Source organism: Ictidomys tridecemlineatus, chromosome 4, assembly GCF_052094955.1.
Source record: "Ictidomys tridecemlineatus isolate mIctTri1 chromosome 4, mIctTri1.hap1, whole genome shotgun sequence".
In the NCBI taxonomy this organism is placed as follows: domain Eukaryota; kingdom Metazoa; phylum Chordata; class Mammalia; order Rodentia; family Sciuridae; genus Ictidomys; species Ictidomys tridecemlineatus.
The window spans coordinates 97,267,288-97,335,239 of NC_135480.1; the positions used below are offsets into that span (position 1 = coordinate 97,267,288).

At 40.8% G+C, this 67,952-nt stretch overlaps 1 protein-coding gene across 1 annotated transcript; it reads left to right on the top strand.

Moving 5' to 3' along the window:
• The first annotated feature begins 8,821 nt into the window (after positions 1-8,821).
• Positions 8,822-43,866, top strand: Htr3b (5-hydroxytryptamine receptor 3B). The gene is made up of 9 exons (XM_078047041.1): positions 8,822-8,867; positions 12,934-13,094; positions 31,239-31,283; positions 31,598-31,707; positions 32,345-32,514; positions 33,006-33,163; positions 42,177-42,387; positions 42,522-42,704; positions 43,295-43,866. Exons 1-9 carry the CDS (start codon positions 8,828-8,830, stop codon positions 43,528-43,530), a joined length of 1,314 nt encoding a protein of 437 aa, XP_077903167.1. The 5' UTR covers positions 8,822-8,827; the 3' UTR covers positions 43,531-43,866.
• The last annotated feature ends 24,086 nt before the right edge of the window (positions 43,867-67,952 follow it).

A 67,952-nucleotide genomic window follows, 5' to 3' on the forward strand; every position in this document is an offset into this window, starting at 1 on the left:
TAATATTTCTGTATGGTTGGGCTCTGAACAAGTATATCATCAGGTCGCTTGGAACTTAACTGTCTTCTGGAATAAGAAATGAAGTGCCAAAAAAATAATAATAATAATAAAGAAACTTAGTGCCCTCCATACATCCATGCGGTCTCTGCAGTAGAAACCGTTCATGGTCTCTGCCATCTTTTCAGCTCCTAGTACTATTCCTGTGCTTTCCTCTGGGCTTCTGTGTGCTATTGCTTCCAAAGCCCATAGCTGGGATTTTTGCTGGATACTTCCCTTAAGCCACTAAAACTTTGAACAGGAGAAGAGCCGGAAATATATAGGAGTTCACTCCCTGAGGCCCCACCCCGCTCCACCTTACCCCTTAGACTAGCAGGAGATTATGGGAGCCAGGCTCCCCAAGTGGCTCCCACTGTCAGGTTTCCCTGCAGGTTCAGGCTGAAACCATCCTTTGTCCTTCTGGATTTCTACCCTACTTATAAAATAAATCACTTGTATGCATGTACAAATGTATGACAATGAACCCAAGTATTATGTATAATTAAAATATATCAATAAAAAAATCAGAAACAAAGAAAGATAGTTCTATATAAATCCTGATCACAGGTATGCTTCAGGGAGATAGTCATCTTTTTATAATTTTATTCCTTCTCTCTATATTAAAATTCGACATGCACCTGTTATCCCAGCTACTCCGGAGGCTGAGGTAGGAAGATCACAAGTTCAAGGTCCGCTTGGGCTATTAAGCCAGACTCTGTTTCAAAATAAAATAAAATAAAAAACAAACGAACAAAAAAATGCCTGGGGATGTAGCTCAGTAGTAGAGCACTTGCCTAACATGCTCAAGATCCTGGGTTCATAAACAAAATGAAAATAAAACTCAATTTGGGGCTGGGGTTGTAGTTCAGTAGAAGAGTGCTTTCCTCGCATGTGTGAGGCACTGGGTTCGATTCTTCGCACCACATATAAATAAATAATAAAAGTCCATTAACAACTGATTAAAAAAATTTAAAAAAAACCCCTCAAAATAGCTTTTTAATAACACTGTTTAATAACTTTTCCGGAGTGGAATGTCACTCTTAGGAAGAGAGCAAAGAATCACCCCTTAATAAATCACTGAGTCTGTTTCTCTGGAAACTTGGGAACCCCAAGGGAGCTACAGTTTGGAGGAGAAAGTGTAAAGTGGTAAGTGGGGCAGGGGTGGAGAGGAGGAGCATTTCGATGGAAGAGCTCCCTGGTTTCAATTCCCAGTACCACACACATACAAAAGTGCACTATATAATACAATTTGAGACAGGCTGTATGTTACATAGTTTTCTGGCTGCATAGAATTTGTGAAGGCAGGCGTGACTAAACCACAAGGTGGCGCTCTAACTGCATTTACAGCCACAAACTGACATTCTGGGAGCTTTGCAGTTCCCCACTCCGGCACTCAGTCTTTAAAGGGCTCTAACTAGAGGTCTGTCACACTCCAGCCATAGTCAGCCAGCCTATCATTAGTGCCAAGCCTTCCTCCTGGAGCAATGACAGTGTAAATTTCAGCAATGGCAGAAAGGGGACAAATACAGCTGTTGTGCGTTTTAGAATAATTGCCACAGACCATTTGGAGACAACGTTATAATCACAGCTCTTATACAGACTTATACAATATTTCACTTTCCTATTTTAATCTCCCTCAACACTCTGTATCATGAACTTGTGAATCTATTCAACACATGGGAGTCAGGAATTATCTGCTAAAAACTAATTATCTTAGTTTTACAAAGTGAGCTTTACTCCCCCAGGAGGCACCGTGCTCTCATCTCACTGTCCTGCCATTCCTTCTTCTGGCAACCCTTCTCACCCCACTGACCGTGCTCTGCACAAATGCCATTCGCGAAAAGGCTCTCCCTACTCCTGCTTCAAGTCTGGGCTTCTTTATTTACCTTCAGCTTCTCCAGTTCATCCGTATGTTGGCATTTTTCTCATACATTCTAAGTGTTTTTTTTTTTTTTATCTGTCCCCTCCACTCCAAGTCCCTTGAGCTTTCTTATCTATATATCTCCAGTGTATACCACAATCCCCACCACAGAGTGAGTGGGTGGATGAATGAATAAATAAAACAAATTCTGAAAGATCAAAGACCTTGTCCCATCTTGAATCCACGGCAGAGATGGAAACATTCAGACACTGAGACTCGAAAACCAAAATGTCTTCCTAGCTGTTGTGATTGACTGTATCTAGATCTCACCTTAGAAAACTCCGAAATGCGCCTAAATGGAAAAGTCCAGGCCTTACAGTGAGCCACAGATCAGGAGAGATTCCCCAGTGCTGGTCCATCAATACTCCATAGCTCCCAATCTGAATGGAAGGTCTGAACAACATGGCTTACTAAGTGAGATTATCTTCCATACACCGTAGTCAAACAGTTTCTTAGAATGGAAATAATTGGGAATACAAACAGAAACAACAAACTTCGGAGTTCCTCCTAATTTCTTCTATGTTCTGTCTTCCTCTGGCTTTGTGGGGAACATCTGACATCTCTCCTCCTCCTCCTCCCCCTCCTCCTCCTCCTTTTCATGTAATAATGTGGTTTTTGTTTCTTTGTTTTTGTAATACTGGGAATTGAACCTAGGGGCACACTATCACTGAGCTATATCCTCAGCCCTTTTGAATTTTTATTTTGAGACAGGATCTCACTAAATTGCCAAGGCTGGCCTTGAACTTGCAATCTTCCTGCCTCACCCTCCCAAGTAGCTGGGTTTTCAGGTATGTACCACTGTTCCTGGCGGCGATGTGTTTTATTTTAAATTTACTTTAATTGAAAAAATAAAATTGTATATTTTTGGTGCACAACATAATGTTTGAAGTATGTAACATTGTGGAATGGCTAAATCAAGCTAATTAACATGTGCATTACTTCATGTAATTTTTTTTGTGTGTAGTAAAAACAATTAAGATCTACTCTCTTGGCAATTTGCAAGAATATAATACACTGTTATTAACTATATTTATATAATAGATCTCTTGAATTTATTCCTGCTGTCTAAGTAAAATATATACCCTTTGACCAACATCTCCCCAACTTCCCCTGCAGCCACTCAGTCCCTGCTAATCACAATTCCACTCTTCAGCTTCTGTGAGTTTACCTTTTCAAAAATTTCCATATGAGTGAGTTCATACTGTATTTGTCTATCTGTGCCTGCTTTATTTCACTTAACATAATGGGAGACATCTTACTTCCAGGGACTTCAAGACACCTAAACTTAGGGCAGCCTCTGAGAAAATCAGTGGGAAGCAGGATCCACCTGCGTGTGTCTTGGGCTTGTCCTTTGCCATGCTTTCTCAGTGGTCCTGGGGTCAACCAAGTAGAAGCCATCCTACTCTGAGCCCAGGATGTCATTCTCGCCCATCTTTGGTGAGGTAGGTGGTGAAGGGATGGTACCTGAGATGTGGTTGTAAGAAAGTTGGACCCCCTTTGGTGTCCTCTTTCTTGCAGAAGCCAAAATTATTTTGTTTGTTAACTGTTCCTTCTCTCTCTTCCTTCCATTTATTTGATTTTCCTCTAGATCAGAATTTCATAAATGTTTCCTTCTGAAACATTTACTAACATTCAATGGGTGCCAAGCTCTGTGCCAGAAATATAAAGATGAACACAACAACAGTGTTTTATTCATGGTATTCACAGAATTCTAGAGGAGACAGAAAAGTGAAAAAATGTCCACAATACCATTGAGTAAATGAGATGATGGAGGCATAGATCAGCCTTGGAAGATCAAGGGAGTGGCTGTGGTATGTTATTTGATGTTTAGTAACCACCTAGTGGGAATCACCCTGATTTACAGTGTTTGCTGATTCCTATGTAGCAAATTCTCCCATCATGGCCAATTTTAACCCATTGAGTTGAGAAGGAATGTACATGGCTGGCTCTTTTGTTGCCATAACAGCACATCATGATATTGGCCTTCTGCATCCCTAAGCAGAGAATCCACCCACGTTGTGCCTGGACTTCTCAACTACACAGCTGTGAGCCAAGAAGTAGGTTCTGTTTTAAGCCACTTAAGTTTGTTGTAGTTTGCCCTACACCAATAGAAAATGAACCCAGTGCTGATTAAACTCCTTTTACAGATGTGAAAACTAAGGCTTAGAGGAAGTAAGGAATTTGGTCAAGGCCATGAACATCTGGCAAGTGGTAGAGCTGAGAAACAAAATGAGGTGTGTCTGATTTCAAGGTTTGGGACTGAGCTCCATTGACCCATGACTCCCCATAGAAAGCCATGAAGAGTCAGAACCATGGGAGACTCTTCATTCATGCATGCATTTATTTATTATTTATTTGGGACCAGAAAATAATGAGCATTATTATTAAGCATGAAATTCTGATCTAGAGGAAAATCAAATGTTGAGTGTGGATTTGAACTTTGAAGTGCCACTTCAGTGGTTAGCTTGATATTTATTTCAGAGGACAATGCTATAGAGTAACAGAAATTACATATGGGACTCTACTCATTAAATGTTTGAGTTTGGCTAGAGTGTCCATTTCTGCTTTTCTCCTCCAGCCTGACCAGATGTGCTTAGAAAATTCAGTTCTCCCTGAATATGTACATCTGTCAAAACTCCTGTCAATTTCAGCACGAGTGCCAAGGGAGTGAACAAAGAGAGTTAGCGATTAACTTCAAAGAACTTTGTTGGAGAGGAATAAAGATATTTAAGGCTTATTTTGTGAACTAATTGCATTTGCATATTTATGGGATTTACTGATATAGCAGTAATTAAAAACTATTTAGTAGTCTTAAAGGACACATAACTCAGTTGCTGTTTGCATAATAAACACTTCCTTATTATGTTTGCATAATAAACCCTCTCCCCCTGCTTCTTCCAAAAGACATTGGTGCATCTAAGTGATGCCATATCTTACTTGAAAATAATGAAGAAACATAGTACACAAGCTCACAGAACTGTGGAAAGAAGCTTCTGAGAGAACTACACTTCTAGGTACTCTTAGCTATAGGCTTGGCTTGGGCTGCTGTTAGAGAATGCAGATTCAACCCTCAGATGAAGTCTCTGTTTATTTTGCCCAAGTGATATTCCTTAAAGGGCCTGAAAGCATAGTCCCTCATGACTCCAAGTTTTTGTCTAAATATAATCATCTGCTTGTAAGGCCTGAATGAGATTCACCCCAATATTCATCCTTCCTAAAAAGATGTGCAAGGGAATGATCAGACACAATGTGAATAAAAAACTTTCTCTGGATGAGAAGTGCTGCATTTAAGGAGAGGGAGAAGAGACAGCTTTCATGAAAAATTAAAGGTTGTGACGAGGGACAATACCAAATCTAAACGTGTTGAATAAACAGGACAATAAGGTTAGGAAAAGAGAGCTGAGCCAGGAGATGGTACAGAGCAGGGCCATTAAGAGAAGACCAGGAAGCATCTGAAGACAAGTCACACAAAACCTTTTCCATCCAGGCAGGATTAATCATCCATGAGGTGTAATGGGCAGGATCACCAGACTGTTGTTAAATTAGCTAATGAAGGTTGTAATGTACCTATATTACACATCATTAGCAATGGCCTTCCAGTAGCAGATGGGCATATGAGAAAGTTGTGAAGAAAAGGGAGGGGAAGCATGTCCCGGAAGGTTTGACTTAGAGTCATAGCTTACAGAAATTCGTGTCAAGAATACGATGTTGATCATCGTTTCAATTAAACTTTTGTATAAAGAGAAGCTTCTGCATTCCTTTTCCATAAAAGCACTGCCTACATGGCTATGATGTCTGGGTTTTCCTTTCTCTTGTCTTGATCCATCTCATAGATAGATGCTGACAATTTGGAGAACTGATACCAGTGCTGGGACGTTGGGGACCAGATCAATCCTTTGTGAGCTTATCTCTTGATGAAGCCCCATTTATCTGCCCACTATCTCTAAAGGAAATTTCTCAAATAAATTTCCCATAACTTTGTGTTGAAGTTCCTCTCCAAGGTTACATTTAAATTTCTTTTTTTTTTTTTCAATCTGAAATATTTTCAAATGTACAGCAAAATGGAAAGGACAGTAGAAAGAACTCCGGCCTCCTGTTCCTCCTCATGCAACCATTTGAGAGTATGGCCCACGTGACTACATCATCACACTTGAATACATAGAGTATTGTTCTTCCAAAGAAGGACATTCTTTCACATAATCTCAACACAATCAAAATCAGGAAGTCAACATTGCCACATTATACTGTCTAATTCATACGCCCCATTCAGGCTTCATCAATTTCTCCCATAGTGTTCTTTGTAACAACAAGATCCAATCCAGAATCACATGTTGCCCATAGTCGTTTTTTAGTCAGATTCTTCATTGCTGAGACTAAAGGGCCCAACCAGCACAACTGTAGAGGAGGGAAATTTATTTAAGGGCTCATGGTTTCAGAGGTCTTAATCCACAGAGAGCAGGCTCCATTCCTCAGGGCTCAAGGTGAGGATGAACATCATGGCGGAAGAGTGGCAGAGGGAAGCAGCTCCCATCATGGTGATTAGGAAACAGAAAAGACACACTCTCCAGATATGAAATTTGTATGCCCCCATTGTACCACTTCTTCCAGCCACATCCCACCTGCCTCCAGTTACCACTCAGTTCATTCCATCAGGGATCAATGAACAGATTAGGTTAAAACTATAACCCAATCATTTCCCCTCCAAACCTTCTTGTGTTGTCTCACATGTGAGCTTTTGGGGGACATCTCATATCCAAACCATAATAATTGTCATGACTCTTTGGTCTCCCTTTGTTTGATACAATTCTTCAGTCTTTTCTTAAATTTCATAACCTTAATTTTTTGAATATTTCATGCCTGATTTTTTTTTTTTTAGAATGCCCCATAGTATGGGGTTGACTCATGTTTTCTCCTGAGTAGATTCAAGTTAAGAATTTTGGGCACGATTGCAACAGAAGAGCTCCTGTGTCGACTCAATTCATTCTGTCTCATGCCACACATGATCAACTGTTAATTTTCATCATTTGATTAAGGTGTTGTCTGCTAGCTTTCTCCACTGAAGGGTGTTGTTTTTTAATCTTTGTAATTAATAAGTGTACAAATGTGCCATTCCTCATCAAACTTTCCACCAACTAGTTTTAGCATCCATGGAAGTTTGTTGGGTGAACTAATTGTTATTATGAAGATTCCATTATGCCTTCTACATTTATTGATCGGCATTTTCATCTAATGGAGTTCTTTCTCTTCTTCCTATTCACTTGCTTATTTAAATCAGTATGGATTTGTGGATTTAGTTTTATCTAGTGGGTTACAATTTGTTATTATCATTATTAATTTTTATGCTCAAATTGTACCAGATTTGGCCACTGGGAGTCCCTGTCATTTTATTATGTCCTCATCATTTTTTTTTGCCCTGTCATTCTTTTAGTACCTTTTTGCTTTCTAGTACATAGATGTTCTGGGTTCCCTTATACTCTCCCTGCATCAGTTTGGGCAGCAGTAATTTCTCCATTTTTTTTCCTGTGAGTATGGTATTTAGAAACTAAGATCTGGGTACCAAGTGTGCTCATTACTCTTGGGGTCTCACTGCTCCCAGGGCCTCTAGTGTACAAAGCTAGGGAATATCTATGTATGTATGAAAATGTGTACACATACATTTATATTTGTATTTATTTCTGTGTTTAGCTAAATATAATACACTGAAAATCATCAGTTCACACTGACACTTCCAAAACCAACTCAACCCCATAATCCTCTCCTTTATTCCCTTTCATATTTGTAACTTCCTCTATCAACAATAGGAAGCCAATCAGGCTATATTTTATTGGTAGATAAAATTAGGAGGAGGACTTCATGGATTCTAAACAAAGAGACTGAGTAATTAGGAGAACAGGAGCCCAATATATTCTGCCTCACCCCTCACTTTGCTCTATAATAATTTAACTCAAATCTGTGCTTCTATAATGCCACTTAAAATAAAAAACTGGCAGATGTTGGAAATGGTATGAAATTTGTTTTTTTTTTTTGTTCCTATAGCATTAAGTAAGTCTAATGGAAGACAGAGCTATTATATAGAATTATGCATTCTTTTCCTTAAAATGAAGAGTCAATGAGTATTCTATTAAAAAAAACCCTTTTTATTGAATGATGCTAAATCTTAATAGTTCTCATTTTCAATAGGCCTAGAAGCATTCTCTTCTAGGTTGTTTCTCTCTGAATTGTGGTCAGTGAAAATATAAAAAGCACTCCTATTTATCAAAAATCAATGTTTCTTTTAATTAAAGGGGCTTGGGAAAACAAAAAGCACTTTTACCATTGTATTGTTTGCAGTTGTTCTTCATTAGACAATACCAGGTTTCCATTAGCTTTGTGTAATTCAGGAGTCTAATAACCACTGTCAAATGCTGAAGATGTTACTGCATAAGTCTGATTTAGGACAGCTATTTGGATCTCAATTATTAATGAAATTAGTGTCCTGAATGTCAGCAAGAGCATTGCCTTAGGTTGGGGCTGCAAAGGAAATCATATTAGTGTGGAATTTCCTCTCCTTAGGGGCTCCTCCTATATTACATTATTCACTTAGCTATCTCTTGTCACGGAGATGGAATTGTTGGCCATCATTTGATCTTGGGGCAGAACCAAATGGAGAAGTTGCAAGATTTCTGGTGTCATCAATTCCAAAATCTTAGCGTGGTGCTGATATCGCCTTCGTCCAATTGAATGTTTATAAAATAGCATCAGGAAGGATAGTACACACTGGCAAACAGAGAAGAACAGAGACTTCTGTCACGAAAAATCGAGGAGTATTTTATCCAGTAGTCAAGTTTCTTTAACCTTTTGGGGACTTGCCCAAGAACATTGGCAAGTGTGATGGCTCTTCTGTGGCCCTGCATCCTGGTGGCTGCCACAGGTGAGTCCTATTAATGATTTTTCTGGGCACTGAGTATTAATGATTAGAAGCTAAAGATAAGGGATACAGTGTGCTGTAAACGTCTTACAATTTTTTGTTTTAATTCATTCACCATAAAATGTCAGTCCTGTGAAGCTACAGGGAGACCAGTGATTTGTTTCTAACTTTGTTCCTACAATCATACACATATGTATAGTGTCACATGATAGGACTTTTTACACAGAGATGAAAGTATGCTCCAAAATGTTATGAGTGTTTGAAAAATCTCTCCTTTTCTAGAAATTAAGCTCTCTGCAGCAATTTATACTGAGTTTGTGGCATTCTTTTTCAGCTTTATGTATAATAATATATTTTTATTATCCAAAATGTTCTGTGTTCATTATAAGCTTTTAGTTCCACGGATGTGTCATGGCTACAGATGCTTGTATATCATGTCAGTATTATAGTATGTATGTAAACATCTGGTCTTATAAAATGTACATAGAGATGAGTTTATCTCTAAAGATTGTACTAAAACTTGCAAGTTCTGAGTATACAATTCCTTTGAAAAAGCACTTTACAAACTAATATATCTTTTCTAAATTTCTCAAATTATACTTCCCTGGTGACATTAACTCTACTGTATTGAACTATTTAAGTTATAATACAATAGAGTCTTTGTATATGCACACAAACCCAAGAATTTATGTTTATGCTGGTGTTTCCCAGCATCCCACTTTCTTGAGGGTTTTTCTAGCGCCTGTATCCAAATTTTCAAGTTTTAACACATAACTGAAAGTGAAATGAGTCAATTACAGAGGTGAGTAAGGAATTTGGTAGTCATGAAGCTGGAAATTTAAAAAAAAAAGCTGGAAATAATTTTTCTGTTAGATAGAGAAGAAAAATAATCTCTCATGAAAGTATGAAAAGCCTGGATGTTTAACTTAAAGGATAAAAGCATATCTTCATTTAAAAAATTTTTCTGGATGCCAAATGGGTTTCTTAGCAAAAATAACTGTCACAATTAAGAAAGAAAAAATAGAAAATAAAGAAAACAGAAGAAATTCTTCTTGATACCTCTTTCTAATCTATCTCTTTGTTTTTATGCTTAATTTTTGTTCTAACTATGGCAGAAAGGTGTTTTAACAATGTCTAAAAACCAGTGTTTTACCATAAATTACATTGAAGATATTTGTGACAAAGGGATCTGCATTTAGGATTTTAACTGTTAATTATCAAGACAGTAAATATCAGAATGCTGACCTGATCACCACTGCCTGGCTGCTCTCCACATGCTGAGGGTGTGCAGGGCAGGAGGAGGACTGGATGAGGAGAGAGATTTAGCTCCATCTTTCCTACTCACTCACCATATAATCTGGGCAAATCTCTTACACATTCTGTTTCCATGATTAACTTTAATTTTGGATATTCATGAAGATAAATAAGATGTGAAACTGTAAAGTGCAAAAAAAATATAAGATATTATTTATCTGAAAATACTATGCAGAAAATAATACTGGCTGTATACTGTCATGCTGAAAGAGCTTGGGCTTTGGATCCAGACCAGCCGTGTTTAAATTCCAGCCCCCTCGTTTGTGAGCTATCTGACCTTGGGCAGTACGAACCTCAAGCCTGTAGTCTCTCACTTAGAGTAATTGTGCACTCCTACAGACTGTGGAATTCCTAGGTCAAGATTATTGGGGATGTTAAATGAGAACATTCATGAGATTTAGCCTACTGCGTGGCATACAGTAAGTATTCAGTGAGTACTTGGAAGATGCTGGAACCATACATACACCTGAAACTCTATTTCCTTGTAAACTTTCAGTTGTGTGTATTACTCTCAGTATTCTAAAGAATATACTAAGTCAAGAATAGCTCTTTCCCTTAAAGTATCCCAGACATTTTAACATGAGTGTATGTGAGGGAGTAACTCATTAAAACAAAGAAAACAAAGGAATAATTCTATTGTATTCTTATCTTCTTTTAAAATCTCTACTACAAGTGCTTCACAGCTCAATCCCCAACACATTCTACTTTCTAGAAATCATACAAATGAAATATTTGAAGTGATTATTAGCATTCAGTGTTAGCGAGGAATCTTTCCTGGGTCTGTTGATAGCTTCCATCAGTGTCTGTTGAAACATCACTGAACTGTGAGTCATTTAGTGCTTGTGTGAATGTCACATTAGCTTTCAAGGGGCATCATTTACTGTTAATTAATGGTCACTTAAATCCTTAATCTTTCTCCTGTAATTGATCTTTCTCCTCAGGCACATTTGCATTCATAGTAGAAATGTAATTTATTATTTCTTTCCATCTTAAACAAAGAACTCTTTCCCTTTTGGTTTACTTAAGCACACTTCCATGCTTATTATTTTTCTCATTTCATTACTTGTTTCTCTTTTGTTCTGAGTCCTAGCTTCCAGAGCTTTCTCTTTTTACCCAAAGATTTTGATACATTTTTGAAAATATGTTTATCCACAGGGGACCCATGGATTATTTCCCAGAAAAGACAGCAGAAGGAAATTTTGAGTCTTTATGAGCAGAGAGTAGAGGGAACACATACACATTCATTTCTCAGAATTATGTTTTAACTCTGTTTCTGATAGTTTTCTGTATTGAATCATGAACATTTCAGCATTTCCCCAACTGAGACTTGAATTGGGAGCTTCCAAGCGAGGTAAAAATAAAGCTGCCCAAAGCAAAGTTTGTAGGAAGAGCATAGGGCCAGCTTTGCTTTATGTTCCTGACTTCCCTCCCCTGGGGTACGCCAGTGAGAAATGTTCTCAGGTAGAGAGATTCACAGCACACTTTTTGACAATAACCATTCACAAAAACCCTAAAACTGAGGCCTGATGCAAGCCACCCACCTTAGTCCTGCATGCCTCAATGGCTGATGCCATTTTAGGCATCTTCTTGGGTGGATAGTTAAGAAGTTAAAATGCTCATTAGATTCTCAGTTCTGATGGTAATGAAAGTGAATAAATATTCCACTGCCCACAGTGAGTCTGGGATTGTACCTCCAGCATCGTTGTTAGCATTTTGGTCACATTGACACTGATAAATCATAGAAATTGCTGCCTGTGGAGGCAAGTGACACGACATCATTCATAAAGAAATGGGCATAAACAGGATTGTCGCACAGGGAGAAGCGATCTCATTTACAGTTTCCTGCTGGATCCCTTATACTTTCAGCAGCTCATCAAAATAACCATCAAAACCACTGAGAGCCCAGGCAAATTCACACGCAGGACACTGCAGATAGATTTCATCACGCACTGTGTCAGGAGGTGTGCAATTTGCTTCAGTCCAATGACTTAGCGAAGGTTTGAATTCCCTAAGGGCTGGTGAAGCTTGTGAACAAAATATCTTTTTGCAATTCAGAGAGAGCCCTCACAAATTTGTCACTTCCAATTGTTGGTGTTCATTTCTCTTGCTTTCTGTCCCCTGGCCTCTCTTGCCTCACCACCAATCACTGCTTCTCTACAAATCAGGATTCCTGGGCCAGAGGAAATGGTTGTTTCCTGAAACCAGAAAGAATTTTCCCAAAACAAAGATCTCATTTTCTGACAAGTGCATTTTATTTAAAGACAGATAGTGTGAGGAGAAGAGATTTTTTTGAGGATAAAAGTATGAATTGAAATCTCACTCATTCCATTATCTAAAAACTCATACAGATTTTTTTAGGGCTCAATGATTTGTCTATTATAAATGGAAAATCAAAAGAAAGAAACCAAGGTGGTAGTTAAATTTTGGCTATATATATATATATCTGCTATGATAGGACCAGTGATACAGGAATAAAGAAAGAATTCTGTCTCCAAGATGCATGATTCCTGTAAAATGGAATTGTGGGTACAGTTTGCATTCTTGGAGATGGGTTTGATTTATTTATCTTTATTCTATTTCTCTATTGGGCACTTAGGCAATCCACTTACTTATTAAATAAGTTTCTGCCAAAGAGCTCACCAGCTAGCAGTGGGCTATTCCACTAATAGCCAAGTTCGGAACAATCTGAAATCTCCTAAAGATGCTTCTTAATTTCATTTTCATGGTGATTGTTTTTTTTTTTTTAACCCCCCAGGAATTCTAGCTACAGATACACCTCATCCCAGGAATTCTACTCTGCATCATCTCACCCAATACCTACTAGAGCAATATCACAAGGAAGTGAGACCTGTTCACAACTGGCATGATGCCACCACTGTCTACCTGGACCTATTTGTCCAAGCTGTATTGGATGTGGTAAGGACCATCTTGCCATTTCTATTTTTTGTTTCCCTCTTGGAAAACTATCTGTGATTTATGCAGGAGCTTAGATGAGGCCCTATTCTTGAGAGTATGACTCAACTGTTAGGGAAATTTGCTAGATTCATATTAGGTGTTAGCATGAGGTAAAATATTTATTTGGTTAATCGTGCTTTCTAGACCCCTATTTAGGCAAAAAGGCTAGAAATACAAGTTTCATAGAATTAAGATAGTTTAGGAATTGTGGTCATAGGTCACAGTACAGATTTATTGCTGACACTAAAAATGGTGATAGGTTTCTTCCTGCAGTTCACATTTGTACTTTTTTTTTTTGGTGGTATTGGGAATCAAACTCAGGGACTTGTACATGAGAGGCAAACACTCTACCAACTGACCTATATCCCCAGCCCTGTGGTTCATGTTTGTTAGTGATAATAGTAGATTTAAGAAAAGATAAAAAAAAAAAAAAGAAAGAAAAAGAAATACAAAGAAAGAAAGAAAAGAAAAAAGAAAAAAAAAAAGATTCACTACTTATTACCTAAAATTTGAAGGTGGATGGGAGGAATGCCTTTGCATCATGAATTTATAAGAGGGCTTTTTTATGTAAAGCGTTTGCTAAGGATGGTAGGGAGGACTTGCTTATTAATGCATTCTTTTCTTCCTGTTTCTGAGAGATGGGTCATGGGAATGAAATGAGAACATGCATGTAAAGCTGTTAGCAGAGTTCTCAGTAAGAACTGGCCCTGACGATCCTCTCATTTCCTTTGTCTCCCCTAATTATAAAGTTTTCAATACCAAGAGAGCCCAGGTTTATTCACATTTCTGTATTTTATTTATTTATTTAGGTCCTGGGGATAGAACCTAGGAGTGCTCTACCACTCCGCTAAATCCCAGTCCTTTTTAGTTTTTATTATGGCAAAGGGTCTCATTAAGTTGCTGAAACTGTCCTTGAACTTTCAATCCTTCTGCTTCAACCTCCTAAGTGGTTGGGATCACAGGCATGCACTATTGCACCTGGCTAGATTTCCTCTTAAAAAATAGACTTTACAAGCCCGGTGCCTTGTGCAAGCCTATAATCCTACCAGCTCCAGAGGCTGAGGCAGGAGGATTGCGAGTTAAAGCTAGCCTTAGCAAAAGTGAGGTGCTAGGCAACTCAGTGAGACTCTTTCTCTAAATAAAAAATACATACAAAACAGGACTGGAGATGTGGCTCAGAAGCTGTACCCCCGAGTTTAACCCCTGGTATGCGTACCCCCCACACCCTGCCCCATCTCCCTGCAAAAAAACCCAGACATTACAAAGCTTGGTTAAAGTGGTTTAATATTGTTTTTCAATTTACTTCAAAAACTGTATCTGTCCTTTCTTCCTTCATTTGTGTGGTGCTGGGAATCAAACCAAGGGCCTTGTGCATGCTCAGTAGGCACTGTGCCACTGAGTACATCTCTAATCCACTTTTTAAAAGTTGAGAGGTATAACATGCTTGTATTGAAATGTACAGATCTTAGGTATAGAGTCTGATTGATCGTTTTGATAATTACATACTCATATAATCCATACTTCCATTAAGATAGCAAAGATTGCTATCATCTCAGAAAGACCTCTCATTTCTTTCCTAGTCCATCTCACACAAATATTGTTCTAATTTCTTTCATCAGTGATTAACTTTGTCAGTTCTAGAACGTCCGTTATGGGACCCACGTTCAGTTTTAAATTTTTTTCTTGGTAGTCTCTTATTTAGGGGAAGGGAGGCTGAGGATTGAACCCAGAGCTCCCCTCATGCCAGGCAAACACTACCTGGTGACATATGTTTCCAGTCCAGCAATTTGTGTTTTTGTTGTTGTTAAAGGAATTAAATTGTCTCATTCAGTTCATCATATTTATTGACTTAAAGTTACTCATATTTTTCTCTTTTCATTACTTTAATGTCCATAGGATTTCTGGTGATATGGCTTTTCATGCTTCATATTAGTAACTTGTGTTTTCTCTTATTTTCCCTTGACCAATCTTGCCTAAAGTTTATCAGGTTAAAAAAAAATTTTTTTTTTTAAATAACCAATTTGGGTTTTGCAATTCTCTCATTATTTGTTTTCCAATTCACTGATATCTGCTTATTTATTTATTTATGGTGCTGGGGATTAGAACCCAGGGCCTTGTGCATGAGAGGCAAACACTTTACCAACTGAGCTATATCCCTAGCTATCTTTATTTGTTTTCTTCTACTCACTTTGGGTTTAATCTGTCCCTCTTTACGTAGTTTCTTAAAGTGAAATCTTTTTTTTTTAATGGTTTCAATCTTTTTTTTTAATATTTATTATTATTTTTTTAATTTTCGGTGAACACAACATCTTTGTTTGTATGTGTTGCTGAGGATCGAACCCTGGGCTGCACGCATGCCAGGCGAGCACACTACCACTTGAGCCACATCCCCAGCCCTTAAAGTGAAATCTTGAATAAATAATTTTAGACTTTTAAATTTTCTAATGTAAGCATTTAAAGCTATAAATTTCCCTCTAAACATTATTTTAGTTGCACCCTATAAACTTTGATGCATTTTAAAAGTTAAGTATAAATCATTTAGGATGAAATTCATCTTTCTAAAGCTGATTCCTTTTCTCCAATCCCTGTCCCTGGCAACCACTGGTCTTATTTTTTTCCCCTATAGTTTTGAGTTCCCAGAATGTCATACAAATTGAATCATATGGTATTTTATCTTTTGAATGTGGTTCTTTTCACTTAGCATACATAATGCCTTTGAGTTTCAAACACATTTTTTCATATTTCAGTAGTAGTTTATTGTATAGTTGTGCTATAATTGTTTATATATTTCCTAATTTCTGGACATGTTAGATATTTCCATTTGGGGGCATTTAATTAATAATTTCTTAATTTTATAAGAAATTGTCAAACCAGAGATGGTGTTGCATGATGGTAATCCTAGTACTCAGGAGGCTGAGGCAGGAGGATGGCAAATTCAAGGCCAGCCTCAGCAACACAGTGAGACCCTATATCAAAACAAAAAGGGCTGGGGATGTAGCTCAGTAGTAGAGTACCTCTTGGTTCAATGTCTAGTAACCTGCACTCCCCTGAAACCAAAGAAAAGAAAAAGAAATTATCAAATTGTTTTCCAAAGGCTGTATAATTTGGCCTTTGGATTATAACATATTAGAGTTCCAATTTCTCCACATCATAACCAGTGCTTAATATTGTCAATCTTTTTTATTTTAAACCATTCTGGTAGGTTTGTAATATCTTAATTTTTTCATTTTTTCTTTCTAACTTCCTACCTTCCGTTTTTTTTTTTTTTTTTCTCTTCTGGAGATTGAACCCAGGGCCTTGTGCATGCTGAGCAAGTGCTCTACCACTCAGCTACACTCCCAGACCTTTCTATTTTTTGAGAGAAGGTCTTGCTGAGTTGCCCAGGATGGCCTCGAACTTGTAATCCTCCTGCCTCAGCTTCCTCAGTAGCTGGGATTATAAGTGGGCACCACTGTGCTCAGCTGAAATAGTTTCCTATAAACAGATATAGTTGAAGTTTTTTTTTTTTCAGTTTTTATTTTGAAATAAATATAAATGTACCAAAAGTTGCAAAGAAATCTATAGGGGGTTGGGGATATAGCTCAGTTGGTAGAGTACTTGCCTCGCATGCACAAGGCCCTGGGTTCAATCCCCAGCACCACAGAAAAGAAAAAAGAAAAAAAAAGAAAAAAAGAAAGAAAGAAATCTACAGAAAGGTCCTATGCACCCTTTACCTAAGCTCTCCCAATGTTAATATCTTCCATAAACATAATACAGTGTCAATACTAGAAAACGGACTTTGGTACAATTCACAAGGATTGTTCAGATTTCTCCAGTTGATGTATACCTATGTACATTTCTATATTTAGTTCTAGGTACATTTATTACATGAGTATATGTGTTGATCATCTTTCTAGTACTATTCACAATACCTGAGATAATTAACTTATAAAGAGAAAAGGTTTATTTTGGCTTACAGACCATGATTGTTTGGCCCCATTTCTTTGGACCTGTGGCAAGGCAGCACATCATGCAGGAGTATATAATGGAGCAAAACCACTTGCTTCATGAGTGGGAAGCAGAGACTGAGGGGGGAGTGGGGGGTGCATAATCCCCCTTAAGGGCATGCTTCCAGTGACCTAAGGACCTTCCATTAGGCCCCACCTTTTAAAGGTTCCATCATTTCCCAATAGGGCTGCCCTGGGGACAGAGCCTTTAACACACGTACCTGTGAGGGCTCTTCAACCTCAAAGTACAGCAGTCTAACTTGGTGTAACCACCACCATAATCAAGTTATACAACTCTACTCTTTGGTAGCTACCTACATCACCTTCTCCCCACTAATCTCTAACCTATAGCAACAATTCATCTTAATCTTTTTGCTTTTTCCAAGAATGTTGTGTAAATAGAAGCATATAATATATTACCTTTGAGATTGACATCTTTCATTTAGCCTAGTTTCTTTAGTTCTTTCATGTTGGTGTGCATAGCAGTAGTTCATTCCCTTTTATTGCTGAGTAGGATTCCTGGTTTTTGCTTCATTTAACTGGTCTGAAAAATCTATGCATTTTAATTGAAGTGTTTAGTCCATTTGCCAACACCATCTTGCTGTTTGTTTTGTAATTATTCTATGTGGTTTTTGTTCTTCTGTTCCTTATATCCCACCTTATTTTGGGTAAATTTAAAATTATTAACAAGTATTAAAAATAACAAAATATTTTAAAAATGTTTTTAACATTTTATTTTAGTTTACCTATTGGCTTTTTAAGCTTTCCTTTTCATATTATTATTTTTTCCATCTTTTTTGTTTTAAGAGTTTGCCTTTGGGAGTTTCATATTTATCATTATTTTATTCCAGTGTACTTAGATTTAACATTATGATACTTTTCATAAAATATATGAAACTTATAATAATAATCTATCAACCTGTTGCATTCTCATTGCTACTTTCATCTTCAATTTTATATTCACATGCATAATATACCTCACAATATCATGTTAGTATTTTAATGTACTTTGTTAAAATAATTTAATGATTCCTCTTTATTTTAATGTTTTTTTTTGTGTTAATATTTTAGTGCTATATGGTGAGTAATAGCATCTGGATTCTTCAGCTGACAATTAGGCATTGCAATTGATGAAAAATAAATTTGAAACAGAGTATAGGGTTTACATTTTCTTTTAACTGATGCAGATTGCTTTAGTATAATTTTCCTCCAGCTTAGATAAATACCTAATCAATTGTTTCTTAGTAAACCAGAATATTTAAGAGATACACACCAAATTCTTCCTTTTAACAACAAATTGTGTCTTTCTTATTTATATTTTACCACCCTTGCTAGTAAAAGCCAAAAGATCTTAGAAAATATTATTTAATTTAATGCCAGGAAATACCACCACACTAAAAGGCCTAGTCTCACAAATTTTAATAGAAAATTCCTTTATTCTCTTTTTAATTGAATACTGAACTAGAATTTTGGAGATTCAGTTTCCTGGGGCTGATTCTTCACCTGGCTAAAAGAGATATTATTCCTTGTCATCTAGTTGCCAGTGGGTTATCATGACTGTTCTGCTCACCAGAGGTTGTCCAGTGGTGAAGACATTTTGAGTAGATACACAGTATGAAATGTGTCACAGGAAACCCCAGGGCAGAGGGGCAGTCAGCCTTGAGCTAGTGATGCAGACGACCTAAAGGGCTCTCCTTATCCTTCTACTTTCTGCTTCATGTTGATTAAGATAAAATAGAATTGCTTAAGCTTTCCTTTAGAGCTTATTTGGAGATAAATGTAGGAAAGAAGTAGAGTCTTTATATTAATATTTTTCCTTGGAAGAAGTGTATCAAATTGAAAAATTGTTATCTCTTTCTTCCTATCTTGATAAAAGAAAGCAAAATCCGATTCTGTATGGTAGGTAAGGAGAACACTATTATTTTTTTTCAAGAATGAGATTTTTATTCCATTATAGAATATGCTTGTTACTATAATATGTTAGATATTATTGTAGTATATTTTTACATATTTCTTCCTTTTTTTTGTGCAGTGCTGGGGACTGGGGATTGAATTCAGGTACTAGGCAAGTGCTCTACCACTGAGCTACATCCCCAGCACCTCCTGGAATATTCATGTGTCCTATCCCTCTAGTTTTATTCCTCTCTTATCTACATATACTCAATATTACAAGGAACCTGGACCCCTTGTTGTGTCTTGCCTGTATGCTTTCATTCCATTTCCTCCACTGAACATTCTCCTCTTCATTCTTCATCTGTGCAATATCATAGTCCTCCAAATCTCAGCTCCTAAAAGAAATTTCCTAGATAGTTGGCTGAAATCTTTTTTTTGTTGTTGTTGGTTTGTTGTACTGGGAATTGAACTGAGGCATACTGTACCATTGAACTACATCCCCAGCCCTTTTATTTATTTATTTATTATTTTTTTTTGAGAGAGGGAGAGAGAGAGAATTTTTTTAATATTTATTTTTAGTTCTCGGTGGACACAACATCTTTGTTGGTATGTGGTGCTGAGGATCGAACCCGGGCCGCACGCCTGCCAGGTGAGCGCGCTACTGCTTGAGCCACATCCCCAGCCCCCTTTTTATTTTTTTGAGACAGAATCTCATTAAGTTCCTGAGGCTGGCCTTGAACTTGCAAATTCAAATTTATGATCCTCCTGCCTCAGCCTCCTGAGTCACTGGGATTATAGACATGTATTACAGTGCTCAGCTTTTAAAATATGTTTTTTTTTTCTTTCTTTATTTTTGATGCTGAGTAGTGAATGCACATAGTTATTGTTAAAAATGTCATATTTCCTAATTTATTATAAACTACTTGAAGACTTTTTTTGGGGGGGTTACTGGGGCTTGAACCTAGGGGTGCTTAACCACTGAGACACATCTTCAGCCTTTTTTATTTTTTATTTTGAGACAGAGTCTCACTAATTTGCTGAGGATGGCCTCAAACTTGCAATCCTCCTGCCTCACTCTCCTAGATTGCTGGGATTTCAGGCATGTTCCACTATCCTGGCTACTGATATTCATATTTCCCAAAACATGCAGTCCAGTATATTTAACTCCCAAGACACTGGATCAATACTGGTTACATGAACAAATGAATTTAAAAATAAAATATCAATCCTAGTGCTGAGGGCCATTGCCTATTATTTTTTGTCACAGGCTAGTTTACTTTGAATCCCAGTATTATTTTTGTCACAGGCATTGCGGAATTCTCAATTTCATTTAGGTGAGCTAAGCCTAAAGTGAACTCCAGAGGCAGGGACAGTTTTGAAGGACTTGATAAAATCGCTCACAGATTCTGCACAGACAAGGACACTCCCGACGTAAATAGAGAACTTGTTGGATGCATCTGCCAACCGCTGAGCTGCTGGCAACTTGTATTTGGAATGAAGAGCTTCCAGGCCTGCTCTCATCTCTGCACCTCTCTTCCATTATAATCTTTTGCCTCCTGTTTTGTTTATATAAAAGACTACAGTCTAGTCTTAGAATTTCTGGGTATTATGAGTACCTTAGGGAAATCTGATTATAGAGATAATCTACTCAACAGCGAAGAGTTTCAATTTGTTTCTATTGAGTTTTGTCAATTCCGAATCCCAGATACCTTTGTATTCCAGTCCATTGACTAGAGCCTCCCAGCCAGACGTTGAGGCATCTGTTTCTATAGTCTCCGGAACCGGGAGAGATAAATAAGAATGTGGGGGAATTATCTGTATATTTGCTAACCACCAATTTAGATCTAAATAGACTCCCTCTGTTAGGAAGACTAATGAATTCCAATTCTCTGAAATATCCTTTGCTTTTAACAAGCAAGATGGAAGGTATCTAAAGAAAAAGAGAGAGAGAGAGAGAGAGATACACAGAGGGAAAAGCTGTGAATAATGCCACCAGAGAACCAATTATGTTCACCAGCTGGCATTGAGAAACTTGTTTCCTTTGACAAAAAAAGATTTTAGTTTTTGCCTCAAACTACTTTTGACACTGTGTTCTTCAGGGCTGAATGACGAATCCCCTCAGCCGCCCCTATAAGATTTTAGGGGGAAAAAATTTTTTTTAATGTTATTGTTATATATGATATGACAAAGAAATGGTGAGCAGAGAAAGGCATCAATACGGCAGTTTATAAGAACTAACTGGATAAAATGGTAAGTGAAAATGAATCATTAAAACCCAGAGACCCTACCCTCTTCCTAACCATCTGACGGAATCAATGAGAGACAGGCACAGCTTGGTATGCCAGTGATAATAGAACTGGTAAGGACAATGAATAGATGTAAAGGTATATTTCTTTCTTTGTTTCTTTTTTTTTCCTTTTTGGTGCTAGGGATTGAACCCAGGAGCACTTTACCACTGAACTATATCCCCAGCCCTTTTTGTAATTTTGAGGCAGGGTCTCACTAAATTGCTGAGGCTTTTCTAGAATTTGAGATCCTTCTGTCTCAGCCTCCTGAGTTACTGGGATTACAGGCACATACCACCATGCCCAGGTTAAAGGTTTAATTCTTAAGCATAGATAACTTCTAGATTTCCAAGTAATGTAAACTCCATTTTGGACCCATTTTTCCCCCTATTTGCAGGGAATTCTCACAGATGACAACTAAGCCGAAAATGAGCCTTTGTGCTTGAGTAACATGATATGTTTCATGACCTGTTGGCTAGTAAAATTTGCAAAGAAAATTAGGGTGTTCCCTAATCTTAAACTTCCAATAGAGAACTTTTTTTTTCACCACCAGGACCCCTGCTGAGCCACTCTTGGCTGGGAGTCTCTTCTGGTCCCCCTCCAAGCTGTTCCTTAGGGAAATACTTGTGAACTCAATCTTTTCACTTTGCATATCACTTTAAAACCTGCCTTTCCCAACTATCTGCTAAATGTCCATAAAAATCTGTTGAACAAGTTCATTGGAACCTCCTTTTGCTGAGGTGCCAAAACAGGGTCACTTCATGTCTGCTCACCATTTCTTTTTCTTTCTCAAGGAATCTAGAAATGTCATATACAGTAGCGGGCAGCAATTTGCTTCTTTTTTATTTTTATTTTTGTTGTGCTGGGGGTGAAATACTGGATGCTTTCCTGCTGAGATACATCTCCAATCCTTTATATTTTTTGTTTTGAGGTAGGTTTTCACTTAGTTGCCCAGGCTGGCCTCAATCTTGTGATCCTCCTGCCTCAGCCTCCTGAGTAGCTGGGATTATAGGTGCATGTTACTACACTTGGCTGCAATTTCCTTTCTAGATTGTAAAACAGGGAAATTTTAATCTGAAAAGTTTATGGGTTTTCTTCCAAATGCTGCCACCCTGTGAAGAGCCCCTAAACATGTCCATCTAGTCCATGAACTCTACAATTTCAGATACACCATTGTCATGGACTAAAATTTTCTATATTCCATACCCAATCTGAATTCTTCAGAGTGTCAATCTTGACCCTGTGTACAAAGACTATATATTTTAAATATTGGTGGGGAATTGATAATCAATTAATTTAGTAAACCTAGTTCCAGGAAAGGAAACAAGAGTTGTTATTTGCTTTCATATACATAACTGTTCACTTATCATAATGTCTTCAGGCTCATACATGTTATATCAATATTTCATTACTTTTTCTTATTTGGGGTGCAGGCAGTGAGCTACATTCCCAGTCATTTTTATTTTTTATTTTAAGACACAGTTTCTCTAAGTTGCTGAGGCTGGCCTCAAACTTGTGAACCTCCTGTCTCAGCCTCCCCAGTTATTGGGATTACAGGCTTGTGCCACCATGCTCAGCTTGGAATTTTCTTCCTAGGGTTGAATGATATCCCAATTTATGTATATAAATCGTGTTTATTTATTCATTGATGGACACTCTAGCTTTTTCCGCTCCTTGGCTATTGTGATTAATGTTGCAGTGAACAGGAATTGTTGTCAGCCTTTTCGCTGCTGCGACTGAAAGTCCTGACCAGAACAATTGTAGAGGAGGAAAGTTTACTTAAAGGATCACAGTTTTAGAGGTCTCAGTCCATAGGCAACCGGCTCCATTCCTCAGGGCTCCAGGTGAGGCTGAACATCATGGTGGAAGAGTGTGGCAGAGGGAAGCAGCTCATGTGATGATCAGGAAGCAGAGAGAGAGACTTTACTCACCAGGTACAAATATATACCCAAAAGATGCACCGCCATTACCCCACCTCCTCCAGCCACACCCCAGCTGCCTTCAGTTACCACTCAGTCCTGTCAGGTGATTACTTCACCAATTGGGTTAAGGCTCTCAAAGCCCAGCCATTTCTTCTCTGAACCTTCTTGCGTTGTCTTGCACATGAGCTTTTGGGGGACACCACACATCCAAAGTATAACAGGGATGTGCAAACACATTTGTCTGAATTTGCTTTATTTCTGTGGGTATATGATCAGAAGTGGAATTGCTGGGTCATATAGTAGTTCTATTCTAATTTTTTTAAAGAATACCATACTGTTTTCCCACAGCAGATGTACCATTTTATATTTCCATCAATAATGTACAGGGGTTCAAATTTTTCCACATTCTTGCCAACACTTGTTATTTTATGTCTTTTTAAAATAGTAGTCATTGTTAGGTGGTATCTCATTGTGGTTTTGACTTGCATTTCCTTACTAGGGGTTATTTTAGTCAATCCAGGCTTCCATAATAAATGCTACAGGCTGAATGACTTAAACAGCAGAAATTTATTTGTTACAGTTCTGGAGGCTGGAAGTCCAAGATCAGGGTACTAACTGATTTGGTCCTGGTGAGGGCCCTCTTCCTGGCTTATAGATGGGCACTTTTTCACTGTATTCTCATATGGCCAAGAGATATCTTTCTCTATTCTTCTTCTTTAAAACATATATTTTTGAGTCAGAGTAATTACATGTATTTATGGGATGTAGTGTGATATTTCAATACGTGTATGCCAGGTGTAATGATCAGATCAGGGTAATTGGTATTTCTTTACCTCAGACATTTATTTTGTGTGTGCGTGTGGAGAGGGGAATATTCAGATCCTCTTTGCTAGCTATTTTGAAATATTCAATTAATTGTTGTCAACCATAGTCCTTCTACTATGCTGTAGAACATTAGGTGATTCTTCCTATCCAGATGTTCCTCAGTACACACTAACCACCCTCGTCACCCTTTAACCATCCTCTCCATCTCTCCCTCCCCCACCCCCTTCCCAGTTCTAACCTCTACTTCAATATCAATTTTTTTAACTTCCACATATAAATGAGAACAAATAACACTTCTCTTTCTTTTCTTTGGCTGATTTATTTAATTTACCTTAATGTCCTCCAGGCTCACCTGTGTAATAGCAAATGATGACATTTCATTCTTGTTTTAGGTGGATAGCATTCCGTATGGATATGTACCATAATTTCTTTATCCATTGATCTGTCAATAGGCTTCTAAGTCCATTCCATATCTTGGCTACTGTTAATAGTGCTACAATAAAGGTAGCAGTTTTAGAGGTCTCAGTCCATAGGCAGATATCTCTTCAACTATACTGACTTCAATAACTTTTGATACATACCCAGTGTGAGATTGCCAGATCATAAAGTAATTATTTTTTTGAGACACCTCCATCAGTTTTCCATAATGACTGTACTAATTTTCATTCCTACCAACAGTGTACGAGAGTATTCCTCACCAGCATTTTTTTTAAATTTCTAGAGGAACAAGCAATTTATTTTTTATTGGTTCTTTTTAGATATATATGACAATAGAATTAATTTTGACATAATTATAAAAGCATGGAATATAATTTGTTCTAATTTAGGTCCCACTACTTCTCCTTCCCCTTCCTTCCTCCTTCTCCCTGTTCTCTTCCCTTTACTCTACTGGTCTTTCTGCTATTTACTTAGAGGTTGTTTTTAAAAAAAATTAGTGTCTAATGGATGTACACGATAGTGACATTCATTGTGATATATTCATATATGTACACAGGAAAGTTAGGTTAGAAGTTAGGTCAGATTCATTGCACCATCTTTCCCTATTCCAACCCTCCTCTCTTTCCTTCATTCCCCTTTGTCTACTCCCTTGATCTTCTTTCTATTCTTTTCTTATCCTCCCATATATATATATTTAGTTGTAGGTGGACACAATATCTTTATTTTTTATTTTCATGTGGTGCTGAGGCTTGAACTCAGTGCCTCATGTGGGCTAGGTGAAACTCTACCAATGAGCCACAATGGCAACCCCTCTCTCCTCTTATTTTGTTTTTGTTTTTTGGGGTTACTCAGGTTTGAATTCAGGGGCACTCAACCACTGAGCCACACCCCCAGCCCTGTTTTGTATTTTATTTAGAGACAGGGTCTCACTGAGTTGCTTAGGGCCTTGCTAAGTTGCTGAGGCTGGCTTTGAGCTCGACATCCTCCTGCCTCAGCTTCCCTAACTGCTGGGATTACAGCCTGTATACCACACCCGGCTACACCCTCTTATTTTAAATTAAGGTCTGCATATCAGAGAAAACATTCTATCTTTGACTATTTGGGGACTGACTTAGATCACTTAGCATGATAGTCTCCAGATCCACCCATTAACTGGCAAATGCCAGAAAATCATTCTTCTTTATGGCTGAGAAAACTCCATTGTGTATTTATACCACATTTTCTCTTTGTAATTTTTTTTAGATGTTAATGGATCTTTATTTTATTCATTTATTTAAATGCAGTGCTAAGAATTGAACCCAGTGCCTCACACATGCTAGGCAAGTGCTCTACCACTGAGCCACAACTCCAGCCCTTATACCATGTTTTCTTTACCCATTCATCTGTTTGGCACCTAGTTTGGCTCCATAGCTTGGCTATTGTGAATTGTGCTGCTCTAAACATTGATGTGGCTGCTGATTATAAATTTTCTGGACATATGTTGAGAAAGTGGAATAGCTGAGTTAAATGGTGGTTCCATTCCTAGTTTTTTGAGGAATCTTCATACTACTTTCCAGAGTGGTTGCACTAATTTGCAATCCTACCAGCAATGTATGAATATACCCCCCCTATCCTTACCAATATTTATTGTTACTTGTATTCTTGATAATTGCCATTCTAACTGAAGTGAGATGAAATCTCAGTGTGGTTTTAATTTGCATTTCTTTAATTGCTAGAGATGTTGAACATTTTTTCATATATTTGTTGACCATTTGTATTTATTCATTTATTTTCGTACCAGGGATTGAACTCAGGGGCACTTGACCACTGAGCCACATCCCCAGCCCTATTTTGTAACCTGTTAGGAGTAGTCAAAAAGGGAACTTATCAAAGTGGACAAGATCCACCCCACTAAAGAAATGACGAGAAATTTGAATTAATGATCCAATTTATCAGCCCCTTGGTACTCTCTGTTAGGGAAAAGGACTTAAGAAATCATGGCCATTCATCTTGCAGGGATTCTAATAATTTATGTCTGCTGCAGATCTAAGGAAGTATAAATGCAAAGATAATATCTATTCCTTAGAATAATTACATTTTGAAGCAGATGCAGATCTCACTGAGTTGCTTAGTGTCTTGCTGTTGCTGAGGCTGGCTTTGAACTCACAATCCTCCTGTCTCAACCTCCAGAGCTACTGGGAATACAGGTGTGCCACACTGTGCCTGGCTTATATTTCTTTCTTTTTCTTCTTCTTCTTTTTTTAAAGTGTTTGCTTAGTTTCTTTGCCCATTTATTAATTGAATTATTTGTTTTGTTTTTGTTTTATTTTTTTTAGTTAAGTTTTTTGAGTTCTTAATATTCTTAATTAATAACCTGGATATTCATGTCCTATCTGAGGAGCAAGTGGTAAAAATCTTCTCCCATTTTATAGGCTTTCTCTTCCTGCTTCTGATTGTTTCCTTTCCTGTGAAGAAGCTTTTTAGTTTGATGCCAACCCATTTATTGATTTTTAATTTTACTTCTTGCACTTTAGGAGCCTTCTTAAGGAAGTCAGTTCCTGAGCCAAAATGTTGGAGTGTTGGGCCTACATTTTCTTCTAGCATATACAGGATTTCTGGTCTAATTGATCCACTGTGAGTTGAGTTTTGTGCAGGGTGAGAGGTAGAGGTTAAATTTCAATCCACTACATATGGATTTACAGTTTTCCCAGAACCATTTGTTAAAAGGTCTATCTTTTTTCCAATGTATGTTTTTGGCATCTTAATCTAGTATACCAGGTAACTGTGTTTATGTGGTTTTGTCTCTGTCTTCTATTCATGCCTGTTTTGGTGCCAGTACCATGCTGTTTTTGTTACTATAGATCTGTAGTATAATTTGATATCTAGTATTATGATGCTTCCTGCTTTGCTTTTTTTGCTAAGGATTGCTTTGGCCATTCTAGGTCTCTTATTTTTCCAAATAAGTTTCATAACTGCTTTTTCCTAGTTCTGTGAAGAATGTTGTTGGAATTTTGATGGGAATATTGTATTGAATCTATATAGTGCTTTTTGTAATATGGCTATTTTGACAATTAAATCTTCCTCTATAAGAACATGGGAGGTCTTTCTTTTCACTTGTTTGCTGTTTTGTTTTGTACCAGGAGTTCTTAACCACTGAGCCACATCCCTAGCCCTTTTTATTTTTTAAAAATTTTAGACAGAGTCTCACTGAGTTGCTTAGGGCTTCGGTAAGTTGCCGAAAAATAAACCCCACACCTGTAAGTTAAACAGTATAGTCTTTATTATTATAAAAATTTTGATCAACATAAAACATTCAAGGAACAGATTTTCAGAGTCACTAACTACAGAATGGAGAACATATTCAACTCATTTTAGGAAGTTCGAATAGCAGTACATAACAGTACCATAAAAATCTGTCAATGACAGTAAGAAAAAAATATTACAAACTCAAACATGATCACAGATACAAAAAAAAACAAGACAAGATATTAGGAACAACTTAATAATTCTATTATTATTATTATTATTATTATTATTACTTTTACCCTCTTGGTATCAGGAATTGAATTCAGGGATGCTTTACCCCTGAGTCACATCCCCAGCCCTTTTTTAAAAAAAATTTATTTGTTTTAATTAGTTATACATGACAGTAGGATGCACTTATATACTTTGACATATCATACATAGATGGGATATAATTTCTCATTTTTCTGATTATGCATATTGTAGAATCACATTGGTCATTCAGTCACATACATATATACAGTATTAATGTCTGTTTAATTCTACTATCTTTCTTATCCCCACATCCCCTGCCTTCCTCTCCTTTCACTTTCCTCTACCCAATCTAAGGTAACTATCCCCATCCCTTTTTATTTTTTATTTTGAGACAGTTCTCATTAAATTTCTGAGGGTCTCACTAAGTAACTGAGGCTGGCCATGAACTTGCAATCCTCCTGTCTCAGCCTCCTGAGTTACTGAGATTATAGGCATGCACCACCCCAGCTTGTTTCAAGATATTTTTCAATTTCTCTTTTGATTTCTTTATTGATACATTGGTCATACAAGAGAATGTTGTTTAATTTCCATGTATTTGTACCATTTAAAAATATTTTTAGTTGTAGATGGACACAATACCTTTATTTTATTTATTTTTATGTGGTGCTGATGATTGATTCCAGTGCCTCCCATTTGCTAGGCAAGCACTCTACCACCAAGCCACAACCCCAGCACCATATTTGTACCATTTTTCTAGTTTCTCTTGAAGTTGATTTCTTTTTTTTTTTTAAAGAGAGAGTGAGAGAGGAGAGAGTGAGAGAGAGAGAGAGAATTTTTTTTTAATATTTATTTTTTAGTTCTCGGCGGACACAATGTCTTTGTTGGTATGTGGTGCTGAGGATGGAACCAGGGCCCCACGCAGGCCAGGCGAGCGCGCTACCGCCTGAGCCACATCCCCAGCCCCTTGAAGTTGATTTCTAATTTTATTCCACTGTAGTCAGATAAGATACATGCTATTAATTAATTTCATTAATTTTTTGAAACTTGTCTTATAGCTAAATATATATATGTCCCAGAACACATTACATGTGCTCTTTAGAAGCATATGAATAGTGCCGCTACTGGATGAAATAGCTTTTTTTTGTTCTAATTAGTTACACATGACAATAGAATGCATTTTGACACATCATACATAAATGGGCTATAACTTCTCATTCATCTGGTTATACATGATGTAGAGTTACACGGGTCTTGTAATCATATATGTATGTATGAAATGTCTTGTAAGTTTCGTTAGGTCCATTTGGTTTATAGAATAATTTAATTCTGATATTTCTGTGTTGATTTTTTTGTATTGATGATCTGTCCTTTGATAAAGATAGGGTGTTGAAGTCCCCAGCTATTACTGGCTTTGTCTATCTCTACTTTTAGGTCTAATAGTATTTGCTTTATATAATTGGATGCTCTAGTACTGGATGTATGTATATCATATATATGTGGTCTTTATTTTCCTTTTGTTGAATTGATCCTTCTATAATTATATAATGGCCTTCTTTATCTCTTTTTATAAATTTTGACTTCAACTTCTATTTTATCCTATATAACTACTCCTGCTTACCTGCTCACTTTTGGTTCCCATCTGCATGGTATAGCTTTTTCCTTCTCTTCACTTTTAGTCCATGTGTGTCTTCACTGGTAAAGTGAGTTTCTTGTAGGCAGCATGATGTTGGGTGCAGTTTTTAAAAATTTTTTCCTTAATCTATTTAGTTGATCTAGATATTTTAACCTGGAATCTAATCCATTTACATTCAAGGTTGGGTTAACTGATAAGCAAAGACATAATCCTGTCATTCTTTTGATTTTCTCATGGTTGTTTTATGTATTCTTTATTGTTAGTCAGCTATCCATTGCAGTGACAAATACCTGAGAAAAACAACTTTTTTTTTTTGGTACCAGGGATTGAACTCAGGGGTACTCAAAACCACTGAGCCACATCCTCAACCCTATTTTGTATTTTATTTAGAGATAGGGTCACTCTGAGTTGTTTAGCGCCTCACTTTTGCTGAGGCTGGCTTTGAACTTGAAATCCTCCTGTCTCAGCCTTTCAAGCTGCTGGAGTAAAAGTATTTTTAAATGGGGCTGCGGGCACATAATTTGGCTGATAGCAGTGATTTTAGGCATCTATTCATGTGTTTATTGGCAACCCACGTATCCACTTTGGAAATATGTCTATTTAAGTCCCTTGCCAATTGTTAAATAGGGTTCTTCATTTTTTTGTTGTTGAGTTGTAGAAATTCTTTATATAATCTGTATACAAGCCCATTACAGATATATGACTTGTAAATATTTTCTCCCATTCTGTGAGTTAGCATTTCATTTTCTGATGATCCAAAGCAAAAAGTTTTTAATTTTGATGAAACCCCATTTTTTTTCTTTTATTTCTGTGCTTTGGTTGTTATATCTAAGAAAACATTGCCCACTTCAAACTCATTAAGATTCAACTCTGGTTTCGCCTTAGAGTTGCATTGTCTTACCTCTTAATAGCCAGGCACGATCCCTTTTGAGCTAATATTTGTATATGATGTGAGATATTTCTTTTCTTTTAATCCCCAGGAACATCCTAGTTTGGGAATGTTCTTTACTAGATTAACTACAAAACAAATTGGTAAGGGAGTTGTTGCTGTTGTTTTGTTTTGTTGTTTGCTGTTTTAGGAGATCTTTAACAAAAACCACCAAATCACAGCAGATATAGGAAATCACACCTATTATATATCATGTAAAACATACCTCACTTATATTAAACCCATTCAGTTTTTTTATAAGCAGAGAAATTTAAACACAAGGTAAGTTAACAGAAATGGTTTTCAGCAGCAGTTGAGATAACACTCACTGAAAGATTATGAATAATATCTTGATTACAAATAAAAGCTTGGTCTCATCTTTTTAGCTAGGAATTGACTTAGACTTTATATCATTTTTTAGTTTGATTAATGAAAGAGTAACTAATTAGAGTGGAAAAGAGATTAGCAAATCATTCAAGATGTCAAGTGCAGTCAAAGTGTAATTTTGTCATCGATAATTTAGTAAGCTCAAAGCGACAGGTGTACATAATAAATAGGAACAGAGACTACCAAGTATTGAAGACTCTAGGTAATGTTCTTAAAATCAGCATTATTTGGTTAGATTGGATTTTATTTACCTGAATTGTCATATTGTTGAATGTGCCTTTGGCTTATTGACATCCTAAGGTTTGGTGTGCATTTCTTTTTTGCTTTGCAGGATATACAGAATCAAAAATTAAAGACAAGTGTATGGTACCGTGAGGTAAATGATTGTTTCCTTCTATGCATGCTGGATTCCTGATCTGCATCTGCTTCAAAATGTAATTATTCTAAGGAATAGATATTATCTTTGCATTTATACTTCCTTAGATCTGCAGCAGACATAAATTATTAGAATCCCTGCAAGATGAATGGCCATGGTTTCTTGAATGGCCATGATTTCTTAAGTCCTTTTCCCTAACAGAGAGTACCAAGGGGCTGATAAATTGGATCATTAATTCAAATTTCTCGTCATTTCTTTAGTGGGGTGGATCTTGTCCCACTTTGATAAGTTCCCTTTTTGACTACTCCTAACAGGTTTGGGATGATGAGTTTTTATCCTGGAACTCCAGCATGTTTGATGAGATTAGAGAGATCTCTCTACCTCTCAGTGCCATCTGGGCCCCTGATATCATCATTAATGAGTTGTAAGTGTGCAGGGTTATACTTATGGGGGTTTTAGACTGCTTACACTATTCATGCCAGTGGCTGCTTACTTTCAGTCGTTGTTGCTATTTTTTATTTTTTAAGCAGAAGGGAGGCATATTGTTGGGAATTTGAAATGCCATGATTTGACATTTAAGATAATAATTGATTGCTGGTACTTCAGGTTACTTTTTGTTATTGTTGTTTTGGGAACCAGGGGTTGAACCCAGGGGTAATTTGCCACTGAGCCACATCCCTAGCCCCTTTTATATTTTATACAGAGACAGGGTCTCATTGAGTTGCTTAGGGCCTCACTAAGGTGCCAAGGCTTCTTTGAATTCGCAGTCCTCCTGTCTCAGCCTCCTGAGCCAGGATTATAGGTGTGCACCACTACACCTGGCTTTCAGATTACTTTTCATGTCCAGGTCCATGACACTAGGAAATGAGTTAACTTATGAGACTACAACTGCTAAGCCCATTTTTGCCTCAGTAAATCATCTCATAGGAAATGGGATTCTATCTCTGTAGTGCTAGGCTAGTCCTACGTCTCATGGTCATTACCATCCTTTAATCAGTTCTATGTATGTTTTGAAATGACTAATGCCCTCTCTGTAACAAGTTCTCTTGTGTTTTATATAGTGTGGACATTGAAAGATCCCCTGACATTCCCTATGTTTACGTGACCTCATCTGGGAGCATTAAGAACTTTAAGCCCATCCAGGTGGTCTCTGCTTGCAGTTTACAGACATATGCTTTTCCTTTTGACATCCAGAATTGCAGCTTAACCTTCAATAGCATTCTGCACACAGGTAAACCATGAGAGAAATAGTCCATTAGTTGGAAAATCCAACTATGCTGGGTTGGAATACATAGGTGAAACTATAATTTCATGTCTTATGTCGTTCTTGCATATAATATAATTGTCTATTTAAAAAATCTAAATCTCTTCCTATAGTTATGTGGTTCCTGCTATACTTCAGATCAGGTACAGTTTTAGAGTCCACTGCTGCCGTTAAATTGTGATTACATTAGGACTCTACCACCACTGAGAATGTTATAGAAATTGCAGGACAAGCTCCACCATTTTGTAGAGAGTTGACTCCAAATCCTAAATTCATAGTTTTTTTTAATGACTAGAAAGATTTTATTCCCCACTTCTACCTCCTAATTCAAATAAGACCAATTAGACTTTGCATGTTGTGGCAGGAGAAAAGAAAAGATTTGAATTGGGAGTGGAAAAGTGGGTTGATGTTGGCACCTCTTTCTCTCCTGGGAAGTCAATTGTTTCTGTTCTTTTCAGTGGAAGATGTAGACCTGGGCTTCCTGAGGAACAGAGAAGACATTAAGCATGACAAAAAACCATTTTTGAATGACAGTGAGTGGGAACTTCTTTCTGTGTCCTCAACATACAGCATCCTGCAGAGCAACACTGGAGATTTTGCACAGATTCAATTTAACGTAGGTTCTTCTCCTTCCTGCCCCTGTTGCCCACTTCTCTGCAGTCCTTGGCCTTTTCTACTGGGCTGAGGAATCTTTACTCCCACTGCACATTCTCAATTCATTATCACCCAGGAGCAGTTGGTTCAGATGGCTCCGAACATCTACCTGCATTTTGCTATGACAGGGGGCAGAGGTCCAGGGAGAGATCCTGGGCTCCTGCTGTAGAGATTCTGTAAGGGAATGTAGAAAGAATGATATTCAGGCATCAGAGGCCTGAATCAACAACTACAGCAGGAGTCCTCAAACCTTTCAGCACATATTAACATTATCACTTCTAATTGCTACTGAAAACAACAACAAAACCCCCTACCCTGTCACTACAACAAATTGGGAAGACTGTCTCATCAATCTTATTGTCCTGTTTTTAACTGAGTAAATTATTCATTAATTCCAGATGCAGATGCATAAAATGATCATATTATTAACTTGAGTATCTGAAGGAATTATCCAGTGATCACCTGCAGGACCCACAGAAACCACTGGTGGCTTCTGGATCAGAGGGAACAACTGCCCCAAAGGATCCACATTCCTCTGATGTATCCCTGAGACTGCTCTTGGCTCCTTTATTCTGTCTGTGGGGGATTAGGGAGTGATGGGTACAAGACAATGAAACCTACTGCTTTGTGCCCCAGAGGTAGCCCTTCTCTCTTCTCTGGTTTTCCTGGTAAACCATCCTGACATATGGTCAACAGCTGGTTCACATAACCAGCAGATTCAGTGTTAATATGCTACAGTGTGCTCTGTTTTTCTGCACAAAGTTGGTTAGTAGGAGTGGTTTGGGGCTAGGGGCCTTCATGCCAAGAAATGGATCCAATAGAAAAATAGAGACTAACTGGCAAGTCAGGACTGCCATGAGATGAATTCTCCTAGAAATGCAGCTTTGGAATAGAAAGGTACATTTAGACTACACTAGGAACTATGGTTATGATGGATTTGCTAGGGGTGGTGGTGGTAAAATAGGCTATAATTGAGGACACAGGTATTCCTTGTTTGGTTAAAAGGTGTTTCCTGCAGCTTTCTGGCAAAACTAGTTAAACCAGGGCCTCTAAGATACCATTGGAGTTTGAACCTAACTAATGTATAACACTGGCTAGCAGCTGATTGCAATCATGCCTTCCTATACTTCTTAGCAGTGGGGTGGGGCTTGGGTTCTTGCCTAGAATTTTGCTTGTTTTTTAGCAAAGCTTGTGCTGTGGTCTGCTTGTCCACTTTGTGTGTGTGTGTGTGTGTATGTGTGTGAAAGAGAGAGAAAGGGAGGGGAAAAAAAAGGGGGAAAAAGCCTTCTTCCTCTTTTTTTTTTTTTAATTTCAATGAGCTTCTTGGCTAAGAGTAAACACCTCATTAATTTTAAAGATATCAGCCTGCAAACATTATTAATGCAGCCCAAATAATGGAGAACATTAAAGGAAATGTGAGGGAGTAGCACGTACAAGGTGGAACATAGTCACCTACCAAGTGCTCCGGAGAAAGCTGCACACACCATTACCTACGCTGCACGGAGGAGACAAATAGGCAAGAGATGGGGCAGGTAACCTGAGCACGAGTACACATATGCACAGGCGCAGGCGTTCCTCCCCCGCTTCTCTTCACAAAGTGACTGCTTATACTTATGTGTCACCCTTCACCTTAAATATTAATTTGTTTTCTCAGCAGCAGCTGAAGTTTTCCTATAAACTACCACCATTTCGAATGTGCTGAACAGAGATGGTAAAAGTTTGCTTCACCGTGTGTGGCTGAGGTCTTCTCTGGATCTCGAAACTGTGGTTCAGTTCCTTTGCTCCATTCATGGCCACAGAGGCCGGCTGGAGGCAGGCAGGCATTTGATTTCCTGCCCTTGAACCTTTTCCCTGATTCTTTGCCATGGGGGCTAAGGTGGGTATATAGCAGAACTGGCTTCCACCTGCTCCTCAGAAACAGAGTGGGGAAAGAATCCTGAGTAGTCACAGATCATATCAGCCAGACTCAGGAGTGATTCTGCAGCTCTGGTTACGACTTAACTTAGGCTCCACATCTATCAGTTTTCTGTCTCTCTCAACCTCTCTTGCTTCCATGCCTTCCATTCTTGCCATGTGTACCATGCCTGGATTCATAGTTATCTTTCTCTGTACCATATATCCCATTATGAATCCAGCATCCAAGGCATCTGGATGTCCTTCAGCAACCATTGGCCAGTAGTTCCATGCCAATGTTAGGCCTGCCAAGGTCCTGACACAAAAGGCCATCTCTCTCTTAATCTAATCACCTGGTATCTCAGCCCAGGCTGCTCAGCAGGAGGTCAGGGACAGGTGGGGTGGGCAGAAAAAACAATGATCTATTCTAAATACGTTATCATCCTAGGCTGATATACACTGCTGCCATTTATACTAAATCACATTCTCCAGATGCCCCTTTAGTTCCAACTAATGTACAATCATAGCTGCTGGCTCTGGGACACGTACTGTTTATCAGAGGGCACCGCTGATATTTTGGAGTCGGGCTTCATTCCACAGGGGGCCTAGAGCAAGGCACTTCTCCCTACAAGGAATCTGTGTGCAGCCTGGGACCTGATCCAGCAGCCTTGGGAGGGGAGATTTCTTCCAATACACGAACGGAGGGGCTGGTTCCCAGAAACAGCAGGGTAAGCATTTGATTTCTGTAAGGCAGCGATTTTTTTTTTTTTAAAGAAATGAGAGTAGAAGTGGGAGTAGGTAGGGATAAAATTTAGAAATTCATGTTGGATGGAAAAGGTGGACAGCTGTGGGAACTAAACCAGCCCAACCACAAATATTCTCACACTGAGCAAAGTGTTCATTCAGGCAGGAATTGGGGTACCCTTAGAGCAGTCCTACAAAAATGAATTAGGGGTATTCGAGAAAAAAGTTAATTTTTTTTTTAGTTGTAGATGAACACAATGCCTTTATTTTATTTATTAGTTTTATATGGTGGTGTTGAGGATTGAACTCAGTGCCTCTCATGTACTAGGCAAGTGCTTTACTGCTGAGCCACAACCCTAGCACCCCCTAACCTCTTTTTCCATCATAATTTTCCTTTCTAGATTAGGGTAATTTTGTTGAGATGTCCATTGAATTCATACTGTAAACTTGATAGAAGATTCTTCTCAGCACCGTGTGCACGCACGAGAGAGAAAGAGAGAGAGAGAGAGAGAGAGAGAGAGAGAGAGAGAGAGAGAGAGAGAGAATTTAAAATCCTAGAAATTCTCAAGTAATGTGAGAATCATAGACTTCCTATTAATATAACCCAATCCACAGTCCAGATCCAAGAAGCTCTCAGTCTGGCACGAGGAACTTGCTTAAATGGCAGCAACTTTCCCATTTTTTTCTGAACTGGGAATGTTAGGAGGGGTCTCAGAAAGGAGGAAAATGGGCTTCTGTATGAAGCGTGAGTCTGGGCGTCAAACTTCCAACTATGTCATAAAGACGGTCATGCAAAATTGAGTACTGGTGGGGTCTACCATCAAGGAGGCAATTAGAGGCTAACCTTGGGGCCTATTCCATCTCCAAGGAGCTCTCCACACACACATTCTGAATTAGATTGATCTCTTTCATTAACATCAATAGGCTCCAAATACCTTTGTGTACTTATTATTACCTGGCTTTAATGGATAATGAAATTGTGGCATAATATTGCTAACACCTGAAGGGTGTCTAATGGAGAACACGGACTGAAACTAAAGTGCTTTTTCTTCCCTTTCTGTGGAATTTAAAGGCACCAGCTTCTTTAGTCCATTAGAAATGATTGGGTTTTAGGTAGGGGCAGTTTTGTAGAGAGCCTGGGACACACTGGCAGAGGCAGGGGTTACTATGAAGGTAGCCCTCAGAAAAACTGACCTTAATAGATTGGCCCCCATTTGGGCTAACTTCACACTCCTTTTGTAACTAAATGTAGCATTATTAAAAGACTCTAAAACAATTCAACAAACATCTTTTTTAGCTGTTAGCATGTTCCAGCCTCAATGGTAAACACTTAAGACACCATGGTGAATAAAAAGGTTCTTTATATCCATCATAAACCTAAAAATCTGCACGGGAAGACAGGCACTTCATGTCAGGCACCATTTTAAGAGTTGGTGCCAGGCATGGTAGCACATACCTGTAATCCCACTGGCTCAGGAGGCTGAGACAGGAGAGCCTGAGTCCAGCCTCAGCCACTTAGCAAAGCCCTAAACTAGTTGGATCCTGTCTCAAAATAAAAAATAAAAAAGGCTGGGAATGTGGCTCAGTGGTAAAGTACCCCCTGGGTTGAATTCCCAGTTCCAAAAAATAGAATAAAAAAGAGTTTATATTCATCAGATGGGTGCTCCTAGTATCTGCACTTTTACAAATGGATAGATTGAGATGCAGAGAACTTTTGTAACTTACGGGAAGCTTCAGGATGACTAGTGGAGCCTGGATTGAACCAGGCAGTCTGACTCCAGAAACCATGTCCTAATCCTACATCACGCTGACATACAACTAAGTGTAATGCAGTACATCTCAGACTGTTCTTTGCTATCTACACAGTATATATTACTGGGAAAGTCACCTTTATTTGTCTCACAATGCTGCTCCAACAAAGTACCCCAAACTGAGTGGTTTTAAACAACAGAAATTTATTCTATTGTTCTGGAGAGTAGAAGTCTGAAATCAAGAATGACCCAAATTTCTGGGCCCTCCAAGGCAGAATCTGTTCTATGCCTCACCTAATATCTGCTGTTGGGGCTGAGACTATAGCTTAGTTGCTAGAATGTTTGCCTAGCACACCCAAGGCCCTGAGTTCAAACCCCAGTGCCACCTAAAAAAAAAAAAAAAAAAAAATCAACTTAATATCTGCTGGTTGCCAGCAATCACTGGTGTTACTTGGCTTGTAGATGTATCTTTTGAACCTCTACATCTATCTTTACGTGGTCTTCTTTTTGCATATTTCTTCTCTTCTGAGGACACCAATCCTACCCTAGTATGATCTTGTCTTATGGGTGTTGGGCATGGAACCCTGGGCCTCGCACAGTATAACTGGTGAATGCTGTACTAAGACAATCATCTTAACTAATTGCAACTAATTGATCCTGTTTCCAAATAAGGAAACATTCTGGGACTCCAGGAAGGAATGATATCTTTTTAAATTTTTTTTTAAAAATTTTTTAGGTGTAGATGGACACAACACAATGCCTTTATTTTTATGTGGTGCTGAGGATTGAACCCGGGTCCCGTCTGTGCTAGGCGAGAGCTCTACCCCTGAGCCACAAGCTCAGCCCCAGGAATGATATCTTGGGGACCGTATTCAACCCAATAGAATAGTGACATCTGCCTTGTATGCAAAATACAATTGCCCTTCCCAATATGCCCTAAAGTTAGCCCTTTCTAGCATCGACTCTAAATCCAAAATGTCATCTAAATATAAACTAGAAAGTCCCAAGGCTCCTCATCTTGATCAGGTATAGAATCTGGTTATGAACTATTCTGGGGCAAAATTCCTCTTTGATCACAGACTTAATAAAACACCCAACCACCCAAGTCTGGTTCCTGAAACCATGTGGAGAGGACAAGGGCAGAGACCTGTCCTAACTCCAGACTGTATGATAGGGCCTGGCAACCTGTTCATGCTAGTTAAGACAAGGAAGTTCTGTTATGCCATAGTAAAAGCTAATTGTCTCTCCTTGTACCTAGGTCTTTCCCTTCGGCTTTAAGCTTCTGTTGATGTACAGTGAGGAATGACCTCTGACAGGATCAGCTACCTAATTTGTAGGGTTCAGTGGGAAATGACAATGCAAACCCCCTATTAAAAAATTATTAAGAATTTCTAAATGCTCACCTACAGAACATTAAACCAAGTTCAGAATCATATGTGCTTGCCTAGGTTGCATGCACCAGAAGCCACGTAACTTCTTAGCTCTTCCCATGCCTCTCCCCTGACATCTCAGGGATCATTTGGGCTGATAAAACAGCACTTTCTCAGACATGAGGAGCCACACTACCCATCTTTGGTTCTGGCTTAGATTTACATTCACTGTCTGCATCAGCCTCTGGGTAGAGAGGAATCATTGCCGCTTGTGCTTTTTATATAAAAACTTTATTTAAAGAGTACAATAGCTCATCTCAATTGTACTAAGATGTATGGCAAGGCAAAATTAAACTACTTTTAAAAAAATTGTGGGGAGGGAGTGAGTGAATTGAGCCATAAAGAGGTTGGCTCCCTCACGCAAGGTCACTTACACTTGCTTATCTAGGCTACAATGGAGGCACTATGGGACTCTGTGCCCTTGGCTTTCACGTCTAGGCTCTTTTCACTAAACCAACATGCCTACTCGTGCTTTTCCTTAGAGTGATATTGTTACACTTCTTCTCTTTCATGTAATCTCTGCCACAGCATCTCTAGGGGGTATTCACATCTTTACCCTCCAGAGACAGCAGATGTGGTTGCCACCCCTACCTCATGAGGCCGGATCACCAATAGCCCAGGCTAGGTTACAACACAAAACCCTCATGGACCCCAACCACTTGACCCCCTTTCTACTGTCCCTGCCTTTGCCATCTTGATCACAACATGAGGAGGGGAGCTGAAAGGTGCAGGTTGATGACGATTAATTCTGTTGTTGTTTCTCTTGTTGCCTGCACTTTGGAGAAATGTGTTTTAACCAAATTATTGCAAAGCAGTGAGTGTTGCTCTGGTTTAGATATTTGCAGCCAATTATGTTTAATGTGAAAGAGAACAGCCAGACTATAATCCGCCAATGGCTCTGGCCTGCCAAGCTCCACTGAGTTGGGACATGCTTCTGGATCCAGCTGCAGGGGAGCCCCCACTTTCACCACCAGGGCAGCATCTGGAGTCCCCCAGCCACATTGTTCCCTGCCACCTTCTGCTCCATCCCTGGCCTTTTCTACCTTTTTTGGTAGAAAACACATTTCTACCAAAGTGCAGGAGGAGAGGCTTTTGCACACTTCTTTGTGATTCTTTTCCAGAGCAGGAGATGGAGATGAGGGAGAAGAGCCCTGCACTCTGATCAGAGGTTCAATCTGATCAACAGTGGTAGCTATGCAGTGGTGGAAAAGAGCTTGGCATCAGAAGATGTGGGGACATATCCCAGTGGTGCCACTTAAATCACTTAAGAGGATTGAGTTTTAATTTTGATAATTTATAAAATGGAGGGTATTACCTACCAAGGACTTGGCAGTAAGGATTAAGTAAATTATACATACGAATAAAAGCATAGAAAACATTCTATTGTTTGGCAAATGCAAAAAATAAAGAGATTCTAGGCATTATTTCTGTCCAAGTCCAACAGCAAAGGGCCAAGGATGTTCATTTGTTCAACAAACATTTATTGAACACCCATTTTAAGACAAGTCTTATTTTGTTTTTTTGGGGGGGATTATCACCAGCCAGAGATGGGATGAGATGAGAGATCACAGTGGAGTGAGGGAGGCAACCTTGCCATTCTTTGGTTTCTCTTTCAATAAGAATATATGTTTCTTAAAGACATCACAATCCCAGTGCAAAATGGCAACGACAGTAGTGATTTTGTGAGATTCAAATTCCAAACTACAAAATCCACTTGGCTTCCACAACACAGGCTGAGCTGAGTAGCTTCAGCTGGTCCCCGCTCCAGGGGGCCCCACTTCCCACTTCTTCCCCTTTCTCTTTGCTTCTGGAGACTAAGATGGGGTCCCTTCTCATGTTGGGCCAATGGGAGGTAGGGCAGGAGCAGCGACAGGAGATGGGAGGGAGGGAGGGAGGGGAGGAGAGGGAGGGGGCACTTACCTCTTCATTTGCCGCTGGTGAAACCACTGCTAGATTGCTGTGTTCCTAGGAGAAAGCTACAGTTCCTGCCCTGCATAGCTTTCTCTTTCCTCAGGTTTGGCCACTACCCCCAGCACTTGGGCCCTTCAGGCATAAGGGTTGTATCAGCTCAGTCCCCAGAAAGCCCTACATGGACCTCCTCCTTGTGGTTTCTTTTTTCTTTTTTTCCCCAGTCCCCCTTCCTTTTTAAAAAATATTTCTTCAGTTGTTGATGGACCTTTATTACTTATTTATTTATATGCGGTGCTGAGAATTGAACCCAGTGCCTCACACAAGCTAGGCAAGTGCTCTATCAGTGAGCCACCACTCAAGCCCTTCTCCAGTCCCTTTAATATATATATTAATTATAGGTGAACATAATACCTTTATTTTATTTTTATGTGGTGCTGAGGATCGAACCCAGTGCCTCACATATGAGAGGCAAGTATTCTATCACTGAGCCACAGCCCCAGTCCCTCCCCAGTCCCTTTTATTCCTTATTTTGAGACAGGGTTTCACCAAGTTGCTGGGGCTGGCCTCAAACTTGTGATCCTCCTGTCTCAGCTTCCTGAGTCACTGGGATCACAGACCTTGTAGTTTCTTCATACCCTGCCCGTACCTTGCAAACAGTCTGTTGAGCCCTCTTGCAATTTCCTCATTTTATTGTTCTCTTTATTCTTGCCCAGATATTTATAGATCCTCAGGTGTTAAGAGGCTCACATTCCAAGTAAGAAGAGAGGCTGAAAATAATACCCAATATTGCATAAGTGGCTTAAGAGAAGGAGGGTTTTCATTTAAAGACAGTTTCTTACCAGATATGTGAATTTGGACAAATAATTTGACTTCTTTGAACCTTACTTTCCTAGTTTGTAAAATGGAGATGAAAATATCTCGCCCTTAAAGTTTGGAGGATTGACTATGATAAGCATATGAAATAGTCTAGTGTATGGCACACAGCAGGTGGGAAATAAATGCTAACTTCTTCTTCTTATAACTATCAATAATATTAATATTGGCTATGTAAAAGTTTAAAGGATTTTTCTCCTTCATTTCTAAACCACAAAATAACCTCAAACATACTTCTAAGATAAACTACACAGACTTCACATGGCACATGAAGGCTTTGCATGTTGGGACTTATGTGAGTATTCCTGGCTATGCATTTGGTCAAATGTTAGTCCATGGGCTTAGATTCAACAAATTCCTTGTTCCTGGCCAGGTGGTGATTCGCAGATGCCCATTGGCCTATGTTGTGAATTTGCTGATTCCCAGCATCTTCCTAATGCTTGTGGATCTGGGGAGCTTCTACCTGCCACCCAACTGCCGGGCAAGGATTGTGTTCAAGACCAGTGTGCTGGTGGGCTATACAGTCTTCAGAGTCAACATGTCTAACGAGGTACCTAGGAGCTCAGGGAGCGCCTCTTTGATTGGTAAGCATCCTCAGGGTCACCTGATGCCAGTGTTATTTTACTCCTGCCAAAGATCTGGTGATGCATTTCAAACTGGAGGAGGGAAAACCCTCAGAGACTACAACTAACTTCTCTGCTCTGGTGCCTTCTCCCAGGGGTCTTCTTCACAGTCTGCATGGCCTTCTTGGTTCTCAGCTTATCAAAGTCTATTCTGTTGGTCAGATTCCTCCATGATGAGTGGAGAAGTGGCCAGGAACTACCCCTCTTGTGCCTTCAGGGGGATGCTGGCACCAATGGGTCTAGAATGGACCCTAGGACCCAGGATGCTGGAGTAACAGGTTTGTGAGAAGTCTAGAGATCCCTTTCCCATCTTTCTGGGTCACCCTCAGCACCAGTGCCCATCAGCAAAGCACCAGGCCTTTTGTTGCACTTTGTGGAGAATCTGAAGCACCTGCTTCATAGTCCCTGCATTACATTTATATTACCTCCCCAGGGATCTGAAGTCCACCTTCTGCTGGAAGTCGCTTTAGCTTGTTTAATTTTTCAGTTACCCACAGTGACTCATCCACCCTAGAATAGTAAAGTTCTAGCATGTAAACTTGCTCTCTATTTGGATTTACTTCCCCCACCCTAAAAGAAAAAGAAAAAGGCAAGTGAAAGAATCATCCCAGCCCCTAAAGTTCCAATTGAGTTGATCTGGTCACTACACATACCCTACTTTCACAATATAGCTCTGCCATGGTCTCTGTCCTGCAGCACAGCCGTGCCTCAACAAGCAAGTAGGGTGACAGTCCACAACCCCACTCAACTCTCTTCCTAGTTTTGCCCACAACTTTCCTTGAAGGATGAAGCTGTCAGATTCAAGAGAAAGTTCCGGTGGGCCTTGGTAGCCCTTGGCTCACCTCAAGTATTCTTCTCTATCATGCAGAATCCCCAGTCTGTCAAGAACACCAGATCCAGTCAGAAACCCTGAAGGAAGTCTGGTTCCAGATTCGATCCATCAACAACTACCTCCAAACTCAGGATCAGGTGGACCAACAGGAGGTTGAGTGGCTGGCGCTCCTGTACCGCTTTGACCAACTGCTCTTCCGAAGCTACCTTGTCATGCTGGGTCTCTATGCTGTCACCCTGTGCTCTCTCTGGGCACTGTGGAGTGGCTTGTGAAAATTGGAATCTCTGGTCTCAATCAATGCACTATCACAGCACTTAAGGAAAGCTGTGAGGAGATCAAAAGGGGAGGAACAGTGGGTCTAAATGATTCCCACCTGCCATTGCCTCTTTTCATTGAGTCCAGGTACACACAGCCTATGGGTTACTGAAGGACCCAGCACCACTATATTTATGATGAAAATGTATAAACAGAACGAACAAGCCACCAAACAAGCCTTCACTCTTCAGTAACCACTGTTGGCCTTCTCAGAAAGAGATCTGAAAAGCACATACATGCACATATTTGTGTTTAAACAGTTTTTTTAAAATGTAAGATCACTCCATCTCTCAGTTCTGACTTGGTTAGTTGTTTTCATTTATTCAACAAAACCTTTATTGAGTGTTGTTTAAGTCCTAGACATTATGTTAGGAACAGCAGAGAATATGAAGTCAGTCACAGAGAACATTCTTGATTGGATTCCTATGGTCAACTCTGAACCAACCAGAACACAAAACTCTCACTATATTTGCATCTTTCTGAAGCTTATGTTTCCACTATTGCAGCTAAATCCCTTCCTCTGTCTTCTTGTGCCTTGGAGATCCCAAGTGCCAAGGTTTCCTAGCCCATCTAGCACAACCTTTAGTGAGCACACACCATGTGTAAGGCATGAGCTGGGACATATGTCTAACCCATGCTCCCTGGAGTCAAGGAATTTATTTATTTAGTGGCATGGGGGGTAGAAACTAGGGGTGCTCTACCACGGAGCTACATCCCCAGCCCATCTTTTTTCTTTATTTTGAGACGGAGTCTCACTAAGTTGCTCAGGTTGACCTTGAACTTGTGATCCTCCTGCCTTAGATTCCCAAATTGCTGGGATTCCTGGCAAGTGCCATCATACCTGGTAATTCAAGGGATTTCTACTCTATAGTCCTTCTATTAGTCAGTTAGGGCTGCCTGAATAAAGTATTACAGAGTGGGCAGCAGCTTGAAAGCACAAAGATTTATTTTCTCACCATTCTGGAGGCTGGAAGGTTTCTTCTGCAACCTCTTCTGTAGACGGTCACCTTTTCCTGTGTCTACATGTGGTTCTTCCTCTGTGCATGTATATGTCTATGTTCAAATTTTATCTTTTTTTTTTTTTCCTGTGCTGGGATTGAACCAGAGCCTGTGCACACTAGGCACATGCTCTACCACTGAGCTACTTCTTCAGCCCACTTTTTATTTTCTGTTTTCAGACAGGGTCTTGCTAAGTTGCCCAGGCTGGCTTCAAACTTGTGATCTTCTTGCTTCAGCCTCCTGAGTAGCTGGGATAAGAGTATGACACAACACCCTGCTAAATTTCCTCTTCTTTGTAAGAACACCAGTCATATTGGAGCAGGGCCCATTCGGTTGACTCATGTCACTTTTTTTTTTTTTTTTTTTGATACCAGGAATTGAACCCAGTGGTGCTTAACCACGGAGCCACTTTTTATATTTTATGTAGAGACAGGGTCTTACAGAGTTGCTTTAGGATCTCACTAAATTGCTGAGGCTGACTTTGAACAATGATCCTCCTGCCTCAGGCTCTCAAGCTGCTGCGATTACAGGTGTGTGTCACCATGCCCAGCATCTCCATGGAATCTTAATTACTTCATTTAAGGCCTCATCTCCATATACAACCATATTCTGAGGTACTAGGGGTTAGGACTTCTACATATGACCTTCAAAGGGACACAAATCAGCCTATAACACACATGTGATTATGGAGACTTGGCAAGTACAAAATCTTCAGGGTAGGCCAACAGAAGAGTTCCCTGGAGATCCAGAGGGGAGCTCTAGTTTGAGTCCAGAGGTCTACTCTCGAGAGTCTCTCTTCTTTAGGAGAGGTCAGTCTTTTTTTTTTTTCTCAATGCTTTCAACTGATTGAATGATGCCCATCCACATTTTGGAGGATGATTCAATTCACTCAACGTCTACCGATTTAAATATCTTATCATGGGGGCTGGGGTTGTGGCTTAGCAATAGAGCGCTCACCTGCATGTGTGAGGCGCTGGGTTCAATCCTCATCACCACATAAAAATAAAATAAAGGTATTGTGCCCAACTATAACTAAAATTATTTTAATAAATTAAATATCTTATCTTAAAATACCTTTACAAGGGACTGGGGTTGTAGCTCAGTGGTAGGGTGCTTGCCTAGCATGTGTGAGGCACTGGGGTTTGATTCTCAGCATCACATATAAATAAATGAATAAAATAAAGGTCCATCAACATCTAAAAAAATACCTTCACCGAAACAGGTAAGATAATATTTGACCTAATACTAGGTATAATGGCCTAGACAAGTTGACACATAAAGTTAACTGTCACAGTCCCGATGGCTCCTTAGTTTTCCATCTATGCCACAGGCACTTTCTAGAACAGAAGAGTCCTGTGCTAACCTGGCACTTGGGTAACTAACCAACTTCTGGGTTAGACTCTCCAGTAGCCAAACCTGTAGGTATGAAGTTCTTGTGGCCTCAAACCTGAGTTTGAATAAGATTAGAATTCCACAAAACATCCTCCTCCTTGTATTTGACTTTCTTAGCTTCTCATCATTTCTCCTCACAGAGTGTTCAGTCCAGCCAAGCCCACCTGACTACTGTCCCCCTCAGGATAGGGTTTCTCATCTAAGTTTCTCCTTCTTTTTGACCAATTTTTCTTTTACTTTATCCGTCTTTCTGTCAACTCTGTCTCAGAGCCCTGCTCAGAATGATGTCATTCCCCCTCCATTCCCACCCCAGCACTCTGTGACTCTGTCCCCTCATCTCTGTCTTTGGTGTTTTAGTATCTTGTATCCTTCTCCCTTTAAATGTTTTGTGGTCTCTATTATACGTGTGTGTGTGTGTGTATGTGTGTATGTGTGTGTGTGTGTGTGTGTGTGTGAGTGTGTGTGAGAGAGAGAGAGAGAGAGAGAGAGAGAGAGAGATTGATTTGTCAAACGTGCTACATACTCCTAGAATAGTTGCCCTGTTTTCTCTTTCTGTTTATCCCCCATCTATGTCCACACCATAGAGGGTTTTGCATACGAGTGAGCCTACCATTTTGCATGGTGAGTGTCCTATAATGTAATTCACTCTAGCTCACTGCTGACAGTGGACATGTATCTGGTGTGTTTTCCTAAGTCTGAGAGACAAAATCTCCCAAGATCAGACACCCAGTCCCTGGATTTCCCTCTAACCCTCATCTAGGGTTGCCTTCCAGAGGCTTGTGGATAGAAGGACACAGAAGACAGCAAGACAGTCATCAGTCCTAATGCTGCCAGCAGAGGACACAAAAGTCTAAAGCTGTTTGCTAAAAACTTTTCCTGGTACTAAAATTGCCTTGAAAAAAATCTGCCCCCCTCCATCCCCCCAAAGAAAAAGAATTTAAATTCAAACAGCCTTTACCTGCATCCTCCCTCTCTCATTACCTCCCAGTTAGTGCTCAACGCCAATTGTCCATGAAATTCCACTGCTGCTGTTAATGAAATGAGGAACATAAGAAGTTTGTGAACAGGAAGGAAGTGTCCATGCAAAGCTCCACCTGTTTGCTGCTTCACTCCCTACTTACTACCACTGGCCTTTGCTGCCTCCATGTACTCTACAGCTTCTGTACTGGTTCCAGTTCTCTCCACTTCCTCCCCCAGTTATAGGGGAAGACAGGAGGAAAAGCCCTGCAGTGAACACATGGCGGTGAGGTCTCCCTCCTTCCTAATTGCATGTTGGAGAAAGTACCAGGTTCAGTCCAGAGACCTGCTTTAGTCCTAGTTCCAACACTACCCAAGGGACCTTGAACTTAACTTCTCAGACTTCTATTTCATTTGTAAATATTTAAATAAATATTTACTCTGACCTATTTCACAGTTATGAGATCAAAATGAAGAAATGTATTCAATAGCATTTTGAAAAGTAACTATAGATCAAAAAATAAACACAAGACCTGCCGCTATTAACAGATGGATTCCAGGCTGAGTCTTTGGTGTGGGATCTGACTTCCAGCTGCCTCTATCAGAATCCCCTTATGGGTTCTGGTTCTTCCCTTTATCATAAGGGTCTGAAAGTTAAGGGCTGATGTCATCAAGGGCCTTCTTACAGAGGGACTTGAGTGAGGGTCCCAAAGGGATTTCTAATTCCACTTCCTACATGTCTCAACTTTGGTCCATGTCCAGCTGCCACTGCCCAGGTTCTTTATGTCATCCATGAAGAAGCTATCATTCAGCAGCAAAGCCTGCTCACTAAATGGACTCCCTGCGATCTAGTACCTAGTGGCCCTAATCCCAACCACAGCCAGGAACTCACTCTAAGCCCCGAGGTCATTCTGCTGCCTAAAACAAAGACATTATTGATGTGTAACACTTCAGACCTCCTTTTGGAATAGTGCCTTCAGTAGGGGAAGAACATGAAGTACTAGTGGCCCTTAGAGCTGCTTTAGTGGAAAGAAACCTAGGAACAGAGCAAAAATGGGATTCTCCCAGATGTGAATGCTCCTACCATCTGCTGTCTCCCAGAATCTCAGGTAGTTTAGATATTCACAAAGAAATTACAGCTCCTGTTCTGATATCTAGAATACAGAGATGGTTAAGCAGTCCCATAACCAGGCAGCCTTCAAGTTGTAACGTATCTCAAGATAACTTCCGGGTGCTGCCATGATGACCCCAAGGACCTTCATAGGCTTTTTTTTTTTTTATCAAAAATAACCAGGTGATGATCTTTCCCTTCTAAGATTTGTCCCAGAGAAGCAGGAGACATCGGGGTGAAGGAAGCTGAGCTTCTCAACTCTTAAATCTCCAAGCAAGTCTCTTGTGGTCTGGCTTTGAGCTTGGGTGGGTCAGAACCAGAAAGCAAAGAACCATGAGGGCGGCCAACAGCGAGGTGCCGAGGGAATTAGCCCTGCTCTCAGCCCAACTTCAAGGCTTCTCCAGATCCTCTCATTTCTCAGGGATCCAATCATGCCTATCTACAGGCGAGGTCAGCAAACAGTTAGAATTCATATTTTACCCTATTCTGTGGCTCAGAGGCTCCTAGAAAACTTCAGAACTTGGTTTTAAGGCAGAGTTCCTCCACCAGTCCCTGGTGGTGACTGGTTAGCACAGGGCAGAGACCCTAGGTTGCCGTTTTCCTCTGTCAATACTGGTCCTCCCTCCCTGAAACCCCAATCTGTGCCTTTGGGGCTCCACCTCTGTCACCTCCCTGTCCAACTTGGTCTACCCTGTCTTGTTTCCCAGCTCAGACTCCATCTTAGGAGCTGGAACTGCTCAGTCCTGAGTTATTTACCTGCCGAGACAGTAAGAGCTAAACAATTAGCTGAGCAACAGCACGGGGGCTTTTATGCTCAGCCACGCCCCCCACCACACTCTGGTGTCTGTAATTGAAATGACCCACACCAGTGATTAGATTAGGGGGCTGAAGAAGCCCAGCATGTCACCCCAGCCCCTTCCCTCGTCCTGTCGGGGAGGTGATGTAGTTAAGTTTGTGCTTCATTTGGCAGAGGCCGTAAAGCAGGAATTGCAGGCAGGTTTTCTGCAGGGAGCTAGAAACCACTGCTGGGTGGTGGGCAGGCTTTGTGGCAGGTGACAGACTTCAGATTTGAGGAGGAGGAAGCTCCTTGTTCTCCTCCAGCCACTATATTGCTTGGCTCCAAAGATCTGGCCCACATGAGCCTAGCAGGATTATTAGCCCTCCTGGGTGTTACTGGGTACCAGGCTGCAAGTGGGTAGGCAGCCCTTGATCAGACCCTGCTCCTGGTCACCTCCTTGTACTCTTTGGAGAGCTCCAGGCTGAAATCCAGGGAATCCAGGTGCTGTTGGCAGTTTTTTTCTCCCCACCTCCCCATCCAACCTTAGCTTCCCAGCTCTCTATACAGTTCCAGCCCTTCTCTTCCCTAGGCCCATCATCCTGCAGCCTCCTCTCCACATCTGGCTCTTGGAGCATCAACACTGAATTTGGTCACATTGTACAGCAGCTAAAGTCTGCCTAAGTATCCTCTTGCTCATTTCTTTTCCCCACCCCAACTACCCTAGGCACCTCTGTCACTACACTGCTCAAAGGACCCTCACTACTGTGCTCTTGCTTCCCAAAGCTGCCTTCCTGAGCACTGTGCACTAAACTGATCAACTCTTTCCTCCTGTGCCAAACAGAAATTCATGGCAAACTGTATCTGGGTATGTGTGTCCGTAAAGGGGCTCAGTGGTGTGCTAAGATAAAACTTCAGATTTCATGGACAGGGAGGGGGCATCTTTGGTTCTGTTCCTGCTTTTGGAGCATACTAATAGAAAGTTTGAGGTATTGTAAGGCTAACAGATCACGAGATGATTGACAGGAAAGGCAGTTTATGACTCACAGTTCTCAAGCATGGGGGGCACAAGCCACACCACATCATGGTGAGGAGGTGCAGCATGCACGCCAGGAAATGCTGAGATTGACCCAGGGGCTGGATGCAGAGGGAAGCACTCTTTGCAAGAGGTATGATTGGTTTCTGCAAGAAGGAATGGGGAAGCCAGGCAAACAGGTTTAGGATTGGCTGCTTTGCATAATTTCAGTGGGTCCTGGGATATAGGGGCTCCCCGAGTTGTGTGGTACCTGGCCCTGTGTGAATGAGCAAGCAGTAATAGCCTGGAGTATGAGACTCCAATAAAGGAGGTTGTTGGGAGTAGGGTATGGGCTCTTTCAGTTGGTTTGTATTTGAAAAGGATGCTTGCACAGGTGAGTTGTTTACTCTTTTTAGGAATTGACTAGTCCTAGGAGGGGCATTCTCTGCAGGGTCAGTGGGACCCCAAATATCAAAGTATCAGAAAACAGAAAATAACCAGGTATGGTGTGCCTACCTGCAATCCCAGCAACTCAGGAGGCTGAGGCAAGAGGATCACAAGTTCAAAGCCAGCCATAGTAACTTTCAAGACCCTGTCTCAAGTTAAAATAAATAAGTAAGTAAATAAAGAAAAAGAACTATCAAGACCCTGTCTCAAGTTAAAATAAATAAGTAAGTAAATAAAGAAAAAGAACTAGAGAGGGCTTGGGATGTAACTCAGCGAGCACTTGCCTAGCAGATATGAAGCCCTAGGCTCAATCCCCAGCACACACACACAAAAAAGAATGAAGTGGAGGATAAAGCATCCCTATGTTCCATCCCAGTACTCCCCCCAAAAAACAAACAAAAACCAAGAACACAGAAATTAAAAGACATGGTTAATTCAGCTGCCTCTGAGAATCCCAGATACCCAATCACTTGCTTCTTATTTTCGGAGTATTACGGTGGAAATTGACCACATAACTCAAAGGACTGACTTTAAAAGTGAGAATGCTGGAGTTGGGGCAAGCAAGCAGGCAAAGGGGAGGAAGACAATACCCAGGCAAGAGTCCTCCGTACAGCTATTTACTCAGCTGCTCAGCTTTGTGGTAACTTCTACTGAGTAACCTGCTTGGTATCTGGGACCTGGCCTAGACCGGAAGAGCACCTGAATAGGACACAGCTTCCAGCCTCAAGGAGCTTTTAATCCAGCAGAAGTGGTGTCACAGAAAGAACACAGGGATGGGGTCAGAATCATGCATTTGAATTCCACTACAGCATGGCTACTTAGAGCTGACAGATTTCCTCTGAGTGCAAACCTGCTGGCTTGGCAGAGGTTTCCTGGAGTGCTGTCTTGAGACAGATTTTTGGGCCGCAGGCAGGCTTGATGAGAAAGAATGCTGTAATGAACTAGCAATGTCTGACAAAGGCAAGAGAAGTGTGGGGAGGATGATCGGGAATTAATGCTCATAAGGTTTTGTCATGCGCCAAGCACTGTGCTGAGTGCTTTGGGTGAAGTCACTGAAGTGTCAGCCCCAGGAGAACAAGGAGGTTATTTTTGGTTCATTGTTGTATTTCCAGGACTAGATCAATACTAGATCAATACTAGATCAATAGGTAGATACTAGGTTTATTGTTAATACAAGGACTATTATATGCAAAACTCCAGTATTACTATTATTATTTTGGTACTGGGGATTGAACCCAGGGCACTCAACCACTGAGCCACATCCCCAGTCCTATTTTGTATTTTATTTAGAGACAGAGTCTCACTGAGTTGCTTAGCATCTCACCCTTACTGAGGCTGGCTTTGAACTCAAAATCCTCCTGCCTTTGCCTTCCGGGTCGCTGGGATTATAGGTGTGTGCCACCGTGTCCAGCCTAAAAACCCCAGTATTATTATTCCCATTTACAGTTGAAAAGACTAAGGCCCAGCCAGAGAGGCTAGGTGAACTGCCCAAGATCACTGCAAATAACAAAACTAGTGTGTTCGCCTTGCATGACTATAACAAATACCTAATTAAAACCAACTTATAAATGCAAGTTATAAATAAATAAAAACTTTGTTCACAGTTTTAGAGGTTCCAGTCCATGATCAGGTGGACACATTGCTTTTAGGCTTTTGGGAGGGGGGGGAACAGCACTTCATGGTGGGAGTACATGGTGGAGCAGAACTACTCACCTCATGGATGGGAAGCAAGAGATAAAGAGGCAAGAGATAAAGAGTGAGGGTCCCACAATTCCCAATGGCTTGGAGACCTCCTAACAGACCCCACTTTTGAAAGCTTCCACCACCTCCCAATAGCATCAACTTAAAGGACCAGGCCTTTAACACATGAACCTTTGGGAGACATTCCAGGTCCAAATTATCAACTGGGATTCAAATCTAAGCATTCAGAGTCCAGATTGCACTCTCTTAGACAGTCTGCCACACTCAGGTACCCTAGGACTTCAGAGCTTCACCCTTGAGCTTTACTTCTTACAAATCTTTCATATTTGCTAGCTCTACATGTGAATAGAGGAAGTGGCTAGTGTTAGGATATGTGACTTTGATTTTCAACTCTACGTCTTTGATTTTTGATTCTGGGCAAGTTACTCAACTATCTCAGAACCTCAGTTTATTTCCATTTTGAATTTCTAGAAAGAGCTTTTCTTGCTTTGGCATCAAGAGAACTGAATGAGATAAGACTTGTTAAATGGGTCTAGCATTAGAGGCATTGAACATGATAGCAATGCTTCTTTGGCACCTTACCCTAGGGCTCTTATGAGAGCCAGGGAGATCATGTATGTGAGAAATCTTTGTAAACCCTAAAGGTTTGCTACTCAAAGTGTGTGCCTGGATTCCCAGCATCAGCATCCCCTGGGAATGTGCTAGAAATGCAGATGCTAAGGCCCTCCCAGACCTACTGATTCCAAATAGAACACTAACCACACCTCCGGGGAATTGAGTTGCATATTGAATTTGCATATTCATTTGCACATTGCCATTGAAGGGGACCTAAGGGACTATGAAGGTAAAGGGTGATAGTGGGGGCTCTGGGAGGCCAGAGGAGCTGGGGATTCAGGGGCAGCACAGCATTACATGAACCTGCCCCTATCAGGGCAGCTGGGCCCACAGGCACCTGCCAATCACTGTACTCCCCTCGGTAATCTTCCCTCCTCACAATCAGAGCAGTCAAGCACCCAGTGCAGCTGGGCGGCTCAATTATAGGCTGTGGGCAGATGGCGGAGATGGCTCTGTATGCCGTCCAAGGAGAGAGCCAACCAGAGTAAAGAAGTCCCCTCCACTGGCCCCCTTTCCCTGACAGCAAACACCCTCTTTCCCAGAGAATGAGACTGCTAGCACATGGCATCAGGCACCCCCTTTTCCCAGAGCCCACTAGCTGCCCTGGGCAAACCCCTGGGCCTTCCTGGCCACAGAGTCATGGCCATAGTGTATTAAGAAACCGTCACCTGGGCTTGGCAGTCATGAGTCCCTCTCCTCACACCAAGAACTTCCTATCACTGACTGCCTCTGGATGCCGGCCCTCTCCTCAGAACTTAAAACATCAGCACATTAGGTGGAGGCAGACCTGAGACTTGAGGACCACATCGTCGTCATCCCTCCCACGTGTCCAGCATTTGGTAGAAAGGCTGGCACGGAGCAGGGCACAGAGGATTCTGGCTGAAGAAACACCAATTCCAGTTTCCCTGAAAGCCAACCACGTTGCTGTGGGTGAAGCTCCTGGCTGTCATGTAAGCACTGGGTAAGCAAAAGGGGAACAATCCCAGGCAACAGGGCAGGCTGTGCTGCCATCAGAGCTCGTGCCCCTGCCTCCCAGAAGTGTCGGTGCTAAAAGGAGGCGCCAACACTCTTCCTACCGTGGTCCCCAAGGCTTCCAAGTGGCCTATACTCCCCGCCACGGTGTCTCAGCCTTGGTCCCTGGGAGGGATGAAAGCTCTCTCCATCTCCCAGACTTTCCCTTATGATGATATTTCAAACACCCATTAGATTTTATGGGGCATCACTTCAAGGACTACAGGAGATGAGGAGATGGCTCCAGGCCTTAAGTCTCCCTACAGCCTTAGAGATCCTTCTGATCCTTCTGGGTGCTTGGCCTGCACTCATCCCTTGCCCTTTGGCCACTCACCCTGTCACCCCGTGCTTTCTCAATAGGCCTTGGGTCCCATGATCAGCTGGTTTGGGCATCAGAGTGTGTGTGTGTGTGTGTGTGTGTGTGTGTGTGTGTGTGTTTGATTCAGGAACCTAAAGTTGGGGAGGAATGAGAGCTGTAATTTGCAGATGAGGTTGGGAGAAGATAATATAATAAGATAATGATGCACATGATGATAATTATTTTGACTATAGAGTGCTATTACTTGCGGGACACTTACTGAATGTCATGCACTATATGAGAACTTTCCATATTGTATTAAATTGATACATGATAACCGTACAAAGTAGGGAAAATTTACAACTATGGAGACTGAGCCCCAGACAAGAACCTTGTCTACGGGGTGGGGGTGGGGCTGGGGGAGCGGGCCGGGGTTGTGGCTCAGCGACAGAGCACTAGCCTAGCATATGCAAGACACTGGTCCTCAGCACCACATAAAAATAAATAAAATAAAGGTATTGTGTCCTACAACTAAAAAAAAAAAAACATAAAAAAAAAAGATCCTGGCCTACCATTACACAGTGAGTGAGTAGAAGAGAAAAGTTTGATCTCAGGATTATTTGCTTTAACATCTACTAGCTTTAGTGACTTTACCTGAAAAGAGCAGGGTTGATTCCCTTCTTGTCCCAGGGAGCTGTGGAGACATCCCAGGAGCTCCTGTCAAGGTGGAAGCTACAAATGTAAGGGGTTATCATTCCCAGCAGTGCTTCCTTCAGGGCTGTTCCCTGCTGGGAAAGAGGCTCCTGTCCCAGTTTGAAGATGCAGACACTGCCTTAGGCTATAGTTCTGAGGACGCCAAGTGCTCACTGTCCAGGCTCAAGAAAGCAGATGCAAGAGCAGCGGACAAGCTGTTCTGCAGCAGATCCAGCCAGGATGCTCATGGCCCTGGTGGATGGAGCAGGCTAGACAAGGCTGGCATGTTGGAGCCCTTGCCCATAGGTGCTGACCTGAGAAAGAAGTGCTTCCGATTGGAGGGCGGAGAGGAGGAGGTAGAGGTTTGGGAGGGGATGATGTGTGTCCCCCACCCCCACAGGCTGGGGCAATTCTCCTTTAAGGGAGATAAAGAAAAGGTTGGGGAGAGTCATCTAGGTCTAAATTCAAATACTGGTTCCCCTATTTAATGACAAGTTAAATAACTTCCCTGAGTCTCAGTTTACTCATCTTTAAAACAGGGATGTCAAGGGAAAAAATTAAAATAGGATAGCATTGGACTGAAGTATTTAAAATGGAGTCTAGAGGCCATTGCTAATCAGATCTCAGACGCATGCATCCAGTGCTGAACTTCTGAACCTTGAACCAGCTGCAGACACAACCCACCTCCCCACAAGAACTGACTTTGGAAACATTGTTAACCTCTGCTGACCTTCTATATCATGGACCCTTCCTCCAAACTATCCAGAGACTGAGGCCACACCCAATCCCTTTCAAGACCGCTTAACTTTTACCAATACCAATTATAGTTCCTAACTAATGAGTGATATAATCTTCAACCCCCTTGTGGTTTTGAACTATACACCAAGCTCCCATTTTGTAAAACCTCAGAACATATTTTCAAGATCGTTTGAAATTATTTTCCCAGATTGCAAACCTAATTAACCCCAAATAAATGTACTTTTATTTGTTTTAAGTTGACTTTTTCAAGGTCACCAGGGATAATGATACCTAATACCTAGAATGAAGATTCTGGGTAGGTAGTGTAAGATGTATAATCGTTGCTCAAACATTCAGTCTCCTTCCCCTTCCTGATCTCTGCCAATCACTTCTAACTAGAGAATTCTAGGAAATTACTGAATTTCCTTTATAATACCTATAGTAACAATGATAATTGTGACTACAAATTCCACTTACTGTGCATTTTTATTGTGATATTATAGCAATAAGATTAAAAAAATGTTATTCTAATTTGTTACATATGACAGCAGAATGCATTACAATCCATATTACAAATATAGAGCACAATTTTCGTATCTCTGGTTGTATATAAAGTGTATTCACACAACTTGTGTTTTCATACATGTACTTAGGGTAATACTGTCCATCTCATTCCACCACCTTTTCTACCCTCATCCCCCTCCCTTCCCCTCCCACCCCTTTGCCCTATCTAGAGTTCCTCCAATCCTCCCGTGCTCTCCCTCCCAACTCCACTATGAATCAGACTCCTTATATCAGAGAAAACATTTGGCATTTGTTTTCTTGGGATTGGCTAACTTCACTTAGAGTTATATTCTCCAACTCCATCCATTTATCCACAAATGCCATGATTTTATTGTCTTTTATTGCTGAGTAATATTCCATTGTGTATATGTACCACATTTTCTTCATCCATTCATCTACTGAAGATGTCTACTGAAGGACATCTAGGTTGGTTTCACAGTTTAGTTATTGTGAATTGTGCTGCTATAAACATTGATGTGGCTGTGCCACTGTGGTATGCTGTTTTTTAAAATATTTACGTAGTTGTAAATGAACACACAGTATCTTTGTTTATTTTTATGTGGTGCTGAGGATCAAACCCAGTGCCTCACACATTCGAGGCAAGCACTTTACCACTGAGCTACAGTCCCAGCCCCTATAGTATGCTGTTTTTAAGTCCTTTGGGTATACACCAAGGAGTGGGATAGCTGGGTCAAAAGGTGGTTCCATTCCCAGTTTTCCAAGGAATCTCCATATTGCTTTCCATATTGGCTGCACCATATTGCAAGTCCCACCAGCAATGTATGAGTGTGCCTTTTCCCCCACATCTTTGCCAACACTTATTATTGTTTGTATTCTTAATAGCTGCCATTCTGACTGGAGTGAGATAAAAACTTAGAGTAGTTTTAATTTGCATTTCTCTAATTGCTAGAGATGTTGAACATTTTTTCATATATTTGTTGATTGATTGTGTTTCCTCTTCTGAGAAGTGTTTGTTCAGTTCCTTGGCCCATTTATTGATTGAGTTATTTGGGGTTTTTTGGTGTTTAGCTTTTTGAGAGCTTTATATACCCTAGAGATTAGTGCTCCATCTGATGTGCAAGTGCAGCACTAAGAATTTTACCTTATGATCTCAGTAATCCTACCCAAGACTCTATAGCAGATGCCATGCCTCCTTCCTCCCAAGCCCCAAGAGAGTTAGACTGGCTTGTCCAAGGCCACCTATCTGGAAAGAGGTGGAGCCAACACTGAATGAGGTTAGGCAGCATAGGAGAGGTTATCCTTTGTAACAATGACCTCCAAATCCTAGTAACTTATGACAGCCTGCTGTGTGCTGCAAGTTACTGCAGGTCAGCCCTGCTCTGGTCCATGTCCCCCATCTGAGGTCCAGGCCAATGGGGCAGCCTCCATTTAGAACATCACCAGTCACCATAGCAGGAAAAGAGAGCTTGGAGTGGTCTCTCCTGGACTGAAAGACTTGCCTTCTCACAATTCATTGTCCTTGTCATGCCAGAAAACACAATCCTTACAAATGCCCAGGAAAGGGGAGAACTGACATATTTGAAGATAGCACTTGTGATTATCCCATGCAGTTTCCAGTCACGTGTTTGACTGATTCCTGCTATATACTGAGCCTCAGTTTTCTCATCCAGAAGGTGGGAATAATAAATCTACCTTGTGGGACTGTTGTGGTGACATAATATTTAGAAAATCCCAAGCCTAGGAAGACTGAATTGTAGCAATCTGTATTCAGGCGTGAAGGTCAGGAGTCCTCTGGGCTGGTCTGTTCGACCTTTGTTCTGTGAAATGACAAGGCAGGATAGAGAATTCAGAAGATTCCTTGTGAAAACAACAGGACGTTCTTTGAAAAGTGCTGCATCTCTCCTGTGGGCCTGAAACCACCTTCAGAGAAGCCAGAGGGGAAGGAAAGTTTCCAGGACAACAATCAGCGGCAACAGCCAATGTGCAAATGTGATTATGTCAGCAAATATGCAAAGTGCTGTGCACTTTTGGAAGGCTCTTCATTTAGGACTAATTAAATGCTTGGAATCAGGAAGACTGAGAGGGTCCTCTCAGGGAAGCTACTTCAGGTCAGCAAGACACTTCAGGGTCTATTTACAAGAGTGGAAAACTCCAGAGGAGGAGAGGAAGAGGACAGCTCAGCTTAGAACACACCGGAAGCAAAACTCAAGGCTTTAAGGGCTGAAAATCACCTGGGCTATTGTGGGGTCCTATTTATAGCTCCAACCTTGGTCCTGGGGGTCTGAGGTTTTGTGTGATGAAAGAATACGCAATTGGGATTTGTGCTGGTGGTTGTGAAATGAGTGTTGCAGAAAGAATGGAATATATTATTTTTTCTATTGCTGCTGTGACAGATTACCACAAATTTAGTGGCTTAAAACAACACTAATGTGTTCTATTGAATAGCTCTGGAGATTGACAGTCCCAAGTCAGTTTCACTAAAGTGAAGATGTGGGCAGAACTAATTTCTTCAGGAGGCTCGGAAGGACACTCCATTTCCTTGCTTTTTCTTTTTTTTTTTTTTTTTTTTGCTTCTAGTATGTTTTTGTCAGTTTTGCATTGCCGTGACTCAAAGAACTGACAAGAACAGCGTAGAGTTTATTTTAGTTCTTGATTTCAGAGATTTGGTCCATGATTAGCTGACTCCATGGTTCTGGGCCCAAGGTGAAGCAGAAATCATGGCATAAGGCTACAGTGAAGAAAAGTAGCTTAGACACAGCAACCCGGAAGCAGAGAGAGTTCTGCTCACCAGGGACAAAATATAAATCCAAAAGCCAAAAAGAAGACCTACCTTCTTTAGCCATGTCCTACCTACAGTTACTGCCCAGTTAATTCATATTATAGGATTAATTCACTGATTAGGTTAAGGCTTTCATAACCCAATCATTTCACCTCTGGAAAAAAATTTTTTTTAGCACATAGCTATTTCAAAAATTTTTTTAGTTGTAGACAGACACAATACATTTATTTATTTATTTGTTTATCTTTTTTATGCAGTGCTGAGAATTGAACCCAATGCCTCACACATGCAAGGCAAACACTCTACCAACTGAGCTACAGCCCTCGCCCCCATAGCTATTCTTTTTTAATATTTATTTTTTTAGTTATAGGTGAACACAATATCTTTATTTTATTTTTATGTGGTGCTAAGCATGGAACCCAGTGCCTCAGGCATGCTAGGAGAGTGCTCTACCTCTGAGCCACATCTCCAGCCCCTCCATAGCTATTTTTATTCATTCATTGAACAAAAGAGAAAGTTATTGAAGATTTTATATTTATAAGAAACTATTAAATTAGGTCTGAAGAATAGCAAGATACAGAAGGTATGAACTCTTTCTTCCTAAGCCCCCCAAACTGAAGATAAATATAAGCAAAATTAATGATGAGAATGTAAATATGAAGGCTAGAATTCAGCTTTTCTCACCCCCACTGTTACAATTCCACTGATGTCAAGACAAACACCTCCATGAGGCTAAGTTCAATGCTTAGTTTTCATTTCTCATCTTACTAAAACTATGTGCAGAATTTGATACAATTATTAAGTTTTTCTTTGAAAAATTTTCTTTAATTGGCATTCAGGTCCCATAGATCCTTTGTTTCCCTCTAGGTCACTGTTCTATTTTTATCTTCCTTTGTTAATTGTTTTTTTTTTTTTTTATCCTCAACCTCTTGAATCTCCTAGTTATGTAATATTTGAGCATCTTGCAAACCAGTCTTGGTGCTCTTTTTTTACTATCCCTCTATTTACTGTGATCCATACTCAGTTTTAATTGTGTACATATTCTGGTGGCTCCCTAGTATGTATTTCCAGTCCATCCCTTACTCTTGGACTTCCAAACTTATTTATTCAACTGTTTCCAACAGTCTACTCAGTGACTAATAGCTGCCTCACATCCAGCACATTCCTCACCTCTGTAAATTCTTGCATTGTCTCACACCTGAGCTTCTTCGAGGGTTACCTCGTATTAAAACTATAGCCTTTTTTGGTTGGTGGCTCCTTCCTCCATCTTCAAGGGTTAACATTCGAGTTTCTGGTATCACCACGTGACCTTCTCCTCTTCCATCGTCAAATCTCTTTCTGCCTCCCTGTTACAGGAACACTTGTGATTACATTTAGGATTGACTCTGATCTTCCTGATAGTCTAGGATGATCTCTTCATCTCAAAATCCCTAACTTAATCACATATACAAATACCTTTTGCCATAAAAGGCAATGTCCATATGTTCCAGGGACTAGGACCTGAGTATCTTTGGAGCCATTATTCAGGATGCCTCTTGGAACCTCAGAGGATGGGTTGAATAACTAGAGAGATAGCCATGAATCCATCTGCATCTATAGAGCTCCCCCTGGCGCCTGGGGTAGGGGACTTCCTCCCTGCCATGGCCACAGCTGGGACTTCTGCAGTGAGCGTGGGCACACACGTTCCCCTTTTGCTATGTAGCCTGGGCTGCACACATGTCATATGATAAACCATTTGATACGTATGTCTTCAGCATTTATTTTCCTGTGGGTGGTGGTCACACCTGGGTCCCTGCTGGGTTTTCTGAGTAAGATATTCTTTCTACAAATATTTATTGAACCCTAATGTGTCTGGCACTGTCCTAAGCACTTGGGATGCAGCAGTGAACACAGCACACTAAAGTCCCCATCTGCACAGAACTCATGTTCTACTGGTGGAGATGGCGATAAAGAATCAAGTCATAAGAAATTAGTCAGGTAGAACATTAGGAGGCGATGGGGCTATGCAAAAAGGAAAAGTAGAGCAGGGATGGGAGATGGAGTGTGCCAGGTGAGGTGAAGAAGGTGACGGTACTAAATGGTGTGTTCTGGGTAGGTCTCATTGAGCAGGTGAGAGGTAGGCAGCCTTGGAGATGTAGACATCTGGAGAAGGGGGTCTTCATAGCTGGAGCAAAGGCTGCAAGGTGGAGCATGCCCAGTATGTCTGAGGAACAGAAAGAAGGCCAGTGATGTGGGAGTAGACAGAGTAATGGGGAAAGTCACAGCAGGTGAGGACAGAAGGTAGCAGGAGCCAGGTGAGCTTTGAAGGCTTCTCTGCAGCTATTTAAGCCAAACCCAAAAAGAGAAGAAAAGCAAAACAAATGCTCCACACCATCTGGCCTGGGCCTGACAACTCCTCTGAACAGGGAGCTATTTCCTGTGTTGGGATCTGTGTGACTTGCTCCAGTCACTTATCCTTGCAGGGTAAACTTTCCCAGCTTATCAGTGGAGAAGCTGGCACTGCATTCTTTCATGCAGTCACCTGCTCAATGGGTTCACGGCATATGATACAGCGCAATGGACACAAAGAGATCTCTGAGTCCTTCCAGCTCTAACACTCTGAGCTGAAAATATTGAGGTGTTAGGGATCAGGAAGAGAAGAAATGATAGGGTAAGGATTTTAAGGTAGAAAAGGAGTTAGCCTCAAAGGGTAGAACTGGAAGGGTAGATGTTTCAGAGAAACACTTTGGGGATCGTGTCAAGAAAGTGGTCTCCAAAAATAAAATGGGCTGTCATGAGAGGTCTGTTCACCACTGGAGGTCTGCATGCAAAGGCTGAAAGGTTCTTTGGTAAAACATCACTGAGATTTGAGTGCTGGGTGGAGGCTGGACTGGATGGCTTTTAAGGCCCAGGGTTTTCTCTGAAATCTCTATCTCTGGAGGACTTTGGTACAAAGGCAGGTTGGTGCCTGTTGGGATGTTCTGAGGGTCTTGCTTTAGGCTGAGGGTTAGACTGTTCTCCCTTAAAAGTGGAGGTAAATGAGATAGTGAGTGAGACAATTTGGGGGACCAAGTGTTCCTCAGTCCAAGAAATGCATTAATAAATAGACACCTGGTGGTCACTGAATCCCATCATGTCACTGCCCAAGAGAACAGCAGAGCAGTCAAAGAGCAGTGAGGCCATGACTGTCTGCTCAGTGTGTTTCCAGCCCCAGAGGAACAAGCAAGAGTCCCAGTTCCAAGACTGTCAGGATCCTCCCTGCCTCTGTTGACAGGCCTACCCAGAGAGCAGGGAGAGCCCCAGAGCATACATAGCACAGGTGGATTTGGTTGGCTCCTCCCACTTTCCCTTTTGCTAATGACATTGATTGATTGATTCATTCACCCAATGAATATTTATTGAGCAACTAATAGTAAATGAGTCCTCTTCGAAGTTCTGAGACTTCAACAACCAAAAACATGGATTAAAATTCCTACTTTGTGGAGCTTATATTCTAGCAGAGGAAAAAGCAAAATATATAGTATATTTGATGGTGACAAGTGTTGTGCAGAAGGAACATAGAGAGTATTAAGTGTGTAATATAGTAGTGGGTCAGAGAAGGTCTCACTGAGAAGGTGAACTTTGAAGAAGATAATGGGCCCTTGGGCCACACATAAGCATTACTTTCCAGTTCTCTCTGCACATTTTCTCAGGCCCCACATTTGTACCACTGTGGCAGGGGTCTCAGGAACAATCATTTGGGGTTGTATTGCCATATTTAATTCTTTTAGCGTGCTCATAACTTAATTCTTCATTTATTTATTAATCCTCCCAATCCCTTTTATATGTTGAGTATAACTGTGTTCCAGGCACTATGCTCTCCGTTTTGTATACAACAACACATTTAGTCCTTTCTGCAACCTATGAGGATAAATATGCTTATGTCTAACTCACACATGAGATAACTGAGGTTAGATGCTTTAGGTATTATTGCAGGCTGATCATTTGTATTCCCCCAACATTCTCATTCTGATGAACTTAATTCCAAGTATGACTGTATTAAGGAGGTGAGGTCTTTGATTAGGTCATGATTAATGCTCTTATAAAACAGGATCCAGAGATCTCTGAATTATGGTTTTCATAATTTCTATTATGGGAAAGAGGGAATGGGAGAGAGAACCTGTGAAATTTGAACCAGGTCACGCTGTATTGCTTTTCTAATTCCAAATTAATAGTTATTGAACTATATTACTCTCAAAAAGTCTGGTGAATTTGATAGCTAGATGAATTTGGTAGGTAGGACAATTATCCCTCTATTCCCATTTGATAGGCATGAAATCGAGGCATTAAGACCATTTTGCTGATTTGCCTAAAGTACACAGAGAGTTTATGATGGGGACTGGGCTGCATTCTATTCTTCCCACGTTCCTTCTTAAAAATCTCATTTAATTTTCTGAATAGATGACTATATTTATAAGTTAAGGACATGACAAGGTGGAAAGTGAAAAAGTCAGTCTCTCTCCCCTCCCTGTCCCCAAACACAAATCCCATCTCCAGAGACAATGACCTGTTCAACCACTGAGTTTTCTTCTTTGCATTTACCCCAAATGGGAAAGACAGAAGACAGGCACAGAGCTTCAGGAGTGCTTCCTGGCTTGATGTAGGGATAGAAACAAAGCTCGATCACCCATTGGCTGGGTCACTAAACATCTCAGAGTTGTAGTTCTTCACCTATGAGAATCACATCTCCTGCCTCAGAGTGTTATAATTCAGAAAGAATGTTCACAAAAGCACATCTATGCACATCATGCAGTGGTGTTTTGAAGGTCAACATTATTTTTGGCCCGTTTTTCTCTCTCTGGAGGAGCCCTCAAACCACCACTATGCTTTTACTGCCTCTCAGAGACTGTGGGAAGGACGGATCGGATGTGGGACTCATTTCTACATGATGACAGGAAATTATTCAAATCGTACCAAGTGCAATTAAAGTTAGATTTTAGAAGAAACTTTGTTTTGGAATCCCAAAGGGGGTTTTGAGGTCTCTGTCTTTGAAAAATTCTCAGAAAATACTAATTACACTACATTAAGCCTCGATTCTTCCCAGAAGTGAGGGGATGGATAAGATGACTTCCCCAGTCCCTTCCTCTCTAGAAATTAGAATTCAAGTAGGAGAGAAATTTAAGTTGAACCACCTTTTGCCCCCCAGCTCCAGTTCTGGGCTGGCCAGATGGATGAAGAGCCACTCCCCAGGAATAAGGTAGCCTTTATGGTCCCTTCCTCCCTGGAATTCATTAATTCTCTTGAATTAGAGAGAAATTTAAGCTGAATGACCTTCTGCCCCTAGCTCCAGCTCCAGGGCGACCATATGGGCTAATGACCCATCACCTATTAAAGCGTGGCCTTTCCTGCTTACTTGCTAATTTTAGACTCACTTTCCAGAATGATCTTCTACCTTGGAGAGCACCCTAGGATTGGCTGTGTTTGGGGGGAAGGGCACAGAAGAAAGCTTCCATCCCCAAGGAGATGAAAAAGTTAGAATCTGATGGAGATTTTATGGAAAGGGGTGAGGGAAAGCTTCATTTTACAGGAAGGAGACGTACCTTCTGGGACATCCAGAGGCTGGGACATCTCCTTTTTGGATACCTGTAAGAACCAGAGTGAGACCTCCATCCTTCTATGTCAGAAAGAAGAGAAACAAGGACGGACAGAAGTTGCCTGCTCTGAATTTTTCATACCCATGTCCCTGAATCCTTTATGGCTTACATGAAGGATTATTACCTCCTTTATGAAAATAAATCTCCAAATCTCCAAATTTTAGAATCAGAGGCTGTCCAGGCAGGCAGGGCAGTTTCCAGCACTCCAAGTGGTTCTTTGGGTTTTACCTCCTCTGGAGCCTCTCTTTCAGATCTGACATGGCCACCACCACCACATTGGCCTAACCAGGAACACAGTTCCCTCCCTTCTCTTCCTCTTAGCATGGAGGACATAGGTTAAGCATCTCAATGTGAACACATAGTAAGTGAAGAGACAAGGGCAGTAAGCAAAAAGTGTACCTAAGGACTGAAACAGACCTGTGAAACCCAGTGCTCTTGGTTCTTCTAGACCTGTCCAGCTCTTCCCAGAGCTCTGAAATAGCCTCGTAGAGTCCCAGAGGGATAGCACAATTTCATAGGCGGGTTTTACAGTTCCTATTTTTAGCCTGTGAAAGGTAGCAACCCAAACACCCACCTCTGAGGAACAACCTCTCAGCCATCTTGACATTTTAGGGTCAAGCCCTACATGGCCACTCTGTCGGGATCTACAAGCTATCTGATGTGAGGTCTAGAAAAGACCTCTTTCTCAGGCAAGAGGAGACAAAAAATAACCTCATCCTTTAAGATGAAGTCCCAGCCCTTGCACATAGACCCAACAGAATAATACATTGTCCAAAATCTGGCATCACTTCCACACCATGGGGAAGTGATATGGGGCTCCCTTTCTATAGGATGAAAGGACATTATTCAAATTGTACCAAGTGAATTAAAATTAGATATTAGAAGAAACTTTGTTTTGCAATCCCAAAGTGAGTTTTGAGGTCTCTTGTCTTTGAAAATTTTTCAGAAAATACTAATTTCAATACACATTAAGCCTCTAGACCAAATTTACCATGAAGCATCATATCTGATCTTTACCCAAACAGGTTTTGTTAGAACCAGGTGGCAGAGGACAGTATTTCTAAACTCACTTTGCACTTGGAAAAATACTAAACCTTATGTCCATTAACTTATAATAAATTTTTATGATATCCTTCAATAAAATATCTTTAATTAGCAGGCTGGTATAGAGTCAGTCCAAATGAGCCTACCCTTTATCTAGAGCAATCCAGGTGGAAATAGGTGCCCCAAGCATTGTCAGCATGAAGGAGGCAGGGGTTAGGAGCCAGGACCCATCAGCCTTGGTCTATATCCAAGAGAATGCTCTGGCACTCTGTGTAATCAGACTGGTCAAAGCCCAAGCTTGGAGTCTCGGTACTATATCCTCCTCTTATTAGCTATTTTACTCTACATGGTTGGCTTAACATCTCTGCTTTGATTTTATCATCTATACTATGGGAATAATGATGTCATCTTCTTCGTAGGGAGCAAAGAATAAATAAGATCAAGAGCTGAATGCAGTGCCTGACACAGTACATGCTCAGTGAATGCCAACAACCATTGGTGGGGTACTGCAGAACCAGCCATTCCAAGGATCCAGGGCTTTGGTGGCACAAAGGTCAGAGTCACACATGATGGGACATCAAAGAAACCAAGATCAGGAAGGAAGAGTCCCTCCTGAATTTTGAGGACACTGTTGTGCCTCTCTCCTCCTTATAAAGGCCACTGCTGCCTCTTTGGAGAGGGGAACTAGGTCATTTGTCAGGCATTTCCCATCCAGAAGGTTTCTAACCTCCTCACAATAGACAGCCCCTAAGTTTTCCAACCTCTGTGCTAGATATGTCAGGTCCCTGCAAGTAGATGAAGGACAGGGTAAACCTGTCTAAAGTCCCTGTCTGACTCCCAGCACAGTCTAAGGTGGGTCTCATAAGATGCAGGGTGAGCAAGCCTGAATGTGCAACAAAGGCTTTGGGGATCCCTCTTCTTGAGGTGACGGGGAGGAAGAAGATGTGACTTCTATATAGCCCTGTGTTGACAAACTGGAAGCTTCTTCCAGTTTTTCCCGGGCAGGTGGGCCTCTAGTGGGGCCAGATGTTACTGCGGGTCACAGAGTTTTTGTTAAGTTTATAGGTTTTAAAAGGTCAGGCTCTTTGGTGATAAAAGTTTTACAGACCAGTAAAAATTTACAGCAGAAGATGGGAAACACAGCTGTAATGGTTGGAGCCAGGGGCCTGGAGGATCTCAGCTCTACCCGTAACTGGCTCCTGGAATTGAGGCAAGTTGGGGAGGTTCTTCTGGCTCTGTGTTTTAACCTGGAAGATGGGAGCAAGAACAGGGATGAGAGGTAGAACGCTGTGCAACAGTACCTGCTAACGGGTAGATAGCAAGCTCCAGGTGTGTGCACTAGCACGGTCCTCCCAGGGGCACTGTGAGCGCTGGACACAGGAGAAGGCCCAGCCTGTGGGTCCTGCAGTCTTGGAGCTTTTCATTACCCAGGCTGGATCACTGCCATGTTGTGTGTCTGCCTCCACTCCCAGGGAGGAGCCTGGTCGTCTGCAGGCAGAGCTCAGGAATCAAATTAGCCAGGCCTCTGCTGTTCCTTGTCCCCACGGGCCAAGGCAAGTTCATCAAGGCCTCGCACTAATTCTTATCTTGTTTAAAAGGGGCAAAAGTGACTCCACAGTTTCATCTGAGGCAATTTACACCCCGCCACTGGCCACGGCTCCAACTCCCCCAGTCTGTTGTGCCATCAAATCCATTAATACAAAATTTCTTCAGGGGAAACTTGATTGCTGCTCCATCAGAGAGCCACACAGGCAATACGTCTCCATCCAAGGCTGTGGCCTGCTCGGCTCCCTCTAATCCTGTTACCTAAGGAGCTAATTCTCTAATGCACACACTGCATAGAAGCCATCCTCTTTCCTCCTAACCCAATTGATCTGCCCCAGAGGATTCTAGGAGCTAATGCAGAAATAAAGGCTTGGGGCCCATGGGACAGTCTCCAGGCTCTCGCACTGCCTCTTGATGGGTCCTAACACGCACGTGGCAGGCACCAGACTCCACAGTGTGGGGTGCTCACTCTCCAGAGTGGCGTGGTAGGAGGGGCTAGCCACATCCTGACCTTTTGGGCTCCTGTTCAGTCAAATTCTACCTCAGCTTTCCTTCTTGGTTTCCCTTTCTTCCCGTTTCTCTGTCTCCCTTCTCTCCTTGTCTTGTCCTCCTCTCTTCTTTTTCTTTCTGTCTGTCTTTTCTTCTTGCTTCTTATATTTTTTGCTTCTCCCCTTTCTACTTTCCCAGGACCCCAAATTCTTTTATATTGTTTTACCTTCTGTTTCTCCTCATCCCCCACCCCAACCCCCAGCTATGGTGGGACCCTCTTCAGAACAAGTCTGATTCCTATCACTTCTTCCTGGTTCTCTATCTCCAGATGGCTCAGTTCTGTGGAAGGAGTGGACCCTAGAATATAGTTTGGCCTCAACTTGGAGCAGGCGGTAGGGAGGGCCTCGTGGAAATGCACAAAGGTACAAAGTGGAGCTGTTGGGAGTCATGATTAGGATGTGGGGGGACTGTTAATGACAAAGGGACTACAATGATAACCCCAAGGGGGTGTACTACCACTAAAGACCAAACCCTGGTTTATGGCCCTGTGAAGGAATACCATCAACAAATGGTAAAATACTATATACATATTTCATAATGCCACAAGAAGAAGAGGAGAAATTCTGTGGCAAT

What these genes read in the sequence shown, in the direction of transcription:
- Htr3b (XM_078047041.1), top strand. Translation starts at nt 8,828, where the DNA reads ATGGCTCTTCTGTGGCCCTGCATCCTGGTGGCTGCCACAG. An exon ending in CATCCTGGTGGCTGCCACAG is followed by an intron (nt 8,868 to 12,933) that starts GTGAGTCCTATT and finishes TTAACCCCCCAG; the next exon opens with GAATTCTAGCTACAGATACA. An exon ending in AGGGAGCGCCTCTTTGATTG is followed by an intron (nt 42,388 to 42,521) that starts GTAAGCATCCTC and finishes GCCTTCTCCCAG; the next exon opens with GGGTCTTCTTCACAGTCTGC.